Source organism: Tachyglossus aculeatus, chromosome 10 (genome assembly GCF_015852505.1).
Source record: "Tachyglossus aculeatus isolate mTacAcu1 chromosome 10, mTacAcu1.pri, whole genome shotgun sequence".
Taxonomy (NCBI): Eukaryota; Metazoa; Chordata; class Mammalia; order Monotremata; family Tachyglossidae; genus Tachyglossus; species Tachyglossus aculeatus.
The window spans coordinates 53,356,154-53,425,878 of record NC_052075.1 but is presented as its reverse complement, the minus strand read 5'-3'; the positions used below and the strand labels follow the sequence as shown (position 1 = coordinate 53,425,878).

At 51.3% G+C, this 69,725-nt stretch overlaps 4 protein-coding genes across 5 annotated transcripts; all 4 read left to right on the top strand.

Annotated features, from left to right (window-relative positions):
* Nucleotides 1–2,300: 2,300 nt before the first annotated feature.
* On the top strand, nt 2,301–7,984 carry TUBA1B (tubulin alpha 1b). Its single transcript, XM_038753090.1, has 4 exons — nt 2,301–2,441; nt 5,963–6,185; nt 6,279–6,427; nt 6,805–7,984. Exons 1-4 carry the CDS (start codon nt 2,439–2,441, stop codon nt 7,783–7,785), a joined length of 1,356 nt encoding a protein of 451 aa, XP_038609018.1. The 5' UTR covers nt 2,301–2,438; the 3' UTR covers nt 7,786–7,984.
* A 14,414-nt stretch (nt 7,985–22,398) lies between these two features.
* Nucleotides 22,399–40,347, top strand: LMBR1L (limb development membrane protein 1 like). Its single transcript, XM_038752384.1, has 16 exons — nt 22,399–22,630; nt 32,992–33,076; nt 33,639–33,669; nt 34,525–34,664; nt 35,161–35,264; nt 35,380–35,506; nt 36,175–36,243; nt 36,335–36,399; nt 36,786–37,005; nt 37,126–37,202; nt 37,296–37,373; nt 37,578–37,651; nt 38,875–38,965; nt 39,051–39,117; nt 39,377–39,538; nt 39,960–40,347. The coding sequence occupies exons 1-16, from the start codon at nt 22,559–22,561 to the stop codon at nt 40,025–40,027; spliced, it is 1,530 nt and encodes a 509-aa protein (XP_038608312.1). The 5' UTR covers nt 22,399–22,558; the 3' UTR covers nt 40,028–40,347.
* A 1,891-nt stretch (nt 40,348–42,238) lies between these two features.
* DHH (desert hedgehog signaling molecule) lies at nt 42,239–51,082 on the top strand. Its single transcript, XM_038753079.1, has 3 exons — nt 42,239–42,550; nt 49,062–49,323; nt 50,297–51,082. Exons 1-3 carry the CDS (start codon nt 42,239–42,241, stop codon nt 50,920–50,922), a joined length of 1,200 nt encoding a protein of 399 aa, XP_038609007.1. The 3' UTR covers nt 50,923–51,082.
* An 8,987-nt stretch (nt 51,083–60,069) lies between these two features.
* Nucleotides 60,070–64,561, top strand: RHEBL1 (RHEB like 1). 2 transcript variants are annotated; one of them, XM_038753109.1, is made up of 8 exons: nt 60,070–60,206; nt 62,324–62,395; nt 62,712–62,779; nt 63,258–63,340; nt 63,418–63,474; nt 63,600–63,647; nt 63,775–63,856; nt 63,982–64,561. In XM_038753109.1, the coding sequence occupies exons 1-8, from the start codon at nt 60,155–60,157 to the stop codon at nt 64,069–64,071; spliced, it is 552 nt and encodes a 183-aa protein (XP_038609037.1). In that variant the 5' UTR covers nt 60,070–60,154; the 3' UTR covers nt 64,072–64,561. The 2 variants fall into 2 exon arrangements, with proteins under 2 accessions (XP_038609037.1, XP_038609036.1); XM_038753108.1 differs by having other exon boundaries at nt 63,772–63,856.
* Nucleotides 64,562–69,725: the final 5,164 nt, after the last annotated feature.

The window sequence follows — 69,725 nt, the reverse complement described above, 5'->3', positions numbered from 1 at the left end:
AGGCCTTCCCAGACTAAGCCCCACTTTTCCTCATCTCCCAAGCCCCTTTGACTTGCTCCCTTTGCTCTTTCGCCCTCCCAGCCCCACAGCACTTATGTACATATTTGTAATTTTCTATATTTGTATATATATCTGCCTCCCCCACCACCCTCAGACTATAAGCTTATTGTGGGCAAGACTGTACTGTTGTACTGTTTTCTCCTAAGCGCTTGGTACAGTGCTCTGCACACAGTAAGTGCTCAATAAATATGACTGATTCATTCATTGAGGCTGCCCCACCCCCATGGTACTAAGCACCGGGGAGAGCACAACAGAGTATAATAGAGGTAGAAGATAAGATCCCCTAACTCGAGGAGTTTATAGCCTAAAGGGGAAGATGGACAAAGGCAGCCTGATCCTCCATTTGCATTTGGCCAACATAACCAACCTGATTCAATTTACTGAAAGCCGGGAGACAGGGTAAGGGAAGTTCCGCCAAAAAAACATCGACTGAAGCCTGTGTGATTGTTCAAATGAACTGCTGAGATTTGTAGCTGGGCTTTCCGCAGAATGGTGGGAGTGTTATTTACTGAATGAATGAATGAATGGCCACTGGGTGCAAAGCACTGCCCAACATGCTTAACATGTAAATAACATCATAACATGTATTTGCTGGTGGTCCAGTAATGTGGGTGTGTGTTGGGGAGTGGGGGGTGGTGGTGCCTGTTTACTTGTTTTGATGTCTGACTCCCCCCCCCCCCCACCCCCCAGGCTGTAAACCCATTGTGGGTAGGGATTGTCTCTATTGCTGAATTGTACTTTCCAAGCAGTTAGTACAGTGCTCTGCACACAGTAAGCACTCAATAAATACGATTGAATGGATGAATGAATGAATGAACTACACAGGTTCAAATAAAAAATCAACCAGCTTTCTGTAGATTGATCCCTCAGGCCAGGCCCAGACTGTGGAAAAGCTCCAACTCCCTGCCTCTCTGTCATCCAGGAGACCCTGAGATTTCAGAGAGGCCAAGTACAATTGTATGCACATCCTGCACATCTATACACACATACATATATTTAGTAGGGGTGATTCTCAATCTCATGAACATATATATGTGCTCATCTGGAGCTAAGCAAGATTGCAGCTCACCATTGATCTGTTGAGAAATCTCCTGATATCTCCTGATGACTGTTTACTTGTTTTGATGCCTGTCTTCCCCCTTCTAGACTGTGACCCTGCTGTGGGCAGGAATTGTCTCTATTTCTTGCTGAACTGTACTTCCCAAGTGCCTAGTACAGTGCTCTGCACACAGTAAGCGCTCAAAAAATAGGAATAAATGAATATCCTGCCCTCCCACACGCACACCCCATTATCTCTGCATCGTTAAGGGCTGAAAACGCCTCGGCCTTCACAGTTCCTTTTCAGTGCCAATCCTGCGAATTACACTCAGCTCTTCGACCCCTTAGAGTCGCATCAGAGGGGGTGACTGGTGCGGGGGTCGAAATGGGGACTGCTTTGCCCCATTCCGGAATGCCGTCTTTCCCACTTATCAGCTGTGTGACTTTGGCCAAGTCAGTTAACTTCTCTGTGCCTTAGTTCCCTCATCTGTACAATCAATCAATCAATCGTATTTATTGAGCTTTTACTGTGTGCAGAGCACTGTACTAAGCGCTTGGGAAGTACAAGTCGGCAACACATAGCCCAACAGCGGGCTCACAGTCTAGAAGACAATGTACAATGGGGATTAAGACTGTGAGTCCTTCGTGGGACAACCTGATCACCTTGTAACCTCCCCAGCGCTTAGAACTGTGCTTTGCACATAGTAAGGGCTTAATAAACGCCATTATTATTATTATTATTCCGGCTTGGGCCTGCGGGTGGGTCGACCTGGCTTCCAGCTTCATTTTGAGAAGGGGGAGGGGGCTGCATTTTATTTTATCCTTTTTTTGGAGAGAAGTGGGCACACTTCAGCCGTTACAAAGGTTCGGGGGTCCCGAGAACGGAACTGGGGCATTGTGAGGCCATGCCGGACAGGAGGGACTGTGAGCTCACTGTTGGGTAGGGACTGTCTCTATATGATGCCAATTTGTACTTCCCAAGCGCTTAGTACAGTGCTCTGCACACAGTAAGCGCTCAATAAATACGATTGATGATGAGGGAGTGAAGGCCTCTGACTCAGCCTGTTAGCTCCACGGCGGGTGTGCAAAGGCTGGGCGGGGACACAGCCGCCACTGCAGCTGCTCCGGCCCCAACCCCGAGTGGGAGCGTGTGCGGGACGGAAGGGGCGGACCCGCCTACCCCCTCTCCTCCCGCCTTCCCCCGGGAGCGGCTACATAAACCGCTCCGAGCGCCTCCCCCATCCCAGTGTGTTACTTACCTCGACTCTTAGCTTGTCGGGGACGGTAACCGGAAGCCGCTTCTTCTTTTTCTTCTCTTCACCCTCTTCTCCTCCATCACCATGGTGAGCTGGGTTAGGTCGGCGGGGGGGGGACCCAACTGGGTTCGCGCTGGGAGAGGGGATTTCATTCAATCGTATTTATTGAGCGCCTGCTGTGTGCAAAGCACTGTGGTAATCAATCAATCGTATTTATTGAGCGCTTACTGTGTGCAGAGCACTGTACTAAGCGCTTGGGAAGTACAAGTTGGCAACGTAGAGACGATCAATCAATCGTATTTATTGAGCGCTTACTGTGTGCAGAGCACTGTACTAAGCGCTTGGGAAGTACAAGTTGGCAACATACAGAGATGGTCCCTACCCAACAGTGGGCTAATGAAAGGCAGGGAGTGCAGGGGAGGGGTCGTTTGCAGGGAGACCTTGGGGGTGGAAGGAGAAGTTAGAGGAGGCCCAGGGGATAGGAGAGAAAGACGTCGGAGGGGGTTTGGGCAGACTCAAGGGGAGGGGAAGCGTGAGGGGCGGGGAAAGGTGGAAAAATGGGGTGGTCAGGAAAGGGGGGACTACAGGGATGGAATCTCGAAGTGTTCCGAGGAAAGGGGGAACTGGGGGAATCCAGAAAGGAGGGAACCTTGAGCAGCTGGGGGGGGACGTGGGAGTAGGGAGGAAAGGGGACTGCAGGGATAGAAACTCGAAGTGCCCCGAGGAAAGGGAGAACTGGGAGAATCCAGAAAGGAGGGAACCTTGAGCAGTTGGGGGGGACGCGTGGGAGTAGGGAGGAAAGGGGGGACTGCAGGGATAGAAAGTCGAAGTGCTCCGAGGAAAGGGGGAACTGGGAGAATCCAGAAAGGAGGGAAACTTGAGCAGTGGGGGGGGGACGGACGTGGGAGTAGGGAGGAAAGGGGGGACTGCAGGGTTAGAAAGTCGAAGTGCTCTGAGGAAAGGGAGAACTGGGAGAATCCTCCAGAAAGGAGGGAACCTTGAGCAGTTGGGGGGGGGGGGGGACGTGGGAGTAGGGAGGAAAGTCTGGGGGAGAGAGGGGAGAAGATAAGAGAGGCTCTGGAGGAAGGGAAACTTGGGGAGATTGAGGCGGGCAGAATTGAGCGAAATGGGGGGGAGGGTAGGCCGGGAGCGCGGCATGGCGACGGGGCTCGCTGTTCCACTTCCTCTCCCGCTGCTCGAGAAGGGAAGCGAGTGGGCGACCCTCCTTCCTGGTCCCCCGAGGAGGGGTCGGGGCGCGACCCTGCCCGCACCCCCGCAGGACTCCGCAACTGGGGCGGCGCCCCCGCCAAGCCGACCGTTAAACGGACGCTTTTCCCGCGCGCGGGGTGGGGGTGTGGAGGGGGGGGTCCCGCCTCGTGCCTGGGCTCCCCCAACCCCCCACCCCGGCACGAGATAAGGCGGGGGCGGGAAGGGCCGACAAAGGCCGCGTGCGCACGCGCCTTTCTCCTCAGAAAGCGCGGGCCCCGCCTCCCCCCACCATGGAGAACAGGCCTTTAGGTTCCCGCCATTATGGGCGACCCCTTCTTCCCCCCCAAGGGGACTGTGAAGGAATATACTGTACTCTCCCAAGCGCTTAGTACAGTGCTGTGCACACAGGAAGCGCTTAATAAATGCAGTTGAGTTGAATGACGACGAATCGCTTCCTCGTCTGTCCCTATTTTAAATTGTGGGGGGGGCTAATTCAAGGCCGGTGGGGAGAGGGTGCGCCCTTCTCAACACGCTGCTGAGGGGATTAAGGCGACCCCCCTTCCTATTTATTTTACTTGTATATATCTATTATATTTATTTTATTTTGTTAGTATGTTTGGTTTTGTTGTGTCTCCCCCTTTTAGACTGTGAGCCCACTGTTGGGTAGGGACTGTATATGTTGCCAACTTGTACTTCCCAAGCGCTTAGTACAGTGTTGTGCACACAGGAAGCGCTTAATAAATGCAGTTGAGTTGAATGACGACGAATCGCCTCCTCGTCTGTCCCTATTTTAAGTTGTGGGGGGGCTAATTCAAGGCCGGTGGGGAGAGGGTGTGCCCTTCTCAACACGCTGCTCAGGGGATTAAGGCGACCCCCCTACCTATTTATTTTACTTGTACATATCTATTCTATTTTATTTTGTTAATGTTTGGTTTTGTTCTCCGTCTCCCCCTTTTAGACTGTGAGCCCACTGTTGGGTAGGGACTGCATATGTTGCCATCTTGTACTTCCCAAGCGCTTAGTACAGTGCTCTGCACACAGTAAGCGCTCAATAAATTTGATTGATTCCTCCAGCACCACGTGGGCTGGGAGCCCGCCAGCCCTGCGGTTCCCGCCGTTCTCCCTTCCAAGGACAATAGAGCCTGCCAAGCGAGGGCCACCTGCCCCTCCCCGGCCCGGCCTTCCCGCAGCGCCAGGAATTCGCGGGGGAAGCAGGTGGCGAGGCGGGGGAGTGTTGGAGGAAAGAAATCCGATCTGGCTCCAGATCTGGGCCGGAGATAATCCCCAGCCGAGGCCCCCTGGACAGATGTGCAGCAGGGAGGAGGGAGGGTAGAGGCGCCACTGCAGACGTGGACAACGTGTGGGTCAGCAGGGAGGAGGGAGAATGATGGCCGGCCTCCTGCCTTGGCCTCAGTGGCTCATTCATCGAACCAAGAGGCAGGCGCCCTTTCTGGGTTGTCGCACCACTTTATTAAGTGCTTACTTAGTTCCCCCACAATTTAGACTGTGAGCCCACTGTTGGGTAGGGACTGTCTCTATATGTTGCCAACTTGTACTTCCCAAGCGCTTAGTACAGTGCTCTGCACACAGTAAGCGCTTAAATATGATTGCAAAGCACTGTTCTAAGCGCTGGGGGGGGAATACAAGGTGATCAGGTTGTCCCATGGGGGGCTTGCAGTCTTCATCCCCATTTTACAGATGAGGGAACTGAGGCTCAGAGAAGTGAAGTGACTTGCCCAAAGTCACACAGCTGACAATTGGCGGAGCTGGGATTTGAACCCATGACCTCTAACTCCAAAGCCCGGGCTCTTTCCACTGAGCCATGCTGCTTCTCGATATGTGGCCTGGCCACATGCCTAGCCGGACTGCGGGCGGCAGGAAGCCAGGCCCTCCAGACAAGGCCCCAGAACAGTCTGGCTCCTCCCCATTTGAGCTCTGCAGAGGAGGAAGCCGAGCGTGATGCGGCTTTTCCCTCTGGTTCTCACCCAGGAAACTCTGGGGAGGGTCCTCTTTCTGAGTGGGGTGGCCACATCCTCCAATGGGCTGCCCCTGAGAGCAATAAGTAGGCCCAGGGCAAAAGCTGCCTCTTCCTTTCCTATCTCCAGAGAACAGGCTTCCATGTCATTGAGTCCGTAGACACCCCTGTTGCCCAAATGAAAACCAGATTTTGGAGTCATCCATTCATTCAGTTGTATTTATTGATCACTTACTGTGCAAGGCACTGAACTAAGCACTTGGGAGAGTACAGTATAACAAGATACATTCTCGCCCACCTCGCATTCAAGGTGAGGGAGATTAATGGATTAATTATAGAGGTCCAGGACCCTGCTCTGCTTCCCTGAGGGAGACACCTTACTGAAAATACCATCTTCCTTCCCCACCTCCTTTTCCCTCTGCAGCGTGAGTGCATCTCCATCCACGTCGGCCAGGCCGGAGTCCAGATCGGCAATGCCTGCTGGGAGCTGTACTGCCTGGAACACGGTATCCAGCCCGATGGCCAGATGCCCAGTGACAAGACCATCGGAGGAGGGGACGACTCCTTCAACACCTTCTTCAGCGAGACGGGCGCGGGCAAGCACGTCCCCAGGGCCGTGTTTGTCGATCTGGAGCCGACCGTCATCGGTGAGTCAGTTCCCCCTTCCTGCCCTTGAAGCTGGGTGTAGGCATCTCTCCTCCCCCACCACCCTGACCGCGTCTCGGTCTGTCTCTTCACAGACGAAGTGCGCACTGGAACGTACCGCCAGCTCTTCCACCCTGAGCAGCTCATCACTGGCAAGGAAGATGCCGCCAACAACTATGCCCGTGGGCACTACACCATTGGCAAGGAGATCATCGACCTGGTGCTGGACAGGATCAGGAAGCTGGTATACTATCTCCTTAAAATGTTTGGTTCAGATTTGAAATAGAAGGTTGTTCTCAGCAGATACTGATATTTGCTTCCTCTGAAGCCAATAAAGAGAAAACAGACAAGCAAGAAATACTAGGTGAATGAGACTACTCCTTCAAGTCTCTAAAGTCAGCTAGAACTAATCTGATGGAAAATTAATTTAGAACTATAACTTCTCAAAACTTAATGGACTTTTTGTTAGGCAAAATCTCAGAATAGTAACAGTAGCCAAGTGTCACCTATTGAAAGAACTGTATATTTGGAGATAAAAATGTCTTGCTACAGTGAGATTAGCTTTCATGTATTGTATTCTTATGGAGCACTAACATTTTCCCTGTCTTCCCCTGCCAACAGGCGGACCAATGCACAGGCCTCCAGGGCTTCTTGGTCTTCCACAGCTTTGGAGGTGGCACCGGCTCTGGTTTCACCTCTCTATTGATGGAGCGCCTCTCAGTCGATTACGGCAAGAAGTCCAAGCTGGAGTTCTCCATCTACCCGGCCCCCCAGGTGTCCACGGCCGTGGTGGAGCCTTACAACTCCATCCTGACCACCCACACCACCCTGGAGCACTCCGACTGTGCCTTCATGGTGGACAACGAGGCCATCTATGACATCTGCCGCCGTAACCTGGACATCGAGCGCCCCACCTACACCAACCTGAACCGCCTCATCAGCCAGATCGTGTCCTCCATCACCGCCTCCCTCCGGTTTGACGGGGCCCTGAATGTGGATCTGACCGAATTCCAGACCAATCTGGTGCCCTATCCCCGCATCCATTTCCCCTTAGCCACCTATGCCCCGGTCATCTCCGCTGAGAAGGCTTACCATGAGCAGCTTTCTGTAGCCGAGATCACCAACGCGTGCTTCGAGCCAGCCAACCAGATGGTAAAGTGTGACCCTCGCCACGGTAAATACATGGCCTGTTGCCTGTTGTACCGTGGCGACGTGGTGCCCAAAGATGTCAACGCCGCCATCGCCACCATCAAGACCAAGCGGAGCATCCAGTTTGTGGACTGGTGCCCGACTGGCTTCAAGGTGGGCATCAACTACCAGCCCCCAACCGTGGTCCCCGGGGGTGACCTGGCCAAGGTCCAGCGGGCTGTGTGCATGTTGAGCAACACGACCGCCATTGCCGAGGCCTGGGCTCGCCTGGACCACAAGTTTGACCTGATGTACGCCAAGCGTGCCTTTGTCCACTGGTATGTGGGGGAGGGGATGGAGGAAGGAGAGTTCTCAGAGGCGCGGGAGGATATGGCAGCCCTAGAGAAAGATTATGAGGAGGTCGGGGTGGATTCTGTGGAAGGAGAGGGTGAAGAGGAAGGAGAGGAGTACTAGTTTACCCCTTCGCTCTGTCGCATGTGGCATCTGCTAATGTTTGTCCACTAGCTTCTTCATAAACAAGAGGTAACACCGACGTGGCTTGGTGGTAAAAGCTGTCCGATTAAGTTGTCCTCGCTCTGATCATGTCTAAGTTTTCCATGTGACTCCAAGATTTTTCCATTATGTCTAAAATTAAAGGCTTTAAAAAAAATGACTCAGTGGTGTGTGTGGTGTCCCTGTAGTGTCTTGATGTTGGGGTGAGAGTTTGGGCACATTTATCCTTTCAAGCACAGTAGCCCTCTATTGTCAGCTACACTGAGCCTGGGAAGTGCATACATTTCTAAGGTACAGCTGAATAAGCCAGGCATTGATGTAGTTGGGGAACTTGAATGCCCATTGGGTTTGGATGCAGTAAACTGCAGTCTTGGCTTTTTTTTTTTTTTTTTTAAATAACATTTTACCTACCCACAATGAACTTAACACAGGTGGTCATGGTCAACTCTAATTTGCTGGCCGGCATAGAACTGGACCATGTGTTCAGTCTTATTCACCTTCTCCCCACCCTCAAGCCAGCCCTGAAACTCTCCTGATGGGTAGGAAGCTGATTACAGCTGTGATGGTAAACAAGATGGATTCTTTCCCACCTATGCTGAGTAATCAGATGGGCTTGTATTAATCCATCCATCAGTGGTATTTATTGAGCATTGTACTATGCAGTTGGTAGTTGTGATTCCTGGTCAGAAGGAATCTAGAGGGGGAGGTACATTAAAGTTATACCTTCCCTCGTGGCAAGCACCAGCTCCACAAAATGGACCCCCCCCCCCAGTTACACAGTTCAAAGGTGCAGGAAAGAAGGGCCTTTCTGGAGACAAAAAGTGCAGGAGAGGAAAGGGGCAAAAGCTGAGGGTTTTTTTTTTTTTTTCTCTTTCCATTCCACCTCACTGCAATCTAGATCCCCAATAACCTCCACCTCACTAACTTGCAGTCTAGATCCCCCACCCCCACAATAAACAAGGCTTCCAGCTGAGGACAGGGCAGAGGTAGAATTAACCCATCCAGGTTCCTGTAAGATCTGTAGACGAGCTCTGCGTAAGCCCAGGGGCTCCTGGTTGAAACGAATTAATTCAAACATTCAGTTGTATTTATTGAGCACTTACCATGTGCACAGTACTGTAGTGAGTGCTTGGCAGAGTACGATAGAATAATAGGCACATTCCCTACCCAAAAGGAGTTTACAATCCAGAGTGGGAGACAGACATTAATAGAAATAAATTATGGATATATTACCGGAGAATGCATGTGCAGTGATCCAATTCTGAAGATGACACATGGTAACAGAATTTCCTTACAGACTAAATGATCAAGCAACTCCCCACACTCTAACACTTCCTCGGGGGTGTCCTATCATCATCACTGGTCTTAATGCTAGATCCCCAGTAGGTATCTCTAAGTGCCACACAAGTGCCTGACACTCAGCTCTTCCTGTTTTCTTCCATTGGTAGGAGGAGGAGGCTTACTGGTATTTGCTGGGTGTCTACTTGGTACACTGCACAGAAAATCATGGACTTATTACTATGGAATTTGTTAAGCGCTTAAAATGTCAAGCACTTTTCTAAGCACTGGGGTAGATCCAAGTTAATCAGTTCAGACACAACTGTCACAAGTAAGAGGGAGAACAAGTATTGAATCCCCATTTTACAATTGAGGAAAGTAAGGTACAGAGAAGTTAAGTGACTTCCCGAAGATCACCCAGCAACGATTTGGCAGAGCTGGGATTAGAACCCAGATCCTCTGTTTCCAAGAGTGTGATGAAGTGGATAGAGCATGGGCCCGGGAGTCAGAAGGTTATGGGTTCTAATCCCTGCCCTGCAGCTTGTCTGTTGTGTAACCTTGGGCAAGTCACTTCACTTTCTCTGTGCCTCATTTACCTCCTCTGGTGTGAGCCCCACGTGTTTTGTTGTCTGTCTCCACCTTCTAGACTGTGAGCCCGTTAGGGATTGTCTCTGTTAAGGAATTGTACTTTACAAGCACTTAGTACAATGCTCTGCACACAGAGCAGAACGTGATTGAATTCAATTGTATTTATTGAGCACTTACTGTGTGCAGAGCACACAGTACTAAGCACAAGTACACAGTAGTTGTACTAAGCACTCGGGAAGTACAAATCGGCAACATACAGAGACGGTCCCTACCCTAGGCTCACAGTCTAGAAGGAATGAACGAATGAATGAGAGGGACTATATCTAACTCGATTTGCCTGTATCTACCCCAGCGCTTAGTACAGTGCCTGGCACATAGTAAGTGCTCAGCGAATAGCCATAATTATTATTCAGGAGATGATAGTGTCTTCAGCTCTCCTGGTCCATTTAATTTCTCACTTAGAAATTTCACCCTCTGGTCTGTAAACTTGTCATTTTGGGCAGGCAGTGAGTGCATCCTCCAACTCTTGTATTGTACTTTCCCAAGCGCTCAGCACAATAATAATAATTATGGTATTTGTTAAGCACGTGCTATGTGCCAGGCACTGTACTAAGCTCTGGGGTGGCTACAAGGAAATCGATTTGGACACAGTCCCTGTTCTACATGGCCTCACAGTCTCATTCCCCATTTTACAGATGAGGGCACTGAGGCACAGAGAAGTGAAGCAACTTGCCCAAAGTTGCACAGCACACAAATGTCAGTCATGATTAGACCCATGACCCTCTGACTCCTAGGCCTAGGCTCTCTCCACTAGGCCACGCTGCTTCCCTATGTACAAGGCTTTGTATATACTAAAAACTCCATAAATTCAATTGATTCATTCATTCATTAGGCTGTTCAGATAGCTCTGGATCTCCTCTGCAGCAAGACTGACTAAGCCTTTCAGTTGTTAATGGATACATTTAGTGCATTGTGTTGAATTTTCAGGTCTCTTCAATTGCAAAAGCCCCTGATGTACCTAGGGCAGAGGAAACCCATGGGTCATAAGCGCCAAAATTCTACATTCTCAGCCTAGGGTAAATCCAGGAGCAGCTGTAGGAGAGAGGAAAAGGATGGGGGGCAGTAGGAGAGGAGAGTCGAACCAGAGGTGACTTGCCTGACATCAATCAATCAATCAATGAAAAGCAGCATGGCCTATTCATTCATTCATTCAATCATATTTATTGAGCACTTTGTGCAGAGCACTGTACTAAGCGCTTGAGAGAGTTATTATTATTAAGTGCCATCTGGTCATTTCCAATTCATAGTGATTCCATGGATATATTTTCTCCAGAATGTCCTGTCCTCTATCGTCCTTCCCGTCTCACAAGCCTGCAACCTTGGTGTCATCCTTGACTCCGCTCTCTCATTCACCCCACACATCCAATCCGACACCAAAACCTGCCGGTCTCACCTCCACAGCATCGCCAAAATCCGTCCTTTCCTCTCCATCCAAACTGCTACCTTGCTGGTTCAATCTCTCATCCTATTCCAACTGGATTACTGTATCAGCCTACTTTCTAATCTCCCATCCTCCTGTCTCTCCCCGCTTCAGTCTCTACTTCATTCTGCTGCCCAGATTATTTTTGTACAGAAATGCTCTGGGCATATCACTCCCCTCCTCAAAAATCTCCAGTGGTTGCCTATCGACCTTTGAATCAAGCAAAAAACTCCTCACTCTCGGCTTCAAAGCTCTCCATCACCTTGCCCCTTCCTACCTCACCTCCCTTCTCTCCTTCTATAGCCCAGCCCACACACTCCACTCCTCTGCCACTAACCTCCTCATCATGCCTCATTCTTGCCTGTCCTGCCATCAACCCCTGGCCCACGTCTTACCTCTGGCCTGGAATGCCCTCCCTCCACACATCCGCCAAACTAGCTCTCTTCCTCCCTTCAAAGCCCTACTGAGAGCTCACCTCCTCCAGGAGGCCTTCCCAGAGTGAGCCCACTCTTTTTTCCTCTCCTCCTCCTCCCCTCCTCATCGCACTCCTCCCTCCCTCTACCCTATCCCCTTCCCCTCCCCACAGCACTTGTGTATATTTGTACATATTTATTACTCTATTTTATTAATGATGTGTATATAGCTATTGACATCTGTCGACTTGTTTTGTGTTGTTGTCTGTCTCCCCCTTCTAGACTGTGAGCCGTTGTTGGGTAGGGACCGTCTCTATATGTTGCCAACTTGTACCTCCCAAGCGCTTAGTACAGTGTTCTGCACACAGAAAGCAGTCAATAAATGTGATTGATTGAATGAATAATAATAATAACTGTGGTATTTGTTAAGTGCTTACTATGTGCCAGACCCTGTACTAAGCACTTGGGCAGATACAAGTTTATCAGATTGGACACAGTCCCTGTCCCACATGGGGCTTACAGTGTCAATCCCCATTTTACAGATGAGGTAACTGAGGCACAGAGAATAATAATAATAATGATGGCATTTGTTAAGCGCTTACTATGTGCAAAGCACTGTTCTAAGCGCTGGGGTGGAAACAAGGTGATCAGGTTGTCCCACTTGGGGCTCACAGTTTTAATCCCCATTTTACAGATGAGGGAACTGAGGCTCAGAGAAGTTAAGTGACTTGCCCAAGGTCACACAGCAGACATGTGGCAGAGCCGGGATTAGAATCCATGATCTCTGACTCCCAAGCCCGTGCTCTTTCCACTGAGCCATGCTGCTTCTCATAAAGTGGCTCAGAGAAATGAAGTGGCTTGCCCAAGGACACCCAGCAGACAAGTGGCAGAGCCAGAATTAGAACCCGTGACCTTCTGACTCCCAAGCCGTTGCTCTATCCACTACGCCATGCTCCTTCTCTGTAAACCACACGGGGCTTAAAATCCTAATTTCCTTTTACAGATTAGGTAATTTAGGCATAGAGATGTTGAGTGACTTGCCCAAGGTAACACAGCAGAAAAGTGGCAGAGGTGGGATTAGAACCCAGGTCCTTCTGATGCCCAGGCTTGTGCTCCACCCACTAGACCACGCAGTTCCTCAGTTTTACATCAGAAAGACAGCTGGGGATTGCAAGTCACCCTCTTTGGTGAAGGATACGGGGCTGGGGGAGGTGGTGGTGTGAGGGTGTGGCTAGGGAGAACAGATTCAAGACTAAAAATAAGGCTCAAAGAATAATTATCCCTCCATCCGCTTGGCTCCTGATATTCCATTGAAAAATCCACATCAGAGCCAAGATGTCTGGCAGAGAATGACTCACTGCCCTCCAAGGCTTTACTGAAAAGATGCCTGGGCAGGTGACTCTCTGAAGAGGGGAGCAGATGAAGGCAGACTCAGTTGTTTTAAATTTTATTCAATAATCCCCTCTCTTCTTCTTAATGGTATTCATTACGTGCTTACAATGCATCGGGAACCGTGTTAAGTGCTGAGGTAGGTACAACATAATGAGGTTGGACACGGTTCAGGTTCCATATGAGGCCCAATCTTAATCCCCATTTTACAGATGAGATCACCGGGGCCATGAAAAGTGAAATGACACACCCAAGGTCACGTAGCAGACAAGTGGTAGAGCTGAGATTAGAACCCAGGTCCTCTGACTCCTAGGCCCATACTCTTTCCCAAAGTGCTCTGCACACAGTAAGCGCTCAATAAATACGATTGATTGATTGATTTCCACTAGGTCTTGCTGCTTTTCTGGCCAAGTGCCTGGGCTCTAAGGGACCTCTAAGTTTGCCACTTTCTAGACTGTTAGCTTCTTGTGGGCAGGGAACCGTATCTACCAACTCTGTGGTACTGTACTCTCTCTAACACTTAGTACAGAGCTCTGCACACTAAATGCTCAATAAATGTCATGACTGATTGACTGAGTGTCCCAGAATGACCTGGGAAAACACCTGAAACCAGCTTCTGGAGAAAAGGTACCTCTGCCTAGTTTCCACTGGGAGAGGCCCACGGAAGTAGAGGGTATAATAATAATAATAATAATTGTTATTATGGTAATCATAGTGGCATTTCCTAGGCACTTACTTTGTGCCAAAAGCTGAACTAAGCCCTGGGATAGGTGCAAGATAATCAAGTCAGTTACAATCCCTGCCCGACATGAGGCTCACAAGCTAAGGGGAAGGGAGAACAGGTATTGAATCCCCATTTTACAGATGAGGAAACTGAGACACAAGTTGAGCAACTTGCCCAAGGTCATACAAAGCAGGGCAATGGCCTCTCCAGTAAGACATAGGCTAATTCAATCAATTGATCAATCAATAGTATCTAATGAGCTTCTACAGTGTGCAGAGCATTGTACGGTTAGAAGAGTCCAATAGAGTTAGTAGATACGATTTCTGTCCTTAAATAGTGCACTATTTTGCATTGTGGGGTGTAAGAATGGAAGGCAGACTGACTTTTAAACAAAGGAAAATGTTCAGTGGGAAGAAAGACAAGTTCCCAAATGCTTAGCCAGTAGCATGGCCTACAGGAAAGAGCTCAGGCCTAGGAGTTAGAGGACTTGGGTTCTAGTCCCATTTCTGCCACTCATCTACTGCATGACCTTGGGCAAGTCCTTTGGCTTCTCTGTGCCTCTGTTATTTCATCTGTAAAATGGATATTAAGACTGTGAGCCCCATGTGGGACAGGGACTGTGGCCAACCAGATTATCTTGTATCTACCCCAGAGCTTAGAACTGTATCTGGCACAGAGTGCTTAATAAATACCATTAGAAAAACAAAAAGTGCTTAGGTTTCTCAGCTCACACTCTCGTGGATAGAGCAGGGGCCTGGGTATCAGAAGTTCATGGGTTCTAATCCCGGCTCTGCCACTTGTCTACTATGTGGCTTTGGGCAAGTCACTTCACTTCTCTGTGCCTCAGTTATTTAATCTGTAAAATAGATTGAGACTGTGAGCCCTGCATGGAACAGAGACTGTGTCCAACCCAATTTACTTGTATCCGCCCCAGCACTTGGTACAGTGCCTGGCACATAGTAAGCGGTTAACAAATACAATTATCCCCTCTATACTATATGCTCGTTGTGGGCAGGGAATGTGTCTTTACTGCTATATTGTACTCTCTCGAGTGCTTAGTACAGTGCTCTGCTCACAGTAAGTGCTCAATAAATATGATCGACTATTGACTGAAGCACATCTCTCTCCTGCCAACCTAGTTCAGGTACGGCTATAGCCTCCTGACTCCCTCCCTCCTCCTTCCCTCCCCTCCCTCCACCTTCTTCCCAGGAAGGGCAACTTGGCTCTGGTTTCAGAGATGTCACAGCAGTAAACAGAAGGAATCCCAGCCAGACTGACTCGAAGTGAGTCATAATCATAATGATTAATACCGATTAATGACCCCCTGAGTTTAAGCAGTGTCTTTCTTCTCACACATAGACACGTAGGATTTCACAATACCCTTGAGAAAAAGGGAGAGGGAAACCAGTATTAACCTCACCACCCCATAGTATGGAGGTGGGGAAACTGAGGCACAGAGCGGGGAAGTGACCATCAGAGGTGGTGTCCTTACATCCATCTAGGCTCTCTGTTCCCCACCCCCTGTTGTAGGAGGGTCTTTTCAGAATATTATGACAGCTAGTGGGGCCTTGGCTACACTCTAGATGTGAGCTGGTCGTGGTCAGGGAAATTGTCTCCTCTGTTGCACTATTCTCTGCACACCATAAGCCCTCAGTAAATCCTACCAATTGATTGACAAGTCCACAGCCAGATGAGGAGCAGTGTGGCCTAGTAGATAGAGCACAGGCCTGGGAATCAGAAGGTCCTGGGCTCTAGTCCCAGCTCTGCCACTTGTCTGCTGTGTGACCTTGGGTAAGTCCCTTGACTTCTCTGGCCTTCAGTCCCCTCATCTGTAAAATGGGGATTAAGACGGTGAGCCCCATGTGGGACATGGACTGTGTCCAACCTGATTTGCTTGTACCTACCCCAGCGCTTAGAACAGTGCCTGACACATAGTAAGCGCTTAACAAATGCCACGGTTATTACTATAGAGAAGCAGCATGGCTCAATGGAAAAAGCACGGGCTTGGGAGTCCGAGATCATGGGTTCTAATCCCAGCTCCACCACTCGTCAGCTGGGTGACTTTGGGCAAGTCATTTAACTTCTCTGTGCCTCAGTTGCCTCATCTGGAAAATGGGGATGAAGACGGTGAGCCCCGTGTGGGACAACCTGATTACCTTGTATCTCCCCCAGTGACTAGAACGGTTGGAGCACAGGAAGTGCTTAACTATTATTATTATTATTATTATTATTATTATTATTATTATTATTATTATTATTATTATTATTCCCCTAGGATCAGCATCGGCTTCCCAGCTCATCTCCGGTTGTCCTGCAGATGGCATCATTGCCTCACCGTGCCCTGCCTCGCCTACAGCTTGGATCACATTTCCAAACTCTGGCCTGGCTGTCACCTTGGCTTTACGTCTAAGGAGAAGGGCACATAAACAGCCCGCCGGGCACCCTTGGCACTTATTTGCCTACAGCAGTCACTTCCCTCGGAGCATCCGTGGGAGACATTCCAGAGTTCATAATCTCCGGGAATACAAGGAATCACCTCCTTACCCTTCCTCCACTGTGTGTGACCTAGTGGAAAGAGAACCGGATTGGGAGTCAGAGGATACCTGGGTTCTAATCCCCGCTTTGCCACTTGTCTGCCGTGTGACCTTGCACAAGTCACTTCACTTCTCTGAGCCTCAGTCTCCTCACCTACAAAATGGGGATCTGTTCTCCCTCTTACTTCAACTGTGAGTCCCATGTGTGACCTGATTATCTTGTATTTACCCTAGCGTTTAGTACAGTGCTTGGTGCATAGTAAAAACTTAACAAATACCACTATTATTATTATCATTATTACCTACCCACCCTGGGTGAGGGAAAAAGTGACTTATGAACCATCAGCCTCGGAGAGGGACTGGGAAGGGAGGGCTTTAGTGTTTCAGATTTTAGCTTTAACATGCCGTCAAAAGTTTGTTTTCACATGTCTACATTAGAGGCCTCACACTGCTGAGGCCAGCCTGCCTATGACCACTGACTTTCCACCTGTTAGGTCAGGACAGGGGCTATTTAATAATAATAATAATAATAATGTTGGTATTTGTTAAGCGCTTACTATGTGCCCAGCACTGTTCTAAGCACTGGGGGAGATACAAGGTCATCAGGTTGTCCCTCGTGGGGCTCGCAGTCTTCATCCCTATTTTACAGATGAGGGAACTGAGGCCCAGAGAAGTGAAGTGACTTGCCCAAAGTCACACAGCCGGCAAGTGGCAGAGTCGGGATTAGAACCCATGACCTTTGACTCCCAAGCCCAGGTTCTTTCCACTGAACCACACTGCTTCATTCTATTTCATATACAAGAAGCAGCGTGGCCTAATGGATAGAGCCTGGGTGTGGGATTCAGAAGTTCCTGAGTTCTAATCCTGGCTCTTGTCTGCTGGGAGACCTTGGGCAAGTTACTTCGCTTCTCTGAGCCTCGGTTACATCATCTGTAAAATGGGGATTGAGAGGGTGACAGGGACAGGGATTGTGTCCAACCCGATTTGCTTATATCCACCCCAGGGCTTAGTAGAGTGCCTGGCACATAGTAAGCGCTTAACAAATGCCATAATTAATTATTATATGAGAACTTCAAAATCTAGAATTGCTAGGAAGCCCTAGGTCTGGCTCTCTTGGATTCTGGCTCCATCTCCTGTAGAGAGAATGGATGGGACCTGGGAGTTTGGTGTAGGGGAAAGAACACAGAACTGAGAGACAGGAGACCGGGGTTCTGGTCCCAGCTCCACCATGGTGCCTGCTGTGTGATCTTAAGCAAAACACTTGACTTCTCTGGGCCTCAGTTTCCTCATCTATATAGTGAGGATGAAATACCTATTCTCCCTCTTAGACTGTGAGTTCTTGTGTAGGGCATGGGCTATGTCCTTTCTAATTATCATCTCTACCTTAGATCTTAGCATATAGTGATCATTTAATAAATATTAAAATAATATCGATGTTGATTCCCAATGGGACTGTATCCAAGAAGCTATCCCACGGGACCCTCTCTCTCCCCCCATGCTGGGATGAGAGGAGCCTGCGCCTAATGAAAAGTCTACAGAACTGGAAGGCAGGAGACCTAATAATAATAATTATGCCATTTGTTAAGCACTGGAGGTAGATACAAGATAATAAGGCCAAACATAGTGCCTGTCCTACATGGGGCTCACAGTCTAAGTAGGAGGAAGAACAGATATTGAAGGTTCATTTTACAGATGAGGAAACTGGGGTATTGGAAAGTTAAATTAGAGGAATTTAGAGGAGCAGCATCTCCTTAGTGGAAAGAGCACGGTCCTGGGAGTCAGAAAACTTGGGTTCTAATCCTGGCTCTGCCAGTTGCCTGCTGTATGACCTTGGGCAAGTTATTCAAGTTCTCTGGGCCACAATTACTTCATCTGTAATATGGGGATTCAGCACCTGTTCTTTCTCCCACTTAGATTGTGTGGGACAGGAACTATGACAGACCTGATTATCCTCTATCTAGCCCGCCTCTTAGAACAGTGCTTGACACATAATAAGCGTTTAACAAATACCACTTATTGTTAATAACAAATGGTATTTGCTAAATGCTCATTATTATAATAAATATTATTATTTTTAATAATAAGTGACTTGGCAAAGGTCACCCAGCAGGCAAGTGGCTGATATGGTATTAGAGCTGAGGTCCTCTGAATCCCAAATCTGTGGCCTTTCCACTACGGCCATGTTGCTCCTCTAGCTTGCTCTAACAATTTTCCACCGGACCGTACTAGGATTAACCTGAGCTCTAATCCCTGCTCTTTGTGACCTAAAGCAAGTAACTTCTCGGTGCCTCATTTCCCTGGTCCCTCATTTCCCTCAACGCTAAAATGGAGAGTAAACATCTGTTCTCCCTCCCACTTAGACTGTGAGTCCTCTGTGGGACAGTGACTGTATCTGACCTGATTACATTGTATCCACAGTTCTTGGCATAGAGTAGGAGCTTAACAAAGGCCACAGTTTTAGTATGATAATTATTACTGGGCATGAAAGTTCCACTAGGGCCCAGAAAGCAGAGCTAACACAGTCTTCCTCCCTTCAAGGCCCTGCTGAGAGCTCACCTCCTCCAGGAGGCCTTTCCAGACTGAGCCCCTTCTTTCCTCTCCCCCTCGTCCCCCTCTCCATCCCCCCGTCTTACCTCCTTCCCTTCCCCACAGCACCTGTATATCTGTATATATGGTTGTACATATTTATTACTCTATTTATTTATTTATTTATTTATTTTACTTGTACATATCTATCCTACTTATTTTATTTTGTTGGTATGTTTGGTTCTGTTCTCTGTCTCCCCCTTTTAGACTGTGAGCCCACTGTTGGGTAGGGACTGTCTCTATGTGATGCCAATTTGTACTTCCCAAGCGCTTAGTACAGTGCTGTGCACATAGTAAGCGCTCAATAAATACGATTGATTGATTGATTGATCCCACACCCTGGCTCCCTAATATTTGTTGTGATGGATTGAACACCCCTTCCACTCCAAAACATCACGAAGTAGCGAAGGGAGGGGCCCCCGGATTATTCTTGATTTCTGCTGCCCCACAGGGAGCCCAGGAGGAAATAACACCTTGCCAGGGAGGAAATTCTGCTCCTCTTAGCGTTTCCTCACCTCGGGGAACTTTGCCCTGTGAGTTTCCACGGGGCCTCTCTTCCTCTCGGGCCCGCCGGGTTCTTTCCTGATTTGCCTAAGGTCAGCAAATCCAACAGGCCAGGGAATGAGATACAGAAGCCTGGAGCAGAGTCAGAGAAATCTGGGCAGCTGGAGTCTCCGCAACTCCTTCCTGCCACCCCAAACCATTCAAACTCCCTGCATTTTTTTTAATGGTGTTTAAGCACCTACTCTGTGATAGGCTCTGTACTAAACGCTGGGATAGATTCAAGGTAATCAGGTTGGACACAATAGATGTCCCATGTGGAGCTCACAGTCTTAACCCCCATTTTACCAACAAGGTGGTAAATGACTCACTGGTCTCCTAACTACAGCCCAGAATTCATTCAATTGTATTTATTGAGCGCTTACTATGTGCAGAGCACTGTACTAAGCGCTTAATGCACACTCCAGTCCTCTAGCTCCAGAGTACTCACTATTCCCGGACCGTTTCTACTTCACCAGCGACCCTTTTCCTATGTCCTCTCCCTAGCCTCAAACTCTCTCCCCCTCTGTATATGCCAGACCACCACTCCCCTCACCTTTAAAGCATAATTGAAGCATTGGAGAAGCAGCATGGTAGTCAGAGGTCGTGGGTTCTAACCCTGTCTCTGCCATTTATCAGCTGTGTGATTTTGGGCAAGTCACTTAACTTCTCTGTGCTTCAGTTCCCTCATTCGTCAAATGGGGATGAAGACTGTGAGCCCCAAATGGGACAACCTGATGACCTTGTCTCTACCCCAGGACTTAGAACAGTGCTTGGCACATAGTAAGCGCTTAAATGTCGTCATTATTATTATTATTATTATTATTATTACTAAACCACACTGCAAGCAGCATGGCTCAGTGGAAAGAGCAAGGGCTTTGGAGTCAGAGGTCAGGGGTTCAAGTCCTGGCTCCACCAATTGTCAGCTGTGTGACTTTGGGTAAGTCACTTCAGTTCTCTGTGCCTCAGTTACCTCATCTGCAAAATGGGGATTAAAACTGTGAACCCCCGTGGGACAACCTGATCACCTTGTAACCTCCCCAGCACTTAGAACAGTGCTTTGCACATAGTAAGCGCTCAACAAATGCCATCATTATTATTACCGACCGCACATCGTGGCTAAGTGGAAACATCACAGGCTTTGGAGTCAGATATCAGGGGTTCGAATCCCGGCTCTGCCAAGTGTCAGCTGTGTGACTTTGGGCAAGTCACTTCACTTCTCTGTGCCTCAGTTACCTCATCTGTAAAATGGGATTAATAATAATAATAATGGCATTTATTAAGCGCTTACTAGGTGCAAAGCACTGTTCTAAGCGCTGGGGAGGTTACAAGGTGATCAGGTTGTCCCATGCGGGGCTCACAGTCTTAATCCTCATTTTACAGATGAGGTAACTGAGGCACAGAGAAGTTAAGTGACTTGCCCAAAGTCACACAGCTGACAATTGGCAGAGCTGGGATTTGAACCCATGAACTCTGACTCCAAAGCCCGTGCTCTTTCAAGTGAGCCATGCTGCTTCTCTAACAATACAATCTGATTAAGACTGTGAGCCCTCCATGGGACAACCTGATGACCTTGTAACCTCCCCAGCGCTTAGAACAGTGCTTTGCACCAAGAGAAGCAGCGTGGCTCAGTGAAAAAAGCATGAGCTTGGGAGTCAGAGGTCATAGGTTCAAATCCAGGCTCTGCCACTTTGCTGTGTGACTTTGGGCAAGTCACTTAACTTCTCTGTGCCTCAGTTACCTCATCTGTAAAATGGGGATTAAGATTGCGAGCCCCACGTGGGACAACCTGATCAATCAATCAATCAATCAATCGCATTTATTGAGCACTTACTGTGTGCAGAGCACTGTATTAAGCACTTGGGAAGTACAAGTTGGCAACATATAGATACGGTCCCTACCCAACAGTGGGCTCACGGTCTAGAAGGGGGAAAAAAGCATCACGTGGAGTGGTCTCAGCTACTGGCAGGTGTCAATGATGAATGCCAACTTGTGGCCTTTTGTATCCTCCCCAGCACTTAGAACAGTGCTTTACACATAGTAAGAGCTTAACAAATACCAAAATTATTATTATTATTAGTAGTAAGCGCTTAATAAATACCAAAATTATTAGTAGTAGTAGTAGTAAGCGCTTAATAAGTGCCATCATTATTATTCAAAACAGTTCACCTTTTCGGCGGGAAGGCGCAGCCCCAAGAACCAATGAGCTCCGAGGACCAGTAAGCCCTGCACATAGGCAACCTGCTCGTCTTGTAACTTCCCCAGCGCTTAGTACAGTGCTTTGCACATAGTAAGCGCTTAATAAAGGCCATTATTATTATTATTATTAGTAGTAGTAGTAGTAGTAGTAAGCACATAATAAGTGCCATCATTATTATTCAAAACAGTTTGCCTTTTCGGTGGGAAGGCGCAGCCCCAAGGACCACGGAGCTCCGAGGACCAGTAAGCCCTGCACATAGTAAGCGCTTAATAAATGGTGGTAGTAGTAGTAGTAGGAGTAGTTGTACATATGTATTCTATTCATTTGATTTTGTTAGTATGTTTGGTTTTGTTCTCTGTCTCCCCCTTTTAGACTGTGAGCCCACTGTTGGGTAGGGACTGTGTCTATATGTTGCCAACTTGTACTTCCCAAGCGCTTAGCACAGTGCTCTGCACACAGTAAGCGCTCAATAAATACGATTGATTGATTGATTGACAGTAGTAGTAGTAAGCGCTTAATAAGTGCCAGCATTATTATTCAAAAACAGTTCGCCTTTTCAGCGGGAAGGCGCAGCCCCAAAGACCAATGAGCTCCGAGGACCAGTAAGCCCCGCCCACCAAGGAAGCTCCGCGGCCCAATGAGCCCCGCCCACCAGAGAAGCCCCGCCCTCTTTCTGTAGGCCCCGCCCACACAGTGACGTCACCGGGGCTCTTTAAGGGCCTCAACGGAGCGCCCCCTCCCATCCCCTGTTGCGTCCGCGGCGGTAACGACAGCGACGACTCGGTCTTAAAGGGAAAGGCCCCGCGCGGGGTTGGAGCCCGGAGCCGGGCGTGCCGGGCGGGCCTGCCCCTTTAAGGGCGGGGCGTCCTCCCGCCCCAAGCTGATACTGAGCGTCCTGGGATCGCCGCCCGGGGCGGGGAAGGAGCGTCCATCACACTCCCCCTTCCCCCTTCCTTCCCCCGGCCCGGAGCCCCCCGACCCCAGCCATGCGGAGCAGGGAGCATGGAAGCGGCGGACTCTGAGGTTCTGTCGGTGCGGGAGCAGCTCTTTCACCAGCGGGTCCGGGAGTGCATCGTGAGTGCGGGGCACCGGAGGGAGGGAGGGGGCCGAGATGATAATAATAATAATAATATTGGTACTTGTTAAGCGCTTACTATGTGCCAAGCACTGTTCTAAGCGCTGGGGTCGATACAAGGTAATCAGGCTGTCCCACGTGGGGCTCACAGTCTTCATCCCCATTTTACAATCAATCAATCATTTATTGAGCGCTTACTATGTGCAGAGCACCGTACTAAGCGCTTGGGAAGTACAAATTGGCAACATACAGAGACAGTCCCTACCCAACATTGGGCTCACAGTCTAAAAGGGGGAGACAGAGGACAAAACCAAACATACTCACAAAATAAAATAAATAGAATCGATATGTACAAGTAAAATAAATAAATAAAGAGTAATAAATATGTACAAACATACATATACAGGTGGGGAAGGGAAGGAGGTAAGATGGGGTAGTGAAGTGACTTGCCCAAAGTCACCCAGCTGACAAGTGGCGGAGCCGGAATTTGAACCCACGACCTCTGACTCCAAAGCCCGTGCTCTTTTCTGCTGAGGCCAGGGTTCATGATCCTCCCCCCTCCCCTCTCCCACCCCAACCGGGGTCAAGCCCTGCGTTTGTAAATCCATCCTGGAAGGAAAGCAAAAACCCGTCAATTCTCCTTTCTCTCCCCCGTCTTCGGAGCTGTGCTTCCCTCTCTTGTTAATGTACAGTGCGCTTAGTAATAGTAATAATAATAATAATGGCATTTATTAAGCACTTTTCTAAGAGCTGGAGAGGTTACAAGGTGATCTCCCCCTCGTCCCCCTCTCCATCCCCCGCATCTTACCTCCTTCCCTTCCCCACAGCACCTGTATATATGTATCAATTAATCAATCAATCGTATTTATTGAGCGCTTACTGTATTCAGAGCACTGTACTAAGCGCTTGGGAAGTACAAGTTGGCAACATATAGAGACGGTGGGCTCACAGTCTCAAAAGGGGAGACAGAGAACAAAACCAAACATGATATATGTTTGTACATATTTATTACTCTATTTATCTTGTACATATCTATTTTATTTTGTTAGTATGTTTGGTTTTGTTCTCTGTCTCCCCCTGCTAGACTGAGCCCACTGTTGGGTAGGGACTGTCTCTATATGTTGCCAACTTGTACTTCCCAAGCGCTTAGTACAGTGCTCTGCACATAGTAAGCGCTCAATAAATACGATTGATTGATTGATCAGGTTGTCCCACGGGGGGCTCACAGTCTTAATCCCCATTTTACAGATGAGGTACCGGAGGCCCAGAGAAGTTGTTGTACTTCCCAAGCGCTTAGTACAGTGCTCTGCACACAGTAAGCGCTCAATAAATACGATTGATTAAGTGACTTGCCCAAAGTCACACTGGTGACAAGTGGCGGAGCCGGGATTTGAACCCATCACCTCTGACTCCAAAGTCCGTGCTCTTTCCACTGAGCCACGCTGCTTCTCTTAGTACAGTGCTCTGCACACAGTAAGTGCTCAATAAATACGATTGAATGAATGAATGGTGTTTGTTAATCGCTTACTATGTGCCAGGCACTGTTCTAAGCGCTGGGGTATCTACAAGCTAATCAGGTTGGACACAGTCCCTGTTCCACATAATAATAATGATGGTATTTGTTAAGCGCTTACTATGTGCCAAGCAGTGTTCTAAGCGCTGGAGTAGACACAGGGTAATCAGGTTGTCCCACGTGGGGCTCACACTTTTAATTCCCATTTTACAGATGAGGTAACTGAGACCCAGAAAAGTGAAGTGACTTGCCCAAGGTCACACAGCAGACATGTGGCAGAGGCAGGATAAGAACCCACATCCTCAGACTCCCAAGCCCGGGCTCTTTCCATTACGCCACACTGCTTCTCCACATTCATTCATTTATTCAATCGTATTTATTGAGCGCTTACTGTGTGCAGAGCACTGTACTAAGCGCTTGGGAAATGCAAGTTGGCAACATATAGAGACGGTCCCTACCAAACAACGTGCTCACAGTCTAGAAGGGGGGACACATGAGGCTCACACTTTTGTGCGAGCTCGTCGCGGGCCGTGGTCCTGTCCACCAATTCTGTTGTATTGACTTCTCCCAAGCGCTTAGTACAGTGCTCTGCATGCCATAGGCGCTCAGTAAATATCTTTGTCGGTGATGGTGTCCGACCCTCGTGGGTGGGATGGGTTGGGAAAGGCGGTGTGTGTGTGTGTGTGTGTGTGTGTGTGTGTGTGTTGAAGGTAATAATGATAATAGTAATTGTGACTTGTTAAAGACTTACTACGTGCTGAGCGCTCGGGTAGATAGGGGATAATCAGGTTAGATAGGGGCCCTGCCCGACACCGGGTGCCGGGTCTAAAGGTAGTGAGAGGGGACTAGGGGCGAGACCAAGCCCAAGGCGAGGGGTTCAGAGGCTCCTCATCCAGCTCCCCGGACTCTGGAGATTTGGAGGAGGAGCCTGTTGCTGTGGGGGAAAGTAGAAAACCCTGGTCTTCCCCAGAGATGGCTTCATGGCAGCACGGCGCTGTATCCAGGCGCCCTGGAAGCCTGGGGAGTGAGGAGAAGCCCTTGAAAGGGCAGGGAACACATAGGTCTTGCCTGGCCCTGACAGCCTCATCCCACACACCCGAGGGATACACAGTGCAGTCCAGGCCTCTGAAGAGCAGGTCAGGGAAAACTTCCCCCCACACCCCTGAGAGAAAAACACACACACACACACACACACACACACACACACACACACACACACACACACACACACACCCGAGACACACACACTGCTCCCCCATCCCTGAGACACACACTCTCACACACTGCTCCCCCCACCAATGAGACACACACTCTCACACACTGCTCCCCCCACCCATGAGGCAAACACTCACACACACTGCTCCCACACACACACACACACACACTGCTCCCCCATCCCTGAGACACACACTCACACACACTGCTCCCCCCACCCATGAGACACACACTCTCACACACTGCTCCCCCCACCCATGAGGCAAACACTCACACACTGCTCCCCCATCCCTGAGACACACACTCACACACACTGCCCCCCCACCCATGAGAGACACACTCACACACACTGCCCCCCACCCATGAGACACACACTCACACACACTGCTCCCCCATCCATGAGACACACACTCACACACACTGCTCTCCCCACCCATGAGACATACATTCATACACTGCTCTCCCCACCCATGAGACACACATTCATACACTGCTCCCCCCACCCATGAGACACACACTCACACACACTGCTCCCCCCACCCATCTCTCTCTCTCACACACACACACACACACACACACACACACACACACACACTCTTCTTCACCCAACCGTGTTCCTCCCAGAAAGACACATGCATCCCTTTCTCCCCAAGACAAGAACACTCAAAGACCTGGCTAGTGGCCCAGAGCGGACCCAAAGAGGCTCCTCCCTGGCCCAGGGGCAGTTTCCTGACATTTCAAGCAGTGTCCCTCCACCACCCGCTCCATCCCCCCAAACAGGGAACTGTGATGCATTGGGAGAGGGGGGTGGGAAGGTAGGAGAGCACAAGAGCAAGTTGTGCAGCTTTCAGTATTTTGCAGGAGGAAGTTTGTATTTGCTTCTCAGGGATTTTTCACGATAGATTGTCTCAGGGTGGTGATTTCCTAGGGAAAATCCTTGAGAAGCAACTTTAAAATGACAGACACGTGAAATGCTGCACCCCCTGCCACCCAACCTTGAGTCGGGAGACAAGAGTCTAGGTTCTTGCTTCTCCAAAGCCCCAACCATTCCACCCTTGCTCAGCCTTCTGTCGGGGTCCCTGAGGGTGGGGGAAGGCAGGGGCAGTGCATGAAAGGATGAGGTCCCCACCACCACAGAGAATCCATCAGCTTGCTGAGACCTGAAACCCCAGCTCTTGCTGACAGTCAAACCCTAGGACTGTGGAAAAAATAATAACAAATAAAAATGACTGTGGTATTTAAGCCCTTACTAGTTGCCAAGCACTGCATCAACCCCTGGAATATGTTAAAGATAATCAGGTCAGACACAGTTCCTGTCCCATACAGGTCTCAGTCTAAGCAAGAGGGAAACAGGGACTTCATCCCCATTTTCAGATGAGGGAACTGAGGCACAGAGAAGCTAAGTGACTTGCCTAAGGTCCCACATTCATTCATTCAATCATATTTATTGAGCGCTTACTGTGTGCAGAGCACTGTACTAAGCGCTTGGGACGTACAGGTCGGCAACATATAGAGACGGTTCCTACCCAACAACGGGCTCACAGTCTAGAAGGGGGAGACAGGCAACAAAACAAAACATGTAGACAGGTGTCAAAGTCATCAGAACAAATAGAATTAAAGCTATATGCACATCATTAACAAAATAAAAAGAATAGTAAATATGTACTAAACGTTTTCCAATGGCTGTTAACACTGTCCAAATATTTCCTAACGTGTTGTGATGACCCAGCCACATCAGGCAAGGGGCGGAGACAAGATTATTCTCAGGTCCTTTTGACTGTCTGGTCTCATGCCACTAGGCCATGCTGCTTTTCAGACCTGGAAGTACTTGGGTCCAGGCCTGCCAGCCCCACTGGGAATAAGGTGAGGGCTAGTGTTCCCTTGGAGGTGGCACTGAGGGCAGGGCTGGTGACTATAGCTAGTCTGCCCAGTCCTGGGACCTTCTGGGGACTCCTCTCTCCCCTGCTGGGATCTAGGGTTCATTCATTCATTCAATCGTATTTATTGAGCGCTTACTGTGTGCAGAGCACTGTACTAAGCGCATGGGAAGTACAAGTTGGCAACATATAGAGACGGTCCCTACCCAACAGTGGGCTCACAGTCTAGAAGGGGGAGACAGAGAACAAAACAAAACATATTAACAAAATAAAATAAATATGTAGAAATCAAATAGAGTAATACATATGTATAAACATATATACGGGTGCTGTGGGGAGGGGAAGGAGGTAAGGCGGGGGGGGAGGGGGAGAGGAAGGAGGGGTCTCAGTCTGGGAAGGGCTCCTGGAGGAGGTGAGCACTCAGTAGGGCTCATCATCATCATTATTATTTAAAAGGAGCAAAACCAAACGCTCTGAAACCATTCCATGAAGATTCTGAAGAAGGTAGGGACTGTCTCTATATGTTGCCAACTTGTACTTCCCAAGCGTGTAGTACAGTGCTCTGCACACAGTAAGCGCTCAATAAATACGATTGATTGATTGATTGGAGCTAAGACTCCAGTTCACCCGAGGCCTGGGGTCAAGCCAGGGGCTATTCTCACAGCCAGGCCCAGGACTTTCTTCTCCTCCCTGCCCAACCGCAGCACCGTTATAAGAAGGGTTTGACTCTGTTCCTGGAAACCATTCTAGAAGGGACAGCGGGAGGCTGCCCCCAACTGCGCCCCCCCAACACACACACAAGCAATCCTGTTGTCCCCATCCCTCTCCCATGGACAGTATCAGATTTAAGAAAAGATACAGGCAGAGCAAGACAGATATTGCTCTTGTGACAGAAACGTGGCAGGCGTGAATGCTCTATGCTGAGATGTAGAGGCTCAGTTGGGTCACAAGGGCAGAGGCAGCAGGTGTGGACAGAGGGACTACTGGGATTGTTCCCTAGGACTTTTAGACTGTGAGCCCACTGTTGGGTAGGGACTGTCTCTATATGTTGCCAACTTGTACTTCCCAAGTGCTTAGTACAGTGCTCTGCACACAGTAAGCGCTCAATAAATACGATTGATTGATTGACTGGTCTCCTTCCCTGATCCCAACCTCTTTCTCCCATGTCTAGCCTTGGCTTCCAGCTATGAATTCCAGGGACCCCTCTCTCCCCAACTCTTAGGCCCCTGGCTATCAATAGAGTGAATAGAGCACGGACCTTGGAGTCAGAAGGACCTGGGTTCTAATTCCACTCCACCACTTGTCTGTTGCGAGACCTTGGGCAAGTCACTTCACTTCTCTGGGCCTCAGTTACGTCATCTGGAAAATGGGGCTTGAGACTGGGAGCCCTATATGGGGCAGGGACTGTGTCCATCATGATTATCTTGTATCTACCCCACTGCTTAGAACAGTGCCTGGCACATAGAAAGCACTTAAATACCATTATAATAAGCCAGGAAAGAGTTAATTGATGGTTTTCCTGGGGTGTGTGGGGGGGGAGAGGGAGGTGGAGAAACTGGCACCTGCCCCTTTGCTGATGAGAGGTGGGTGGTGCCAGCCAGAGAGGTGCCAGTGCCTTTTCCTCCTGCCAAACAGGGAGGAGCTGTGAGCTGCTCCGGTACTGCTTTCCCTTTAATCTGTGGACCATGACTTCCTCCAGGGCTGCCCTAGAGCCTTCTTCCCACCCGTTCTAATAATAATAATTATTATTATAGTGGTGTTTAAGCCCTTACTTTAAACTAAGCGCTGGGGTACTGGGATTGAGAATTGGATGCAGTCTCTGCCCCACATAGGGCTAACAGTCTAAGAAGGAGGGAGAACAGGTATTGAATCTCCATTTTACAGTTGAGAAAACCGAGGTCCAGAGAAAAGTGGCTTGCCCATGGTCATACAGCAGGCAAGTGGCAGAGCTGGGATTAGAATGCAGGTCATTTGAATCCCAGGCAGGAGCTCTTTCCACTAGGTCACACTGGTCTTCTGGAATGGACCTCTTCCTGCTCCCTCCCTCCCTCCTACTCCCCATCTCTGGGGAGGCAGCTCAGCCCAGCCCAGGCCACAGTGACAACCAGCCACAGCCAGCGTGGAACTCCATTGTGACCTTTTGAGCCCACCTCCCTCCCCAGGTGTTGCATAATTCCCAGGACAGCACACTCCCTCGCACTCCCTCCCACACCATGATTCCTCCTGCCCAGTGGGGTAGGGGTGTTGTTGGGGGGGGCAGTAGCTGGCAGATGGGTACCAGTCTTCTGCCTGTCTCCATGGGAGAGAAGCAGGGCCCTCTAAACCCTTCTTGCCTCCTCTCCCACTCCCTTCTGCGTCGCCTTGACATTCTCCCTTTATTCATCCCCCCTCATGTCTATCTCCTTTAGACTGTAAGCTCACAGTGGGCAGGGAGTGTGTCTCTTAGTAGCATGGCCTAGTGGATAGAGCTTTGGCCTGGGAGTCAGGAGGACCTGGGTTCTAATCCCAGCTCCACTGTTTGTCTGCTATATGACCTTGGGCAAGTCGATTCTGTGCCTCAGTTACCTCATCAGTAAAGTGGGGATTAAGACTGAGCCTCATATGGGACAGGGACTGTGTTAAACCGAATTGTTTCCACCCCGGTGCTTAGAATAGTGCTTGACACATAGTAAGCGCTTAACAAATACCATCATCATATTGTTATGTTGTACTCTTCAAAGCGCTTAGTACAGTGCTCTGCACACAGCAAGCACTCAATAAATATGATTGGCTAACTGCTTTCTTGTGGGCCTGGTAGGGTCAGCTCTCTCCTGGCGTGTGGGAATGGAGAGTTTTCTTATGGTAACCACATGAGGGATAATATTAATAGTGGTATTTGTTAAGTGCTTGCAATGTGTCAAGCACTAGACTAAGCTCTGGGAGAGAAACCATATAGTAGGGGCAGACACAGTCTCTGTCCCACATGAATCTCATGGTCTAAGTAGGAGGGAGAAGAGGTATTGAATCCCCATTTTTGACAGATGAGGAAACTGAGTCAGGGAGAGGTTAAGCGACTTGCTCAAAGACGCTCAGCAGGCAAGTGGCTGAGTTGGGATTAGAACCCTGCTTCCAAAAGGACTCTGAACTAGGCGTTGGGTTGGGTGAGCTACGTCCCCCTCCCTCTGAACCAATTTAGCAACTGGGAGATGGGTATTGATTTAGCGCACTCTGTGAGGAGAGCACTGTACTGAGCTCGTGGGAGAGGACAATACAGCAGCATTGATAGACAATTCATTCATTCAATCAATTATTGAGTACTTACTGTGTGCAGAGCATTGTACTAAGTGCTTGGGAAAATTCAGTACAACAATAAACAGTGACATTCCCTGCCCACCATGAGTTTATATTCTAGAGGAGTGGAGACAGACATCAATACATATAAATAAAATTACAGATATGTACATAAGTGCTGTGAGGCTGGGAGGGGAGAAGAGCAAAGGGAGCAAATCAGGGTAATGCAGAAGGGAGTGGGAAATGAGGAAAAATCCCTGACCTCAAGGAGCTTACCACCATCTAAACTGTAAGCTCATTGTGGGCAGGGAAGGTGACTGTTATATTGTTAAATTATACTCTCCCAAGCGGTTAGTACAGTGCTCGCACACAGTAAAGCGCTCAGTAAATACAACTGACTGACTAGTGGGGGAAACAGACATGAAAATTCATTACAGATAGGGGAAGCAGCAGAGCATAGGATTTGGACATAAAGGCTGTGAGGTTGGGGGTGGGGTGAGTTCCGGTAGGGCCCTCCCCCAAGGCTCAAGCCTCAGGAACTCATTCATTCATATTTATTGAGTGCTTACTGTGTGCAGAGCACTGTACTAAGTGCTTAGGAAAGTACAACAATAAATAGTCACATTCCTTGCCCATCTCCCTGCTTCATGCTTGGGTTCCATCAGTCCACTGGTATTTCTCGAGCACTCACCCAGCGATGAACACTGTGTGTAGCCCTTGTGGTCTAATAGAGCTAGTGGACTAGATCCTTGCCCCCAAGGAGCTTCAGATGTCAAGCAGGAAGACAGGCAGTAAGATGAATTATAGTAAGAGGAGGGCACAAAGTGCTACTGCAGAAGGGATGGGGAAATGAGAGTTGATGGGGAAAGGCTTCTTGCAGGAGATGTGATTTTCGGAGGGCTTTGAAGATAAGAAGAGCCTCCCTCTACCAGATGCAAAGTGGGGAGGGGATTCCAGGCAGGAGGGTGAGCAGGAGCCGGAGGATGAGGGCGACAGAGATGAGAATGAGGCAGAGTGAGGAGGTTGGTTTGAGATTGGAAGCCCCTGAAGGGAGAAAAATGTTCAAGAAACTCCAGTGGTTACCCATTCACCTCCGCATCAAACAAAAACTCCTTGCCTTTGGCTTTAAAGCACTTAAATCACCTTGCCCCTTCCTACCTCACCTTGCTTCTCACTGGCTACTAATGCTAACCTTCTCTAACCTTCTCACTGTGCCTCAATCTCATTGATCTCATCTCTGACCCCTCACCCACATCCTGCCTCTGGCCTGGGATGCCCTCCCTCCTCAAATCCAACAGACAATTACACTGTTGGCTCAGTGGATAGAGCACGAGGCTAGGAGTCAGAAGGACCTGGGTTCTAATCCTGCCTGAGCCACTTGTCTGCTCTGTGATCTTGGGCAAGTCACTTCACTTCTCTGGGCCTCAGTTACCTCATTTGTACGGGTGTGTGGGTGTGTGTGTATGTCTTGAGTTTTTTTTATGGTATTAATCAGTATATCCCAACTGTTAGGGTTCAGTCACTGATATTTATTGAGTGCTTACTGTATGCACTGTACTAAGCACTTGGGAGAGTACAGTACAAGCGAGTTGGTAGACATATTCTTTGCCCACTATGAGCTTGCCGCCAGGAAGGGGAAGATTTGAGGTGATCAGGTGGCACAGTCGCTGCCCACATAGGGCTCACAGTTGAAGAGGGAGGGAGAGCCGGTACCTCTAATTTACAGATGAGGAAACTAAGGCGCAGGGAGGACAAGTGACTTTCTCATGGTCTCACAGCATGCTGGTGGCTGGAATAATAATAATAATAATGATGGCAGTTTATTAAGCGCTTACTATGTGCAAAGCACTGTTCTAAGTGCTGGGGAGGTTACAAGGTGATCAGGTTGTCCCATGGGGGGCTCACAGTCTTCATCCCCATTTTGCAGATGAGGGAACTGAGGCGCAGAGAAGTTAAGGGACTTGCCCAAAGTCACACAGTTGACAATTGGCAGAGCTGGGATTTGAACCCCTGACCTCTGACTCCAAAGCCCGTGCTCTTTCCACTGAGCCATGCTGCTTCCCCAAGAACTGGAAGCCAGTTCTCCTGTGTCCTGGGCTCTTTCCTTTAGGCAGCCCTGCCTTCCTACATTGCACCTGGGGAGGAGAGAAGGAGGGGCAGGGCTGGGCTTTTCACTCGTTTCTGCCCAGCAATCCTTGGAGGGGACAGGGTGGGAGATCCCAGGGCCCGGCCCATCTTGGGTGCTGGGCTGTGTCACCCTGAGGTGCTGGGGCATACAGGCTGAGCGGCATTTTGCCGACCTGTGTCACCGGAGGCAGCTGGGAGGTAAGCCCAGGGCCACGGGGCAAGGCCTGAGGCCTGCCTCGGCCTAAGGCGGGACTTGAGGATTAGAGATTAGGGGCGGTGGAGGAAAGGGGATTGGGGAGGGAATTAGCAGGGGGGGTGGTTAGAGTTTACCCTGACCCATGTCCCCTCTCTGCTCCAGATCTCCACACTGCTCTTCGCGGCTCTCTACCTCCTCTGCCACTTCGCCGTGACCCACTTCAAGAAACCGACTGAGTTTGCCACCGGTACTGCCCTTCCCAGGCTCTTCCACTATGCCTGAGGGTGCTTCCCTGGAACTCAGGGCTGGTGACAGCCCCCACCCCCCCCCACACACCAGGGAAGGGAGAGCGGCCTTATACTCCCCGCTCCCCGGCCATGTTCCTCTCCTGGGCTGTGGGCACCGGGCTACCAGCAGACATCCCCTCCTCATGCCCAGCCAGATGGGCCGCAATGCCCAAGCTCATTGCTGATTGGCTGGAAGCTGCCAGGCTCTTCCACCTCCTTTCCTCCTCTCCCCCTTCTCCCTTCCACCCCATATCCAGTTCCTTATTCTGGTCACTTCCCGTTCCCAACCACAGGATTTTCTCACCCCCTGCCCCCCCAAGCTCCAGGCTTCACCTCGAGTATCTGAGTGGGTTTTCTCTCCTCCCGGGACACTGCTCTTGGGAGTCAGAGATCTGCTCAGCTTCAGCTAAAGTGCCAGTCTCCAGTCACAGTGCCTTGGGGCTGGTGTGGCCTCCTGGGTGGTCATGTTTGGATGTCTATCTGTGTCTCTGCTCTGTCTGACTCTCTCTCTGGGTTTTACAGTTGATGATGATGCCACTGTCAATAAGATTGCGTAAGTTCCTGTGCCACCCGGGGACCCTGGGGTGGGAGGACCAGGCATCCGCACTCCTTCCTTCTGGTGGCTTCAGGGCCCAGGAGCCGGGCTTTGGGGAGGGCCAGGGGCTCCATCAGACCCTCCCTGCCCCCCACACCACTGTATCTAATGGCTCCCAGAGAAACTTTCCTGTGCTGGGAGCTGAGGTTCGCGTTGTCCCTGATAATAATAATAATAATAATAATTGTGGTATTTGTTAAGCGCTTACTATGTGCCAAGCACTGTTGTAAGCATTAGAGTGGATACAAGATAATCAGGTGCGTCACAATCCCTGTCCCATGTGAGACTCACAGTCTTAATCCCAGTTTTCCCAGTGAGGTAATGGAGGCACAGAGAAGTTAAGTGTCTTTCCCAATGTCACACAGCAGACATGTGGTGGAACTGGGATCGGAACCCATGACCTCTGACTTCCAAGCCTGTGCTCTTTCCACCAGGCCATACTGCTTCCCTGGGGACTATCACTCACCCCTCACTGCCCTGGAGCTGGCACTGCCAAGGCCAATAGCCCCGTGGGGCTGGTGGGAGTCAGGAGGGAGAGGAAAATCTGTCCAGTGACACTACCATTCCAAGGGGGTCTGGGTGCTGGAGGTTCCTGGGACAGAGCCTGTGGACCCCAACCAAGGAGCCTAAGGGAACTGAATCAAGGGAACCGAATCAGTCAGGGTTATTTATTGAGCACTTACTGTGTGCAGAGCACTGTACTAAGACTTAAACTTGGGGGGAATTGGGAGGAACTGGGGGGAAGAGCTGGTGGCACCAGAGCTCCTCTAATGCCCCTCTTTGTTCCCCCATCCCCACCCCGTCTTCTGGCAGCCTTGGACTCTGCACCTTCACCCTGGCCGTGGCCCTGGGCGCTGTGCTGCTCCTGCCCTTCTCCATCCTCAGCAACGAGATCCTCCTCTCCCTGCCCCGCAGCTACTATGTCCAGTGGCTCAACGCCTCACTCATCCACGGTGAGAGTTAATCAGTCAGTCATATTTGAGTACTTCATGCAGAGAACTGTACTAAGCTCTTGGTACAAGAGCTATAACTGACACATTCCTTGCCCACAATGAGCTTATAGTCCTATAGGGAGTGACACACTTTTAATAATAATTTTGCTATTAAAGTCCTTGGTGTGTGTCAAGAACTGGACTAAGCACTGAGGCAGAAAAAAGGTAAGCAGATTGAACAGTCCCCGAAAGAGTCACAGCCTGAGGAGGAGGAAGAACAGGTATTGAATCCCCATTTTACAGATAAGGAAACCGAGGCACAGAGAAGTGCCCAAGGTCACACAGCTGGCAAATGGCAGACCTGGGTCTAGAATGCAGGTCTCTTGCCTCCCAGGACAAGGCTTATGCTATTAGGCCTCTCTGCTTCTCTAATCAGCGCTACTGATTGATGGATTGCCAGCTTTGCTCTGCCATCTACCCCACCCTCCAAGCCACACTGTATCTTCCCCACCCCCAGGTCTCTGGAACCTCGTCTTCCTCTTCTCCAACCTGTCCCTCATCTTCCTCATGCCATTTGCCTATTTCTTCACTGAGTCTGAGGGTTTCGCCGGCTCCAGGAAGGTGAGCAGAGGGAGGTCTGGGGTTGGGGGGCCCAGAAGACCGGGAGGTACATCTTGCCCTGCTTCTGGGTCTCTTGATTTCCCCCCCCCCCCCCCCACTTCCCCCTCCCCGGCAGGGTGTGCTGGGCCGCGTATACGAAACCGTGGTGATGCTGGTACTCCTGACGCTACTGCTTCTGGGCATCGTCTGGGTGGCCTCGGCCATGGTGGGCGGCACCCCGGCCAGCCGGAAGTCCCTGTATGGTGAGCAACCCATTCCCTCCTGGGACCCCTTGCCCACGTCCTGCCTCTGGCCTGGAACGCTTTCCCTCCTCAAATCCGACAGATGACTACTCTTCCCCCCCATTCAAAGCCTTATTGAAGGCATCTCCTCCAAGAGGACTTCCCAGACTAAGCCCCCCACCCCTTCCTCTTCTCCCTCCCTTCTGCATCGCCCTGACTTGCTCCCTTTGTTCTTCCCCCTCCCAGCCCCACAGCACTTACATACATATCTGTCATTTATTTATATTAATGTTTATCTTCCCCCTTTAAACTGTGAGCTCGTATGGGCAGGGAATGGCTATTATATTGTACTCCCCCAAGTGCTTAGTACAGTGCTCTGCACACAGTAAATGCTCAATAAATACAATTGAATGAACTAATGACCCTGGAGACTAAGGTGGGCAGTACCTTGACCACCTGGGAGTCCCTGTACAGTGAGCGACCCTCCTGGAACCCTGGAGACCATGATGGGTGGTAGCCCAGCCACCCAGGAGTCCCCATAAGGTGAGCGACCCATCCCCTTCTGGGACCCCAGGGACACAGTCAACTGAATTCCCCCCTGCTCCAGGGAATGCTGGGAGGCCGGTGGTCTTCCCCCTCCTGCTCCAGGCCCCAAAGCCAGCTTCCTCACCAGCCTGTTCTCCCCACAGACCTGTGGGAGTACTACCTCCCATACCTGTATTCCTGCATCTCCTTCATGGGGGGCCTGCTGCTCCTTGGTGAGTTTGGGGGCCCTGGGGGGAGGATGGGGCACAGGGGCTGGAAAGGTTCATAGGGGGTGGGGGCATCACTGAGTGTCTCTTTCCACAGTGTGCACCCCGCTGGGCCTCGCCCGAATGTTCTCTGTTACTGGGAAGCTGCTAGTCAAACCCAGGGTATGTGACTCCCCTTCAGTCAGTCGATCAATCAGAGGTATTTATTGAGTGCTTACTGTGTGCGGAGCACTGTCCTAAGCACTTGGAAGAGAATAGCACAACATTGTTGGTAGACACCTTCCCTCCCTGCGATGAGCTTACGGTCTAGAGGGGAGCTTAGTCTAGACTCCAGCCTGATACCCCACCATTGCCAACCCTTCAGACCCCCATTGGACACCCCCCGCCCCCCGTTCCTCCACCTTGATTCCCACCTTCCATCCTTCAGTCGCACAAGGTGGTGCCCCCAGCCTGGTCCTTGTTGGGGTGGGGGGACGGGAGGAGGAAGCAGGGAGGAGGACAGGGCAGTGTCCCAGGCACACATTGGGCCCCTCCCGCCCCCTCCCCAGCTGCTGGAAGACCTGGAGGAGCAGCTGTACTGCTCCACCTTTGAGGAGGCGGCCTTGACCCGCCGGATCCGCAGAGAGGAATGTCCCAGGCCGCTGGGCCGGGGGGCGCCACCAGGTGCTACCCTCTCCCCTGCAGACCCCACCTTGTGCTGCCCGATTCCCCGCTGGCTGCCCCTGGGCGTGGATCTCCTGGCCCTGCAGGCCCAGAAGTTGACCCTGGGTAAGGGGGCTGTTGGGGGAAGGAGCGCCTGAAGCTGGGGCAGGTAGGGGGAAGCCCGGGGAGAGCCACCCCTTGCCCCATCGCCGACCCTACTGATGGGCCGATGGTCCTCCCCGACAGAGAAACGCCAACAGGCGTCTGCCTGGCAGCGAAACCTGGGCTACCCCGTGGCCATGCTGCTGCTGCTGCTGCTGACTGTGAGTGAGGGGGCTGGGTGTAGGGGCCGGGCGGAGGCGCGATGAGGGAGTGGGGAGCTACTGGGACCTCGGCCTGAGTCCTTGCTCCGCCAGGGCCTCTCGGTGCTCATCGTTGCCATCCACATCCTGGAGCTGCTGATTGACGAGGCCGCCATGCCCAAAGGCATGCAGGTAGTTGGCTGGGGGCGGGAGGGTGATCCTTTCCTCCAGGATTGGGGCTCTGTGTGAGCCAGGGGCCTTCTCTCTCCAACTCTGGTAGGGGCTGGGCTGGACTGGGCCAAGGGGTGGGCAAGGGGGGCACCAGCAATGGCCCTAAGTAGGGGGCTGCCCCAGCTGACCTCCCCTCTCCCCCCGGTCTACGCCGTTCCTTCCTAGGATGCATCTCTGGGCCAGGTCTCCTTCTCCAAATTGGGCTCCTTCGGCGCCGCCATCCAAGTTATCCTGATCTTGTATCCTTTTGAGACCCCTTCCCACCCAGAATCCTGGCCCAAACAGGAATGGTGATTGGGACCAGTGGGGCCGGGTCCCCGGGTGCTTCGATCAGATCAATCAATCAGTGGATTTTATTGTGTTCTGCACCTAGCAAGCGCTCTATACTAAGTGGCTTGGGAAGGTACAATTTTATAGGTTTAGTAGGTGCAATCCCTGCACCCGCCAGGAGCTTCCAATCCAGTCTTCCTCAGACCTCTGATCCTCAACACCCCAGTGGGGCCTACCTCGGTACAGAGGTAGCTCGTAAGCTCGTAGAGTAAGCTCGTAATAATAATAATTACGGTATTAAGCACTTACTATGTGCCAGGCAGTATACTAAGGAATGGGCTCAGTTTCTTGTAGTGGGCAGGGAACGTGTCTGCTGACTCTGTTGTAGTCTCCCAAGCGCTTAGTACAGTGTTCTTCACTTAGTAAATGCTCAATAAATACCACTGATTGTCTGGTCTGTGCAGAGTACTGTGGTAAGCTTTTGAGAGAGTATAATAGTTAACAGACCTGATCCTTGCCCTCAAGGAGTTTATAAGCTGGGGGCCGGGGAGACAAACACTAAAATGATTTACAGATAAGAGGAAGAAAGAATGGGGATATGTTCACAGGATTAGTGCTTAAGTAATAGGATGTAGAGTTACATATATTTGTAGATGTTTGTCTGCCCCTCTAGGCTTGTTAAGGGCAGGGAATGTGTCTACTAAACTGTTGTTCTCTTCCAAGCATGCAGTAAAGTGCTCTTCAGTCAGTGTGTTTATTGAGCACTGTACTAAGCGCTTGGGAGAGTCAATACAACAGTAAACAGACACATCAGTGCTCAATAAATATGATTTATGCATATACACAAACATATTTAGGTCCATAAATGCTATGGGAACAATAATACTTTGCTATATGGTGATTTTAATCCCAAAAGTCTCTGAATATTTAACTCACTTTTTTTTCCTTTGGTCCATCACAGAATCCCTATGACAAAGGGGAAAGCGACCATTAGTCCAGTTTTACAGCTGACAGTGAGGTCTAGAGAGGTGAAGTGACTTGCCCAAGCTCCCACAGCAGGCCTGTGGCAGAGTTGGGATTCAAACCCAGGTCCTCCAGATACCACAGATGCTTCCTTGCTGCCGTTGGAGGAGGACATGGTGGGGGGAGGGTTAACCCTATGGGCGCCAGCTCTCCCTGAACTGAGCAGCAGCTACCTGATGGTGTCCTCCGTGGTCGGCTTCTACAGCTCCCCACTGTTCCGCCGTCTCCAGCCCCGGCGAAACAATACAGCCATGACCCAGGTAGGGTGGGGTGGGTAGGGAGGGAGGGGAGAGGAAATTCTCTGGCTTCCAGGGACCACCCCCGTCATCTCCCACTCTCCACCAGATCATCGGGAATTGCGTCTGCCTCCTGGTGCTGAGCTCCGCCCTTCCTGTCTTCTCCCGGACCCTGGGTGAGAGGCGCAGAGAGGATCCTTTCCAGGGGTGGGTGGTGGGCCAGGAACCTCCGATGCCCTGGCCCCTCTTCCTGCCTAGAGGCTGGAGATGAGGATGGGCACCAGGGCCGACAGTGTGCCAAGGTGGCCACAGGGGGGCGGCAGAGCCTGGCGCCTAGGATGGTGGGGAGGAGAAGGGGGTCACCTGCCCCCCCCCCCCCCCATGCCCCCACCCGGGGTCAGCTCCCCCTCTTCCTCCTCCCTCCCGCTCTACCAGGGCTCACCCGCTTTGACCTCTTGGGCGACTTCGGGCGCTTCAACTGGTTGGGCAGCTTCTACATCGTGTTCCTGTACAACGCGGCCTTCGCCGGTCTCACCACCCTCTGCCTGGTCCGGACGGTCACCTGGGCAGTGCGCGCCGAGCTGATCCGGGCCCTCGGTGAGAGGGGCCGAGCCCAGCGAGGGGGGCGGGGAGGGGCTGGGCCCCAGGTTTAGTGTCCCCGTGAAAGAAAACCTGCAGCCCTCCTGCCACACCCTCACATAATTATGGTACGTGTTAAGCACTGTTCTAAGCACTGGGGTACATACAGGTTAAGTTGGAAACAATCCCTTTCCTACAGGGCGCTCACACTCTTAATCCCCATATTACAGAGGAGGGGACTGAAGCCTAGAGGAGTGAAGTGACTTGCCCAAGGTCAACAGACAGGTGGCAGAGCGGGGAGTAGAATCCAGGTCCTTCTGACTCCCAGGGCCTGGTTCTATCCATTAGGCCATGCTGCTTCCCCTGCCTCGGGGTGGGAGCACCATGGTGAATCCCCTAACCCGCCCCTGACCTCCCCTTCTCTCTTCCTCTTCTCCAGGACTAGACAGGCTGCCCCTGCCCGTCTCCCGTTCCCCGCGGCAGGCCGGCAAGACCCGGCTCCAGTGATCAGGATCAAGGATGAGGCACCCAGGCGATGGAACCCCAACCCAGATGGGTTGGGGGCACCAAACTGGAGCAGAAGGCTCCCCCCTCCCCACCAATGACCTGTCTACACTGTGGCACACTCTGAGCCAGCCCTTCACCCTCAGACCCTTTCCTCCCTTCCAAGCACCCCCTGCCCCGAGTACCAGAGCAGCTGCACCCCCCCGGCCGGGTGGGGGATGGGCCCGGCCAATGGCCTTGGGCCCCGGTTTCCGTTTACATGTCAATCTGCCTCACTGCAAGCCGGCCCGGCCCCGGCCTTGTTTACAGGATTCAATGTGCAATAGGGGGGGTGGGGGAGAAGAGGAGAGAATGAGGGTTGGGGGGGTGGGGGGAATTCAGCGCTGGCACGTTTTGGAAAACTGGTCCCAATGGGGGGCTTCAGAGGGGCAGTTTAGGGGAAGCATCCATCCCCACGCTCAACACCCTGTCCAGCCCTTGATCAGATGCTGTGTAGGGTCTTAAGAATCTGGGACTGGGAGGGGGAAAGGGCCCCATTTCTCCCCAAGCAATAAAGTCAACCCCTCCCTTCACACTGACTGGGGATTCTGTTTTGGGAGGGGGCACCTTCCTGTACCTGTGCTGGGGGGGGGGGGGGGGGGAGGTCCACTGTGCTCAGAGCCATGGCTCTTTATCTTTGATGATGATGATGGTATTTGTTAAGCGCTTACTATGTGCCAAGCACTGAGGTAGATACAAGATAAATGGGTTGTCCCAAGTGGGGCCCCTCAGCCTTGATCCCTGTTTTACAGATTAGGTAACAGGCCCAGAGAAGTGACTTGTCCACAGTCACACAGCTGATGTGATGGAGTCGGGATTAGAAGCCACACCCTCTGATTCCCAAGCCCGGGCTCCTTCCACTAAGCCACGCTGCTCCTCTGCTGCTGCTGCTTTCCCTGGGCTCCCTGCTGCCCTCACAGGGGCAGTGCCCACTGCCTCCATCCCCCTTTACCTCACCCCTTTAGCGCCCACAATGGAAGAGGAAACAGCCGCCTGTGGCCTCCCACTACCTCCCATCCTGCCCCCACCCTGCTCTCGGGCAGGGAAGGGGGGTGGGTGTCAGCGCTCCTCTCGTTCCTGGTTCTTAAGCCCAAAAAGAGCCAACTGGTGCCCTGTGCCCCGCCTCCCTCTGGCCTGGCCCCCTGCCCTCAATGGCCCCTTCTCCCCTCCCTGCCAAGAGAGAGGTCTCCCTTCCCCCTCCCTCCGGAATGAATCTGGCCCCAGCGTATCCTTCACTGGAGCCAGTAGGGCTGCCTCAGTGTTTTGGCTGTTTGAAGCGGGGAGGAGTCGGCCCTGAAGGGGGCAAGGAGGGAGACTGGGCCATCCCCATGAGAAGCAGCATGGCTTTCGTGGAAAGAGCCCGGGCTTGGGAGTCAGAGGTCATAGGTTCTAATCCCGGCCCTGCCACCTGTCAGCTTTGTGACTTTGGGCAAGTCGTGTAATTTCTCTGTGCTTCAGTTACCTCAACCGTGAAACGGGGAATAAGACTGTGAGCCCCACGTGGGACAACCCGATTACCTCGTATCTACCCCAGCACTGAGAACAGTGCGTGGCACATAGTAAGCACTTAACAAATACCATCATCATCATCATCAATTGTATTTATTGAGCGCTTACTGTGTGCAGAGCACCGTACCAAGCGCTTGGGAAGTACAAGTTGGCAACATATAGAGACAACAGGGGTTATTATTCCCACTTCCAAGAACGGATTGGCATTTTAAGGGGCGAGGGCAAGGGTGAGTACCCCAGCGGTTGCCGCCTCCCTGAGTGGGGGTCACCTGTCGGGAAAAGCCAGGAGCAGCGGGGGCTAGGACGGGGCGGTCCCGGCGATGGGGCAGTTAAGGAGCCCGGGCAAGGAAGCAGGAGGCGTCGGGGCTGGCACCTACCCACTGAGCTAACCAGTCGCCACCTCCCTCCTTTCCTTCCCTCCCTCCCTCCCGACGTCGGGCATGGCCCCTTGGCGGGTCCCCGCCCCCAGTCGAGGGGCATGTGGGCTGTGGGGGTGGAGCCTCAGCCCCGGGCCGAGCCCGTCCAGCTGCAGACGGCCGACCGGGCTCTGGGCATCCCGGAGGGCACCGGCGCCTGCTGCCCGTCGGAGCCCGCGGCCATGCCCAACTGACGGGGGGGGCCGGCTCGCGCGGCTGCCCGGGGGCCGGTGCCCTCGCCTGTCTGGCCATGGCGCGGCGGGGGAGCGTGGTGCCCGTGTGCTGCCTGGCCCTCCTGGCGCTGCTGGCACTGCCCGGCCGGGGCTGCGGGCCCGGCCGGGGCCCCGTGGGCCGGCGCCGCTACGTGCGCAAGCAGCTCGTCCCGCTCCTCTATAAGCAGTTCGTGCCCGGGGTGCCCGAGCGGACCCTGGGGGCCAGCGGCCAGCCCGAGGGCAAGGTGGGCCGCGGCTCCGAGCGCTTCCGGGACCTGGTGCCCAACTACAACCCCGATATCATCTTCAAGGACGAGGAGAATAGCGGCGCCGACCGCCTCATGACCGAGGTAACGGCCACCGCCTCTCCCTGCCCTTCCTCCCTCTCCCCGGCCCCCCTGAGAGTGCCCGGGGCCCACCCGACGGCCCGCAGCCCCCCGTCCCGGGGAAGCCGGGTGCCCTCTGCCCCCAGCCGGGCCACCCTGGGCTGGTGGACGACGGCACGTCTTGGACGCCACCTGTTCCGAGCAGCGTGGAAAGCGCCCCTCCCCGCGGGAGAGGAGGTCCCGAATCGCGCCAGCCTCGACGGCGCGGACGGGACGCTGGTGGAAAGGGGCGTTGGGAGGGGGGTGCTGAAAGTCGGGGGGCCGGTGAGACGACAGAGAGAGGCGGCGGCGGGGGAGAGCCTGGTGAGCCAAGTGGGCTTGGGTGGGGATTCGCGAGGTGGCGGCAGGCGAGACGGGAAATGGCTCAGGCGGGGACCGGGGGTCAGGTCAGTGGCCGAGCCGCTCAGGAAGGACTGAGGTGAGCCCGAGGCCAGCGGGGCTGGCGGGCACTTCACGTTCATTCATTCAGTCGGATTTACTGAGCGCTCGCCGGCTGCACAGCACTGTACTAAGCGCTTGGAAAGTACAATTCAGCAACAGAGACAAGCCCACAACGGGCTCACACACTCCGGGCGCCAGGCCAGCAATCCTGGAGGGCCCTGGCGCGGGGAGGGGGCGGGAGGGCGGAGGGGGCTTCCCACGGGTCTCCGTCTCCGGGACCCTCCCCGGCCCCGGAGAGACACGGGAGTCCCGACTCTAGCCTCCTCCGGTCGGAGCTCTGGGCGAGTCACTTTGAGCCTCAGTTACCTCATCTGCAAAATGGGGATAGAGTCTGTGCCCCCCCTCCGTGGGACAACCTGATGACCTTGTGGGTAGGGACTGTCTCTATATGTTACCAACTTGTACTTCCCAAGCGCTTAGTGCAGTGCTCTGCACACAGTAAGCGCTCAATAAATACGATTGATGGTGATGATGATGATCTAACCCAGCGCTTAGAACAGTGCTTGGCACATAGTGAGGGCTCAAAAGATATCATTCAATCAATCAATCGTATTTATTTATTGAGCACTTACTGTGTGCAGAGCACTGTACTAAGCGCTGGGTACTAAGCGCAAGCATCATCTATCTATCTATCTATCTATCTATCTATCTATCTATCTATCTCCGTCCCCTTGCCCGGCCCAGCCAAGAGGCAGCGCCTGGGTCCCCTGGGTCCCCACCACAGTCTGACCCGGAAGGCAGGGGAAGGGATGCCAGAATGTGGACAGGAGGCGGCAGGGGAGGGGGCAAAAAAGATTCAAGTCGCCCCTGCCACGGCGTGGCTCAGTGGAAAGAGCACGGGCTTTGGAGTCAGAAGTCATGGGTTCAAGTCCAGTCTCCACCAATTGTCAGCCGTGTGACTTTGGGCAAGTCACTTAACTTCTCTGGGCCTCAGTGACCTCATCTGTAAAATGGGGATGAAGACTGTGAGCCCCCTGTGGGACAACCTGATCACCTTGTAATCTCCCCAGCGCTTAGAACAGCGCTTTGCACATAGCAAGCGCTTACTAAATGCCGTCATTATTATCATTTATCATTACAGGGAGGAAGATAATTGCTTCTATTACGCTCCTAATTCGACCCATTTCGCTTGAATGTGCGGGACAATTCCTTAGTTTTCTGCAACCCTGGCGAGGATGGGGGAGCACGCCCAAGAGGGAGGGAGCAAGCCCAAGAGGGACGGTGCAAGTTGGGGCTGGGGGCTGGATCTGGGGCTGGGTTTGGGTGGAGGGTTCATTCATTCATTCAGTCATTCATTCATTCATTCCATCGTATTTATTGAACGCTTACTGTGTGCAGAGCACTGTACTAAGAGCTTGGGAAGTACAAGTTGGCAACATATAGAGATGGTCCCTACCCAACAACGGGCTCACAGTCTAGAAGGGCAGACAACAAAACAAAACATGTGGACAGGTGTCAAGTCGTCAGAAGGAATAGCATTTATTAAGCACTTACTATGTGCAAAGCATTGTTCTAAGCGCTGAGGAGGTTACAAGGTGATCAGGTTGTCCCACGCGGGGCTCGCAGTCTTTATCCCCATTTTACAAATGAGGTCACTGAGTCCCAAAGAAGTTAAGTGACTTGCCCAAAGTCACACAGCTGACAATTGGTGGAGCTGAGATTTGAACCCACGACCTCTCACTCCAAAGCCCACTGAGCCACGCTGCTTCTCGTGCATTCTTCTAGATGCACATCGTTAACAAAATAAATAGAATAGTAGATATGTACAAGTAAAATAAATAGAGTAATAAATCTGTACAAACATATATACAGGTGCTGTGGGGAGGGGAAGGAGGTGGGGCAGAGGAGAGGAAAAAGGGGGCTCAGTCTGGGAAGGCCTCTTGGAGGAGGTGAGCTCTCAGTAGGGCTTTGAAGGGAGGAAGAGAGCTAGCTTGGCGGATGTGTGGAGGGAGGGCATTCCGGGCCAGGGGGAGGACATGGGCTGGGGGTCGACGGCGGGACAGGCGAGAACGAGGTACAGTGAGGAGGTTAGCGGCAGAGGAGCGGAGGGTGCGGGCTGGGCTGGAGAAGGAGAGAAAGGAGATGAGGTAGGAGGGGGCGAGGAGATGGACAGCCTTGAAGCCGAGAGTGAGGAGCTTTTGCTTGATGCGTAGGTTGACTGGCAGCCACTGGAGATTTTTGAGGAAGGGAGTAACATGCCCAGAGCGTTTCTGCACACATCTAAGCGCTTGGGAAGTACAATTCAGCAAATAGAGACAATCCCTGCCCACAACGGGCTCGACACTAGAGAGGGCAGGGAGGTATTGTGAGGGTGGGGCACTCCAGCCGGGAGAGGGGCTGGGAGGAGCCTCGAAGGCCGTCGGGGACAGTGGGGGGAGGGACTCGGAGCCTTCGGTCTTTTCCTGCCTGGAGTTCGAGTTCCCGCAGGTTCGGCAGTAAGAGGGAGTTGAACACATCTTCCCCTGACCCTCCCGAGGTGGGAAGGCAGGTTGGAGGCCCGATCCCCTGGGTCCCTCCTCCCGACCTCTCCACTCTTACTAGTGCGAGGGGCGAGGCGGGGGGGGGTGGTGGTGGTGGTGGTATCGGCCTCCCCTGGACCCTCCTCTTCCACGTTCCCCTCCAATTCCTTGGTGGCTCAGCGGACCCATCGACTCCGTGAGCCCCTTGTGGGACAGAGACTGGGTCCAACCCCATTAGTCTGCATCATCATCATCAATAGTATTTATTGAGCGCTTACTATGTGCAGAGCACTGTACTAAGTGCTTGGGAAGTACAAATTGGCAACATATAGAGACAGTCCCTACCCAACAGTGGGCTCACAGTCTAAAAGGGGGAGACAGAGAACAAAACCAAACATACTAACAAAATAAAATAAATAGAATAGATATGTACAAGTAAAATAAATAAATAAATAGAGTAATAAATATGTACAAACATATATACATATATACAGGTGCTGTGGGGAAGGGAAGGAGGTAAGATGGGGGGATGGAGGGGGGACAAGGGGGAGAGGAAGGAAGGGGCTCAGTCTGGGAAGGCCTCCTGGAGGAGGTGAGCTCTCAGCAGGGCCTTGAAGGGAGGAAGAGAGCTAGCTTGGCAGATGGGCAGAGGGAGGACATTCCAGGCCCGGGGGATGACGTGGGCCGGGGGTCGATGGCGGGACAGGCGAGAACGAGGTACGGTGAGGAGATTAGCAGCGGAGGGTGCGGGCTGGGCTGGAGAAGGAGAAAAGGGAGGTGAGGTAGGAGGGGGCGAGGTGATGGAGAGCCTTGAAGCCCAGGGTGAGGAGTTTCTGCCTGCAGGAGTGTCTGCATCTACCTCAGCGCTTAATATAATGCTTGGCACTTAACAGATACCACAATTACAATTCATTATGATGTCCGCCTCCCTGATGCTGCACCTTCAAGGCAGAGCCCTCTGTCAGGCACTGGGGGAGCCCCGAAACTGCCCCTCCCTCAATCAGTCAATGGTATTTATTGAGTGCTTACTGTGTGCTGAACTCCGTACTAAGCTCTGTGGAGAGAACAGTATAATAAAAGTGGCAGACGCGATCCCTGCCCACAAGGAACTTACAATCAATCAGTCAATGGTATTTATTGAGTGCTTACTCATTAATTCAATCATATTTATTGAGCGCTTACTGGGTGCAGAGCACTGTACTAAGCAGTTGGGAAAGTACAATGCAATAGAACTGTTAGACACAATCCCCGCCTGCAGGGAACTTTCAATCTAGAGGGGGAGACAATCAATCTATCAATCAGTGGTATTTATTGAGGACTTACTATGTGCTGAGGCGTTAACACAAATTGCAGGTAGGGGAAATAGGAGAGTAGGAGGCTATTCATTCATTCAATCGTATTTACGGAGAGCTTACTGTGTGTAGAGCACTGCACTAAGCACTTGTAAAGTACAATCAATCAATTAATGATATTTAATGAGTCAGTCAATCATATTTATTGAGTGCTTACCGTATGCAGAGCACTGTACTAAGCACTTGGGAGAGTACACTAGAACAATAGGCACATTCCCTGCCTACAATGAGCTTAACGTGTGCAGAGCGCTGTACTAAGTGCTTGGGAGAGGACAATACAACAGTGTTGGTAGACAAGTCCCCTGCCCACAAGGAGCTGACAGTCTAGAGGGATTAGTCCTTCTCTTCGTATTGGGGGTTCCCAAAGCCACACTCCAGAATGCCTGAGGGAAGAGAGAGAAGGTGTCAGCTCCCTTAACCCGATCTGATGATAGTATTTGTTCAGTGCTTACTTTGTGCCAGGCAGTGTATTAAGCGACCGGTGGATACAAGCAAATCGAGTTGGACACAGTCCCTGTCCCACATGGGGCTCACCGTCTCAATCTCCCTTTTACAGATGAGGTAACTGAGGCCCAGAGAAGTGAAGTGACTTGTCCAGTAGATGAGGTAGATGACTTGGCCAATAGCAAAGCAGCGTGGCTCAATGGAAAGAGCATGGGCTTTGGAGTCAGAGGTCATGGGTTCAAATCCTGGCTCTGCCACTTGTCAGCTGTGTGACTTTGGCAAATCACTTAACTTCTCTGGGCCTCAGTTACCTCATCTGTAAAATGGGGATGAAGACTGTGAGTCCCCCGTGGGACAACCTGATCACCCTGTATCCTCCCCAGCGCTTAGAACAGTGCTTTGTACATAGTAAGTGCTTAACAAATGCCATTATTATTATTATTATTATCATGAGGTGACTGTGGCCCAGAGAAGGGAAGTGACTTGTCCAAACCCCACAGCAGACAAGTGGCGGAGCCGGGATCGGAACCCACGACCTTCTTTTCACGACCTTTTTTAGACTGTGAGCCCACTGTCGGGTAGGGACTGTCTCTATATTTTGCCAACTTGGACTTCCGAAGTGCTTAGTACAGTGCTCTGCACACAGTAAGCGCTCAATAAATACGATTGATTGATTGCTTGATTCTGACTCCCAGGCTGGCGACCTCTCCACTAGGCCACTCTGCTTCCATAAGGGCTGCGGAGCTGGGCTACCCGGAGGGGGCTCCACGAACCTGTGGCCGCCCCCCGGAGTAGTTGGGGGGCAGTTCCTCGCCCACCTCGACCCTCTCCCGTCCCTCCATCCCCCTCCCTCCCGCCTCATCCCTCTGCCACTGTCCCTGGGAAGAGGGAAGCCAAGGTCGCTCCCTCAGACTGTTACTGTTTCGGAGCGATAATCGCCGCCTCTCCCCCCATCCCGGGCCCAGGCTGCGAGGCTGCCCCTCTCCCCTGCTCCCCCCTGGGCTGCTGGGCCCCTCCCTCCCCCCCACCCATTCCGGGGGCCCGAGGAGCAGGCCTGGCCTGGCCTGGGGATGGGGGGGAGGGAAGGGAGCCCGGCTCCCTGCCCTTTTTCTCCCAGCGCTGGGGCGGCTGAAAAGCCCCTTTGTGGCCGGAGCTGCTGAGTCCGCTTCTCCCGCCGTGGCCCCGGCCCCGGCCCGACATTCCCGCTCAGTTAAGTCACCCGGAGAAAAGCCATTGTGCCCCGCCAGCGAGCCCCCTCCCCCGCCCCCTGTGTCCCCCCTCCTCGGGCAGGGCCTCCTGGCCGTTCCCCGGCACCCCTTCCCCTCCGTGGGCCCGGGGCGCAACAGGTTAACCCTAGGGAGGAGGAGGAAGAGGAGGAGGAGGAGAAGGAGGGAGGAAGGAAGGAAGGAAACGGTGCCCGGTAGCAAGGGAGGCAGTGAAACAAAAGATAAATCGTTGGAGAGAGGCCTGGGCCAGGCCGGGGGCGGGGGGCGAGGACCGACTCGGGTCATGGAGATATTAGCCTCGGGAGAGCCGGGACCCGCCCCCTCCTTCCTCCCACCCCGTCTGTGGGACTCCCCTCCTGCCCAAACCAGCTCCCTCCATCAGCCCTGTCCCCCCACAGAGGTGACTGCATTGCAGGGGGCACTGGGAGAGGCAGGAGGGCCTTCCCTCCCAGAGCAGCCTGGAGCGAGGGCAGGTTTGGGGGAGACTCGGCTCCCACAAGCCAGATGTCTGCCTCGCCCCGCCTTGGGTTGACCCCGGCCCCTTCCCTCCCAGCGCTGTAAGGAGCGGGCCAACGCGCTAGCCATCGCCGTGATGAACACGTGGCCGGGAGTGCGCCTGCGGGTGACCGAGGGCTGGGACGAGGACGGCCATCACGCCCAGGACTCGCTGCACTACGAAGGCCGGGCCCTGGACATCACCACGTCCGATCGCGACCGCGACAAGTACGGGCTGCTGGCCCGACTGGCCGTGGAGGCCGGCTTCGATTGGGTGCACTATGAGTCCCGCAACCACGTGCACGTGTCCGTCAAAGCCGGTAGGCAGGGGTCCGGGGAGGAAGGCTTCGATCCATCAATCCATACTTCGGTGGTTTTGACTGAGCGCTCACTGCGTGCAGAGCACTGGGCTAGTGCTTGGGTCAGTAACAATAATAATAATAATTCTTGTATTTGCTGAGCACTTACTATGTGCCCAGCACTGTTCCAAGCACTGGGGTGGATACAGGGTAATCAGGTTGTCCCTTGTGGGGCTCACATTTTGAATCCCCACTTTACAGATGAGGTAACTGAGGCACAGAGAAGTTAAGGGACTTGCCCAAGGTCACACAAGCGGACAAGTGGCGGAGGCGGAATTAGAACCCACACCCTCTGACTCCCAAGCCCGGGCTCTTTCCACTAAGCCACGAGAGTCGATAGGTACATTCCCCGCCCAAAAGGAGCTTACAGTCCAGATTGGGGGACAGGCATTAATATAAAGAAATTACCAAGGTGGATGTGAGTGCCGTGGGGGCGGAGGGTGGAGTGAATACTGACTGCCCAAAGGTCACAGTTACAACTGCAAAGAAGGGGAAAATGAGGACTTAATTGGGGACAATCGCTCGCTTGGAGGAGATGTGCCTCGGTTTTCTCACCTACGAAATTAGGTTCAGAGCCTCGCTTTAGGGCACAAAACATGCCAGGGACAGAGCAGGGATGGATCAGAGCCTGTTTAGCATCTCATTCCAGGCACTTTGCACCAGGCTACTCTATCACCTTCCCGTTAAAAAAAAAGCCCTTCTCTCCCCTGGGGACACCTAGGGTTATCCCAAAGCCCAGGTGTGTTCAGCCAACATCCTGTAGGTCCTTCACAAACAGGATTCTCCAGAGCCACCCCACACCAGAGGGGATGGGTCGGGGGGGGGTTTCGTGGGTTTTTTTGTTTTGGTTTTCTTTTTGAGGTGGGGAAGGGGCACCCCTCCAGGTAGGACTGAGCTGCCCCTTCCCCCCACCTCCCTCTCGTACTCCCCACAGATAATTCCCTGGCGGTGCGTGCCGGCGGCTGCTTCCCGGGCAATGCCACAGTGCAGCTGCGGAGCGGCGAACGCAAAGGGCTGCGGGAGCTACACCATGGGGACTGGGTGCTGGCGGCCGATGCGTCCGGTCGGGTAGTGCCCACGCCGGTGCTGCTCTTCCTGGACCGGGACCTGCAGCGCCGTGCCTCGTTCGTGGCCGTGGAGACGGAGCGGCCCCCACGCAAACTGCTGCTCACACCCTGGCACCTGGTCTTTGCCGCACGCGGCCCCGCGCCTGCCCCAGGGGACTTCGAGCCTGTGTTCGCGCGCCGCTTGCGCGCAGGGGACTCTGTGCTCGCGCCCGGAGGGGGTGCGCTGAGGCCGGCCCGCGTGGCCCGCGTGGCACGCGAGGAGGCTGTGGGCGTCTTCGCACCTCTGACAGCGCACGGGACGCTGCTGGTGAACGACGTGCTGGCCTCGTGCTACGCCGTGCTGGAGAGCCACCAGTGGGCCCACCGCGCCTTCGCACCCCTGCGCCTGCTGCACGCCCTGGGCGCCCTGCTCCCCTCCGGAGCCATACAGCCCACTGGCATGCACTGGTACTCGCGCCTACTGTACCGCCTGGCAGAGGAGCTGCTGGGCTGAGAGCCCCCCACCCCACCCGCCGGCCCATCACCTCGGCCCTCCTGGCGCGGGGTGGGGGACGGAAGCACAGCAGGGAGGTGGCGGGGGTGGCACATGAAGTGTTCCGGAAGGATGAACACGGAGAGGGGCCTGGGCCGGGGCTGGGTCTGAGCTGGTGGCGGTGGTGCAGAGTGGGGGTCCAACCGGTCCCCGGGCCGGATCGGGGGGGAGGTAAGGGGCTGGGGAGTGCTTCAGGGTCAAAGGGTGCAAGGGAAGGATTCCCAGACCCCACTTGCAGCCTGGACCCGCTCCTTACATGCCCCTCGGAACCACGTATCCGGTCGGGTGGTGCCCACGCTGGTGCTGCTCTTCCTGGACCAGGACCCGCAGTGCCGTGCCTCCTTCGTGGCCATGGAGATGGAGCGGCCCCCAAGAGTTTTATTTTTCTATTTATAAAATGTAATATAATGTTCCGTGCACCTCCATCCGCAACTGGTGCCGTTTTGTGCCTAAGGAGCTGGTGGAGTGGGCACGCTCTAACCCCATCCCAGGCAGCGTGGTGGGTCCGTGTGCTGTAATAAAGGAGACAGCTTACGGGGGGCTTAGGCTGCTGCTGCTGCTGCTACCACTACTGCTGCTCGTTCTCCATCCTTCAGGCCGAGCCTGGACCGAGCCCACCTTCTCGGAGAATTGGCCCTCTGACTCAAAGGAATCCATGGTTTCCTTTACCCCGGGACCGGACTACTCCTTCCCTATCCCTCGGGCAGCGGGGAGCCCAGCCCAGCCTGAGCAGAGGCCCGGACGGAGGGCAAGCCTGGGAGCCGGGTATTTGCCCAGCACCTCCCCCCACCTTCGACAGTCGCCCCACTCCCCGGCTGACCCTCCTAACCCCTGCCCCCGCTCTGATCCGACTCCACATTCCTGCCGCTTCCATTTGCATAGTGAAGGTCAAGACGGAAGGGGGGCCGGGGGCGACGGGGTTGAGAAACTACCGATCCTTCGGAGGGCTGGAGTCCTGCTAGTGGGGACCCCCACTGAGGCTCGGGTGTTGGGTGCTGGCGCCTCCCACCAGGGATTTGTTAAGGACTTACTATGTGCCAAGCATTGCTCTAAGCACTGGGCTAGATTGGTGGAGTGGATAAACCATGGGCCTAGGAGTCAAAGGGTCATGTGTTTTAATCCCTGCTCTGCCACTTGTCTGCTGTGTGACCTTGGGCAAGTCAATTTGACTTCTGTGCCTCAGTTCCCTCATCTGTAAAACAGGGGTTGAGACCGGGAGCCCCACGTGGGACAGGGACTGCGTCCAACCCAACTTGCTTGTATCCACCCCAGCGCTTAATCCAATCAATCAATCAATCGTATTTATTGAGCGCTTACTGTGTGCAGAGCACTGTGCTAAGCGCTTGGGAAGTACAAGTTGGCAACATATAGAGACAGTCCCTACCCATAATCCAGTGCCTGGCATTGTAGTAAGCGTTTAACAAATTCCACAATTATTATTATTCTATGTGGCTCAAAGTCTCAATCCCCATTTTACAGATGAGGGAACTGAGGCCCAGAGAATTGACTCGTCCAAGGTCACACAGCAGACAGGTGACACAGATGGGATTAGAACCGAATTCCTTCTGACTCCCAAGCCCGGGGTCTCTCTCCTTGGCCCCCACCTCCTTCCAGTCTCCAGCCCTGGTTCTTCCATAGGGCCCAGGAAGCACCGTGCCCGGCTCTCCGGACTTGTTTCATCTCCACGCTACTCCTGGGCAACCCGCGCTGAACAATGGCCAGTTCCACCGTCGGGTCTCACAGTGCTCTGCACATAGTAAGCGCTCAATAAATATGACTGATGATGATGGTCTGGACCCACCCAGGGTCTCCAGCAGAGGCGGGAGGAGGTTCCCGGGGCCCATGCCACCTCTCTCACGTTCTTACCCCTCGTAGAGGAGGTGACTGTTGTAGGGTCCTTCGGTAGCCAAGAGGGCTAAACCCTGGAGTCCTAAATTCGCCCTCTGAATTCGTATCCACGACGGGTGTTGGCCGCCCTCCGGTGGCCTCTGAGGGAACTTCTGGGTCAGGTGTCCCCCCTATTACTAGAAACTATGGTATGGTCCTTTCGGGCAGAAGCCGGGAGCGAGGACTGTACCACATACCAGAAGAGGGGGAGAATAAGGTGAGGGTCGAAGAAGTGACGAAGGGAGGGGATTGGGATGGGGGCACGTTTTTCCCCAGCAGAGCTGCTTCCTCCCCTGCTGCCCTCACGGTCAGGATGGCGGTAGCCATGTCCCCTTAATCTTTCCAAGTTCGGCTCCTAAGTATAATAACATTAGTAATAATGATAATAATATTTGTCAAGTGGTAAGTATGCATTACATCAGGCATGGGGGTAAAAATAGTAATAATGATGATGGCATCATGATGATGGCAAAGCACTGTTCTAAGCGCTGGGGAGGATACGAGGTGATCAGGTGTCCCACATGGGGCTCACAGTCTTCATCCCCATTTTACAGATGAGGTAACTGAGGCACAGATAAGTTACGTGACTTGCCCAAAGTCGCACAGCTGACAAGTGGCGGAGCTGGGATTTGAATCCATGACCTCTGACTCCCAAGCCCGGGCTCTTTCCACTGAGGCAGGCTGCTTCATTCATTCATTCAATCGTATTTATTAAGCGCTTACTGTGTACAGAGCACTGTACTAAGAGCTTGGGAAGTTCAAGTTGGCAACATATAGAGACAGTCCCTACCCAACAGGGGGTTCACAGTCTAGAAGGGGGAGACAGACAAAAAAAAAAACCCAAAAATATATTAACAAAATAAAATAAATAGAATAGCTGCTTCTCACAGGGTAGGCACAAGATACTAGCATCAGAACCAGACCCGTCCTACGTTGGGCTCACATTCTGTGGAGGAGGGAGAACGGGGGTTGTGTCTAACCTGATGAATCTTGTGTCTACTGCAGCGCTTAGTATAGTGCAAGGCACAGAGGGAGCACTTAACAGATGCCACAATTATTATTATATTTATTATTATATCCTGAAATGAATACAGTACCCAAATGCCTCTCTTCAAGGAGCTTGTGATCCATTGGCTCCTTCCTACCTCTTCCTATTGGAAAGGTATAACAGTGAAATGGAGGCAGGAAGGATACTATTAGGAAGAGTATTTACTGAGGGCCCACCAGGAGCAAGGTACTGTACTAATAAACCATTCTCTGCCTACAGTGCTCTGCACACGATATGTCCTTACACCACTTGTTGATTGAATACAAGGGGCTTACACTCTGATTAGGGGGTGGTCTGAGAAATCTGGTTTTCATGCTATCTAAGGTGATGAAGAGAGAAGCTGAGGGTTTCCTGACTGAGTTGGGAGAAGGAACAGAGGGGAGATTCCAGGTCTTTTTTAAAGTGGTACTCGTTAAGCACTTACTTTGTGCCAAGCACTGTACTAAGGGCTGGAGTAGATGCCACTTAACTGAGTCAGACGATTATGAGACTCATAGTGTAGAGGAGAGGGAGGACAGGTATTAAATCCCCACTTTCCAGATGAGGTAACTGAGGCCCAGAGAATTGAATGAATGAAGTGACTTGTCCAAGGTCATAGAGCAGGCAAGTGGCAGAGCCTGGACCAGAACCCAGGTCTTCTGACTACCAGGCAGGCTCTTTCCATTAGCCCCGCTGCTTCTGGCCACAATGAAGGAGGAATGATTCTATTTCTCTGCTTTGCCTTTGCTCTCAGGGATTTCAGCTCCTGAGCAGCTGGTGCTGAGGGAGCTCAGAGTGGCTACAAAGCTACCCTAATTGCCACCAGAGGGTTAGAGTGTGAGCCACGAATCAATCAATGGTATTTGCTCAGCACTTATAGCGTGCAGAGTACTGAACTAAAGGTTTGTGAGAGTACAGTACAGTAAAGTTGGTAGACACAACCCCACCATAATATTATTATTACAATCTATTAATTCAATTGTATTTATTGAGCGCTTACTGTGTGCAGAGCACTGTACTAAGTGCTTAGTACAATCTAGATGAAAGATTAACCAGCAAAGACCTTCTGGAGGAGGTAGGCTCTGAGGAGGGTCTGGACTATCAATGGTATTTACTGTGAGCAAAGATCACTGTACTTACTGTCTGGGAGAGTTCAGTACAACAGAGTTGGTAGACACATTCCCTGTCCATAAAGAGCTTACAGTCTAAAGGGGAAGAGCAGAGGTCTTGCAGTTGTGAAGGGAGAAGGAGCTCCAGATGGATGGAAAAATGTGTGAGCAAGAGGCCTCTCTCTCTCTCCTGCTAGACTGTAAACCCCTCAAGGGTAGGGATCTTGTCTAGTATTAATCAATTAATCGATCAGTGGTATTTGTTGAATGCTTATTGAGTGTGCGGAAAGAACAATATACTAGAGTTGGTAGTCATGACCCCTGCCGAGGATAGTTTTGAGTAGCAGAGGACAGAGCACGGGCCCCGGGAGTGGGAAGGCCCTGGGTTCTAATCCAGCTCCGTCCCTTGTCTGCTGTGTGACCTTGGGAAAGTCACTTCGCTTCTCTGGGCCTCAATTCTGTCATCTGCAAAACAGGGATTAAGACTGCGCCCAACGTGATTAGCTTGCGTCTACCCTGGCACTTAGAACAGTAGCTGGTGCGTAGTAAGTGCTTAACAAATACCACTGGAAAAAAAAGAGCTTCCAATCTAGAGGGGGAAACTGACATTGAAATAAATTACAAAGAAATGACAGGGCATTACATTCTCCTAAACGACTAGTTCAGTGATCTGAACCTATTAGGCCTTCGATAGATACTATTGACCAATTTGTACTTCCCAAGCAATTAGTACAGTGCTCTGCACCCAGTAAGCGCTCAATAAATATGATTGAATGAATGAATTGAGTTTGTGTACTACATGTCCTATGAACACTTGAGGTTCACAACTCCTCCTCTCCCCTCCAGTTCTCAGCAGGAAATGAGATTCAGGACCCCTCTGCAGGGGTATGGTATTCGGGGAAAGGCCTCCCTGTACTGTAAGCTCCTTTTGTACTGTGATTGAGGCTACCAGCTCTGTTGTATTTTCCAAAGCGCTTACTACAGTGTTCTGCACAAAGTAAGCGTTCAATAAATATGATGGATTGATTGATGGATGGATGGACTTATGTTGGGGGGAGCGAGAGGATTGATGGATGGATGGATGGATGGATGGATGGATGGATGGATGGATAGATGGATGAATGGGTGGATGGATTTGTGTGTATGTGGGTGGGGGGAGGAGCAGTTGGTTCCCAGAAAAATTGGCAGAAAGAGAGAAACTAGGAGAGGATCACTCCCAATCAATGCAGGAGGGAGCCGTTTCTCCTTGAAGAGATTTGATTGCTCAAAGGCAAAAGAGTCAGTCCTCTGTATTGGCATTTGTTAAGCACTTACTATACACCGTACTAAGCTCTGGGATAGATACAAGAAAATCAGGTGGCACATGGGGCTCACAGTCTAAGTAGGAGGGAGAGCAGGGATTGAATCCTCATTTTGCAGATGAGGGAACTGAGGCCCAGGCCCAGGCCTGGGCTCTGTCCACTAAGCCACTCTGCTTCTCTACTTGTTTGCTGTGTGACATTGACCAAATCACTTAAATTCTCTGTGCCTCACTTACCTCATCTGTAAAATGGGGATCAAGACTGTGAGCTCTATATGGGACAGAGACTGTATCTGACCTAACTTGTATCTACCCCAGTGCTCAGTAGAGTGCCTGGCATATAGTAAGCACTTAAAAAGTACCACAATTATTATTATTGTGATCTCTGCACATAGTAAGCGCTCAATAAATACGATTGATTGATTGATTGATTGATATTATTGCTAGTCTGACTCTCAGGCTGGTAATCTTTCCACTAGACCACTAGACTACTGCCAAGCCTGGAAACTGCCATCAGCCTTGGAGATGCCAGGCCCTGTAAGCCTCTAGACTGTAAGCTCGCTGTGGGCAGGGAACATGTCTACCAATTCTGTTGTTTTGTACTCTCCCAAGTGCTTAGTACACTGCTCTGCAGACAGTAAGCACTCAATAAATACCATTGATTGATTGCCTAGAGTTGTGGGATGCAGGTTATTCTATTATTATCATCCTCATCGTTGTTATCACTCCCTTCCCACACCTCTAGCCCAGAAACAGGAAAATCTTAAATATTTAGTGAGGGTCCCTTCCAGTAGTGGGCGGAGCTCCAAATAATAATAATAATAATAATTTTGGTATTTAAGCGCTTACTATGTGCAAAGCACTGTTCTAAGCGCTGGGGAGGATACAAGGTGATCAGGTTGTCCCATGTGGGGCTCACAATCTTAATCTCCATTTTACAGATGAGGGAACTGAGGCACAGAGAAGCTAAGTGGTTTGCCCAAAGTCACACAGCTGACAAGTGGCAGAGCTGGGATTTGAACCCATGACCTCTGACTCCTAAGCCCAGGTTCTTTCCCCTAAGCCATGCTGCTTCTCTAATACTATGTATGCATAGTAATTCCAAATCAATTATCAGTCAATCAATAATATTTATCGGGTGCCTACTATGCGCAAAGCACTCTACTAAACACTTAGGAGGGTACAATTAAGGTAAAAGGCACAATCCCTGCCCTCAGATTTACACTTTAACAGGAGACAGGGCCCTTCTTGGGGGATCTGAATGGGTAACAAGAATAATAATAATTGTGGTATTTATTAAGTGCTGACTATAATAATAATTAGGGTATTTGTTAAGCACTTACTGTGTTGTCAGGCACTGTACTGGGCGCTGGGGTGGATACAAGCAAATCGGGTTGAACATGGCCCTTGTCCCATGTGGGGCTCACAATCTCAATCCCCATTTGCAGATGAGGTAACTGAGCCCGTTGTTGGGTAAGGACCGTCTCTCTGTGTTGCCGACTTGTCATCATCATCATCATCAATCGTATTTATTGAGCCTTTACTATGTGCAGAGCACTGTACTAAGCGCTTGGGAAGTACAAATTGGCAACATATAGAGACAGTCCCTACCCAACAGTGGGCTCACAGTCTAAAAGGGGGAGACAGAGAACCAAACCAAACATACTAACAAAATAAAATAAATAGAATAGATATGTACAAGTAAAATAAATAAATAAACAGAGTAATAAATATGTACAAACATATATACATATATACAGGTGTTGTGGGGAAGGGAAGGAGGTAAGTGGGGGGGATGGAGAGGGGGATCGGCAACATCTAGAGACAGTCCCTACCCAACAGTGGGCTCACAGTCTAAAAGGGGGAGGCAGAGAACCAAACCAAACAGACTAACAAAATAAAATAAATAGAATAGATATGTACAAGTAAAATAAATAAATAGAGTAATAAATATGTACAAACATATATACATATATACAGGTGTTGTGGGGAAGGGAAGGAGGTAAGATGTGGGGGATGGAGAGGGAGATCGGCAACATATAGAGACAGTCTCTACCCAACAGTGGGCTCACAGTCTAAAAGGGGGAGACAGAGAACCAAACCAAACATACTAACAAAATAAAATAAATAGAATAAGTATGTACAAGTAAAATAAATAAATAAATAAATAAATAAATAGAGTAATAAATATGTACAAACATATATACAGGTGATGTGGGGAAGGGAAGGAGGTAAGATGGGAGGGATGGAGAGGGGGATCGGCAACCTCTAGAGACAGTCCCTACCCAACAGTGGGCTCACAGTCTAAAAGGGGGAGGCAGAGAACCAAACCAAACATACTAACAAAATAAAATAAATAGAATAGGTATGTACAAGTAAAATAAATAGAGTAATAAATATGTACAAACATATATACATATATACAGGTGTTGTGGGGAAGGGAAGGAGGTAAGATGTGGGGGATGGAGAAGGGGATCGGCAACATAGAGAGACAGTCCCTACCCAACAGTGGGCTCACAGTCTAAAAGGGGGAGGCAGAGAACCAAACCAAACAGACTAACAAAATAAAATAAATAGAATAGGTATGTACAAGTAAAATAAATAGAGTAATAAATATGTACAAACATATATACATATATACAGGTGTTGTGGGAAAGGGAAGGAGGTAAGATGGGGGGGATGGAGAGGGGGATCGGCAACATAGAGAGACAGTCCCTACCCAACAGTGGGCTCACAGTCTAAAAGGGGGAGGCAGAGAACCAAACCAAACATACTAGCAAAATAAAATAAATAGAATAGATATGTACAAGTAAATAAATAGAGTAGTAAATATGTACAAACATATATACATATATACAGGTGAATAAATAAATAAATAAATAAATAAATAAATAAAAAATAAATAAATAAATAATAAATAATAAATAATAAATAAATAGAGTAATAAATATGTACAAACATATATACAGGTGTTGTGGGGAAGGGAAGGAGGTAAGATGGGGGGGATGGAGAGGGGGATCGGTAACATCTAGAGACAGTCCCTACCCAGCAGTGGGCTCACAGTCTAAAAGGGGGAGGCAGAGAACCAAACATACTAACAAAATAAAATAAATAGAATAGGTATGTACAAGCAAAATAAATAAATAAATAGAGTAGCTTGTGCTTCCCCTTCCCACAGCACCTGTATATATGTATATATACCATATGTATATATGGTTGTACATATTTATTACTCTGTTTATTTATTTATTTATTTATTTTACTTGTACATTTCTATCCTACTTATTTTATTTTGTTGGTATGTTTGGTTCTGTTCTCTGTCTCCCCCTTTTAGACTGTGAGCCCACTATCGGGTAGGGACTGTCTCTATGTGATGCCAATTTGTACTTCCCAAGCGCTTAGTACAGTGCTCTGCACATAGTAAGCGCTCAATAAATACGATTGATTGATTGATTGATTCCCAAGCGCTCCGCACGCCGTAAGCGCTCAGTAAATAGGACCGAATGAATGGCGGCCCAATCCGCTCCGGGCCCCGCGCCACGTGCGCGGCGGCCGCCCCGCCCCGCGCGCGCGCGCGCGCGCTCTCTCTCTCTCTCTCTCTCTCTCTCTCTGGCCCTTTTTTGTGAATGAACTCCGCGGCCTCCCCGCGCATGCGCATCCCCGCCCTCCCGGGCTGGCCAATGGGCGTCGGGGAAGGGGGCGTGGCCGGCGCGGCGCGGCCGTATAGTCCCCGGGCGGCGGCGGCCGCGGGTACCGGGCTCGTCGTGTTGTGGTCACGTGGTCCTCCCGCCCCGCTTGTTTTGGTTTCACGTTTCAGCGGTACCGGGCGGGAGGGAGGAGGCTTTCCGGGGGCCGGGGCCCCCCAGCACCATGCCGCTGGTCCGCTACAGGAAAGTAGCCATCCTAGGCTACCGCTCCGTGGGTGAGTCTGCGGCGGCTGCACCGGACGAGGGAGCGGTGGCGGGCTCGGGGCTGGCGGGACCTTAGAGAAGCAGCGTGGCTCCGTGGAAAGAGCCCGGGCTTTGGAGTCAGAGGTCATGGGTTCAAATCCCGGCTCTGCCAGTTGTCAGCTGTGGGACTTGGGCAAGTCACTTCACTTCTCTGGGCTTCAGTTACCTCATCTGTAAAATGGGGGTGAAGACTGGAAGCCCCCCGTGGGACAACCTGATCACCTTGTAACCTCCCCAGCGCTTAGAACAGTGCTTTGCACATAGTAAGCGCTTAACAAATACCATCATTATTATTATTATTATTATTAACGGAGCGAGGAGGAGGAGGCAGCAGCAGCAACAGGGGAAGTCCGGCCTCCGCCGGACTGGCGATGCCCCCGGAGCTGGAGCAGCGGGGAGAATCAATCAATCAATCGTATTGATTGAGCGCTTACTGTGTATATATGTTTGTACAGATTTATTACTCGATTTATTTATTTATTTTACTTGCACATATCTATTCTGTTTATTTTATTTTGTTAGTCTGGTTTTGTTCTCTGTCTCCCCCTTTTAGACTGTGAGCCCACTGTTGGGTCGGGACTGTCTCTATATGTTGCCAACTTGTACTTCCCAAGCGCTTAGTACAGTGCGCTGCACACAGTAAGCGCTCAATAAATACGATTGATTGATACTAAGCGCTTGGGAAGCCCAAGCTGGCAACATCTAGAGACAGTCCCCACCCAACAGTGGGCTCACAGTCTAAAAGGGGGAGACAGAAAACAAAACCAGACATACTATTTATTTTACTTGTACATATCTATTCTATTTATTTTGTTAGTATGTTTGGTTTTGTTCTCTGTCTCCCCCTCTTAGACTGTGAGCCCACTGTTGGGTAGGGACTGTCCCTATATGTTGCCAATTTGTCCTTCCCAAGCGCTTAGTACAGTGCTCTGCACACAGTAAGCGCTCAATAAATACGATTGATGATGATGACTAACAAAATAGAATAGATAGGTACAAGTAAAATGTTGGGTCGGGACCGGCTCGAGATGTTGCCGGCTTGGACTTCCCAAGCGCTTAGTCCAGTGCTCTGCACACAGTAAGCGCTCACTCAGTGCGATTGAATGAATTGAAAGCACGCGTTCCCCCGCGCTGGGGGAGGAGAAGGGCCGAGGCAGGGCGGGACCCCGGGGTGGAGGAGGAAGCTCGGCATTCATTCAGTCAGTCGTATTTATTGGGCGCTTACTGTGTGCAGAGCACTGTGCTAAGCGCTTGGGAAGTACAAGTTGGCCACGTATTCATTCAATTGTATTTATCGAGCGCTTACTGTGTGCAGAGCACTGGACTAAGCGCTTGGGAAGTACAAGTTGGCAACATATTCATTCAATTGGATTTATTGAGCGCTTACTGTGTGCAGAGCACTGGACTAAGCGCTTGGGAAGTACAGGTTGGCAACATATAGAGAAAGTCCCTACCCAACAGTGGGCTCACAGCCTAGAAGGGGATTGGGGTCGGGAGGATCCCATGGCGCCACCTTCAATCAGTCAATCGTATTTATTGAGCGCTGTGTGCTGAGCACTGTACTAAGCGCTTAGGAAGTACAAGTTGGCAACATATAGAGACAGTCCCTACCCAACAGTGGGCTCACAGTCTAGAAGGGGATTGGGGTCGGGAGGATCCCACGGCGCCACCTTGCTAGTCGGGGCTCCCTGCGGCCAAGGTGCAACTTCACTCCCTCGCCCCGAATCGAGAGGGGCCGGGCGGAGGGCGGCCTCGTCTTCCGAGAAGCCGCGTGGCTCGGTGGAAAGAGCCCGGGCTTTGGAGTCAAAGGTCATGGGTTCAAATCCCGGCTCCGCCAATTGTCAGGTGGGTGACTTTGGGCAAGTCACTTCACTTCTCTGGGCTTCAGTTACCTCATCTGTAAAATGGGGATTAAAGACTGTGAGCCCCCCGTGGGACAACCTGATCACCTTGTAACTTCCCCAGCGCTTAGAACAGTGCTTTGCACATAGTAAGTGCTTAACAAATGACATTATTATTATTATTGTTATTATTATTCGAGGGGGGGACGGCTTGGAGAGCGGCCACACTGTCCCCCTTCCCCCCTCAGGCAAGACGTCCCTGGCGCACCAGTTTGTGGATGGAGAATTCCTGGAATGCTACGACCCCACGGTGGAGAGCAGTGAGTGGTGGGGAGGGGGACTTTGGGTACCTTATCTGACTTCCCAGGTGCCAAGGGCCTGATCTGATCAAACTTTGACCCCTGAACTTTGGCAACCCCCCTGGGTCGGGGGGGGGGGGGCAGAGTAGAGAGGGCCAGATCTGCAGTTGGAAGGATCAGGGGCGGCGGCGGTGGGGGGGTGTCGAGATGATTTGGGTCTAGGGACTGGTCCTGTTTCCCTGCACACAAACAAGCCATGCCTCAGTTTCCCTGCAGAGCCCTGGTTGGGGAGAGGGTTGGTGGGCTTGAACCTCACCCCTTGGTCTCTCTCTTTAAGCTTACAGCAAGACTCTGACCGTGGGCAAAGATGAGTTTCACCTGCAGCTGGTGGATACAGCGGGACAGGTATCAGCTGCTAGGTGTGGGGGGCTAGCTTGGCTCTGCAGTTCCTCTCACTGACTTCTCTGGGCCTCAGTTCCCTCATCTGGAAAATGGGGACTCAGACTGGGAGCCCCACGTGGGGTGGGGACTCTGTCCAACCTGACTAACTTGTATCTACCCCAGTGCTTAGAACAGTGCTTGGCACATAGTAAGCACATAGCAAGGACCATTATCATTAGTAGTCACTTTCAGGGGTGGAATAGTTGTGGGAGGGCAAACCCCCTTGACTCAATCATTCAATCAGTGGTGTCTATTAAGTGCAAAGCATGGTCTTAAGAGCGTGGGGAAGTTGAGCAGGCGTAAAACAGCCTCCCAGCCCACAAGTGTATAATCTAATCAAGTCATCAAGTCGCTTCTGGTTAAGGAAGCGGCGGGGGGTGAGGAGGAAATCCCTCCCTTGGGGCCCTCACCAACCCCCCCCCCCCCCCCGCCCTTGCACCAGGATGAATACAGCATTCTCCCCCACTCCTTCGTCATCGGCGTCCATGGTTACGTCTTGGTCTACTCTGTCACCTCCCTGCGCAGGTGAGCACGGTGGCAGAATGAGGTGGGCCAGGGGGAGGTGGGGGCCAGGGATTCACTTTTGCTTTTTCTCTCGACAGCTTCCAGGTTGTCAAGAGCCTGCACCACAAGCTCTATGAGAGCCGGGGGAAGACAAGGTGAGGCCTCAGGGATGGGGGATGGTTGTTCATAGCTGAATGAAGGAGGCTTGTGGTTTTACAAGTTTTTGTGTGTTGGGGTTTAAACAGCAACAACTTCTTTTTTTTTTTTTTTCCCTTCCCAGGATGCCTGTGGTGCTGGTGGGAAACAAGGCTGACCTCTCTCCCAAGAGGTGGGTGAAGGGCCCCTGTGCCTATCCCCCACGACCCACTCTGTCTCTCTTTTTCCTCCCCCCCACACTGGGTTATGGGCCTAGGACAGCAGCCTCACCTTCTCTTCCCCTACCCTGTTTACAGTAGAGAAGTGCGGACAGAAGAAGGGAAGAAGCTGGCGGAGTCCTGGGGTGCTACTTTCTTGGAGTCATCAGCCCGGGAGAGCCAGGTGTGTGGGCTGAACTTGGAGAGTAGGGAGTGGCTGGGTCGGGGGGGAGGGATCTGCCACTAAATTCCTACTCTCCTTCCTCTGGGGGTGCAATGGGGGTCTGTTTAAGCTGTTGCTTTCTGCAGGTGACGGAAAGCATCTTCACCAAGATCATTGAGGAGATCGCTCGGGTGGAGAATTCCTATGGGCAAGAGCGCTCCTGCAGCGTCATGTGAGGGCCTGGATGGGCCCAGGGTCACCGCCCAGCCCCTTCCCTCAAATCCCCCCACCCCTGTTGCTAGGGGAGGCCTTAGGCCTGCTCCTTCAGGGGTGGGGGCCCTTCTAGACTCTACGGGTATTTTGGTGCTGCTAGTGCCCCAGCCTACGTGGGTACAATTGGCACCGTTGCATTTGCACAGTCTCCCCAGGCCCACCTGCCTGGGCACCAATGTTTACAAAGGGGGCAAGGAGGACTATGGCTCCACGTTTGGGGGGGGTCCCCCCAACCTCCCCCGACCACCTCTCTACTTCCTGTTGCTGGGGAAGGAGCTATGTTACTGCCTGGAGTGAAGGTCCAGTGCGTGTGTCTGTCTCTCTCTCGCCAGGGGGGAGAGCAGGAAGCCAGCACCCTAGGCCAGGGGCTGTAGAGGGCTGGTTGCCCCTTCAGTGGCTGGGGCTGGCTTCCCTGGTTGGCAGTTTGCAAATAAAAATAAGAAGTTTCTTTTTTTTTTTCTCTCCCCCCTCTAGTCATTGTATGTGGGGTGAAGGAAGAGGTAAAATAGCCCAAGGTTCCTTGCAGGATTGTCCACAGGGCTCATCTATAATCCATGTGTAGTATTAATCCTTTATTATGTACTAAGCACCAGATCACCACTGCTGCTCCTCTCCCTCTTCCCCATAGGGCTCCCAATAGAAAACAGGTATTTGATCCTATTTGAAAGGAGGAAACTGAGGCACTGTGCCTCTTGCCCAAGGACACGCAGGAGGCAATGGCACCAGAGCTTGCAGGATTAGAAGCCAGGACCCCTGCCACCCAGGCCCTACTTCTCTTTATTCTGCCGCACTGTTTTTTCTGAAACGGGGGTGGGAGGTACCTCAGCCCCACCTAACCTGAGCTCTCCTGGACTGTGCTAATCTGACCTTGATGGTTGGAGGTGGGTGGGGAAGTCCTGTCCATGCTCCTCAGCACGGCTGGGTGGCGAATGAACTCAAAAACACAAAACTCATCTAATTTTCTCCCCGACCTCCCCACTGCCTTTTAGTGGGGTGTGAGGAATCTTATCCTTAGCCTTATTCCCTGCATTTAATCTGCAGAAATTGAGAGCTTCCTTACTCCTCAGAGGGCTGTAGATACCACTTTGTGCAGGTGCCTACAAGACTGCATGTCCCCATAGTAATAATTATACTATGTGTTAATGATGGAATTTATTAAGCACTTAGTATGGGTAAAGCACTGTTCTAAGCACTGGAGAGGTTACAAGATGATCAGGTTCTCCCGGGGGGGTGGGGGGGGGGCTCACAGTCTTAATCCCCACTTTACAGATGAGGTAACTGAGGCACAGAGAAGTTAAGAGACTTGCCCAAAGTCACACAGCTGACAACTGGTGGAGCTGGGATTTGAACCCATGACCTCTGACTCCAAAACCCATGCTCTTTCCACTCCACGCTGCTTCTCCCTAAAGCACTTACTATGCACCAGGCACTGTTCTAAGCACTGGGGTGGGTACAAGCAAATCAAGCTGGACACAGTCCCTGTCTCAGGTGGGGCTCACTGTCTCAATCCCCATTTTACAGAAGGGGTAACTGAGGCCCAGAGAAGGGAAGTCACTTGCCTGAGGTCACACAGCAGACAGGTGGGGGAGCTAGGATCAGAACATCATTATCATCATCAATCGTATTGAGCGCTTACTGTGTGCAGAGCACTGTACTAAGCGCTTGGGAAGTACAAATTGGCAACATATACAGTCCCTACCCAACAGTGGGCTCACAGTCTAAAAGCGGGAGACAAAACCAAACATACTAACAAAATAAAATAAATAGAATAGATATGTACAAGTAAAATACATACAGTAATAAATATGCACAAACATATATACAGGTGCTGTGGGGAAGGGAAGGAGGTAAGATGTGGGGGATGGAGAGGGGAACGAGGGGGAGAGGAAGGAAGGGGCTGAGTCTGGGAAGGCCTCCCCAAGCGCTTAGTCCAGTGCTCTGCACACAGGAAGCGCTCAATAAATACGATTGAATGAATGAACTTGTACTTCCCAAGCGCTTAGTCCAGTGCTCTGCACACAGTAAGTGTTTAATAAATACAATTGAATGAAGAACACATGACCTTTTGGCCTCCAGGCCCCCTGATCTATCCACTATGCAGTGTCCCAAGCTGGAGGGGATGGGGGGCTGAGGTGCCCCTAAATCTTCCAGATTGCCCCCCCACCCCCCCCCACAACGCTGCACCCCCCCCCAACGGCTGAAGTGCTGCCCTCTAGTGGTGCCTCTTCACTTCTCTGCAAACTCGTGGGAAGCAATTTGGGTGGGGGACAAGGGAGGGGAAAAAAAACCCACCTGCCCGGCACTTGGGACCATTACACCTTGGTGTTTCACCCGCTCTGCCACTTGTCTGCCGTTTGGGCAAGTCACTTCTCTGGGCTTTCTAGACTGTGAGCCGTGACCGTCTCTATATGTTGCCAACTTGGACTTCCCAAGCGCTTAGTACAGTGCTCTGCACACAGCACTCAATAAATATGAATGAATGAATGGGCTTCAGTGGCCTCATCTGTAAAATGGGGATTGAGACTATGAGCCCCAATTTGCTTAGTAGAGTGCTTGGTACCAGGTAAGTGCTTAATGAATATCATTATCAATCAGTCGTATTTATTGAGCGCTTACTGTGTGCAAAGCACTGTACTAAGCGCTGGGGAATTTACAAGGTGATCAGGTTGCCCCCCGCGGGGCTCACAGTCTTCATCCCCATTTTACAGATGGAACTGAGGCCCAGAGAAGTGAAGTGGCTTGCCCAAATCAATCAATCAATCGTATTCATTGGGCGCTTACTGTGTGCAGAGCACTGTACTAAGCGCTTGGGAAGTACAAGTTGGCAACATACAGAGACAGTCCCTACCCAACAGTGGGCTCACAGTCTAAAAGGGGGAGACAGAGAACAAAACCAAACATACTAACAAAATAAAATAGAATAGATATGTACAAGATAGAGTAATAAATATGTACAAACATATATACAGGTGCTGTGGGGAAGGGAAGGAGGTAATTATTGGGGTTGACAGAAAATCTCTCGAATGCTTCCATCCTTGCTCCCTTCTCCCCATAGAGGAGCTGCCTCAAAGTGCCTCACATGGCAGGTACTGTAATAAGTACTGGGGTTGGTATGGGCTAATCAGATTTGACACAGTTCATGATGCCCCATGTGGGGCTCGCTGTCTTAACCCCCATCTTACAGATGAGGTAACAGGCACAGAACTGACTTGTCCAAAGTCACACAGGTGACAAATGGCAGAGCCGGGATTAACCTGTTCCTTACCCAGGTGAGGGAAATGGTAGTCAGCTGATTGGCTGAGGCTGTCACTGCGGGGGGAACCTAGGAGCCCAGTGGCCTGAGGTCCTACTGGCATCCTACCTCTTGCCAGAAACTTCTACCCCCTATAAATTATTCTGTCCATTTTCATCTTCAAAAGGGTAGATATTGTACATATTTGTACATATTTATCACTCTATTTATTTATTTTACTTGTACATAGCTATTCTATTTATTCTATTTATTTTATTTTGTTAGTGTGTCTGGTTTTGTTCTCTGTCTCCCCCTTTTAGACTGTGAGCCCACTGTTGGGTAGGGACTGTCTCTATATGTTGCCAATTTGTACTTCCCAGGAGCTTAGTACAGTGCTCTGCACATAGTAAGCGCTCAATAAATACTATTGATGATGATGATGATGATAGATAATATCAGACCCAATCCCTGTTGCACATGGGGATAACAGCTGAAATCACACTTCCAAGCAGGCTTCCTTGATTGGTGTCTCCCCTCCCTAGATTATATCCCCCGCAACTACCACTTGAGCACTTCTGTGAATAATTGGCATACTTGTGTACTCACAATTCCATTCCCCAAAGCATTTCTGTACCCACTGTATGCTGTTACTTAAGCCCTGGCTCATAATACACATTCCCTTTTCCTTCTACCACGGTGCCTGTCTTGCCCTTTTAATGGTAAACTCCTTGAGGCCAAGGTTCACGTCCACCACCTTTATTGTGCTCATCCACGTCCCTGCACCTGAGATGTGTCCAATAATGACTACTGGGTGATGGATGATTGAGCAAGGAGGGAATCCAAGCCATCTGCCACGGGGTTGAAGCAACCATGGGGCAGAAGGTCGCCAGGTGGACATAGGGACATGGGCAAAGAGGTGAGAGGGGTCCCTGTCAGCGAGGAAGCGGTGGCTTAAAGACTGGAGACTGAGGTAAAAGATCCAGCACTTAGTACAGTGCTTTTAGACTGTGAGCCCACTGTTGGGTAGGGACTGTCTCTATGTGATGCCAATTTGTACTTCCCAAGCACTTAGTACAGTGCTCTGCACATAGTAAGCGCTCAATAAATACGATTGATTGATTGATTGATTGTAGACTGTAAACACTCAAATTCATTCATTTTAAGCACTTACTGTGTGCAGGGCACTGTACTAAATGCTTGGGAAAGTACAATAAAACAATAAACTGACATTCCCTGCCCACAGCAAGCTCACAGTCTAGAGGCAGAGGAGACAGACATCAATACAATTGAATAAAACTACAGACATACAGACATAAGTGCTGTGGGGCTGGGAGTGGTGGGAGGGAAGAGGAAAAGGAGCAAGTTGGGCTGATGCAGAAGGGAGTGGAAGATGAGGAAAAGTGGGGCTTAGTCTGGAAAGGCCTCTTGGAGGAGATGTGCCTTCAACAAGGCTTTGAAGCAGGGGAGAGTGATTGTCGGATTTGAGGAGGGAGGGCATTCCAAGCCAGGGGTAGTGTGTAGGCCAAGGGTCTGCAGCAAGACAGGTGAAATGGAGGCACTTCTCCCCTGGCTGGGCACATGAGGAGAGGATGCCCCTTCCTGGGACATTGGGTTCACAAGCTGTGCCCACACGGGGCCATGAGGGGCAGCTCTAGAGTGCTGCTTGCCAGGGCAATTGCCCTGGCTAGACCTTGGGTTTTTTTTTCTTGATGGTATTTGTTAAGCCCTATGTGGGTGGAACAACCTAATTACCTTGTATCTATCCCAGGGCTTAGAACAGTGCTTGGCACATAGTAAGCACTTAACAAATACCATCATTATTTAGGTACGTATCCCCGTAGATGGAAAATTCCCTCTAGACGGTAAGGGAATGTGTTTGTTATAATGTCCTCTTCCTAGCGCTTGGTACAGTGCTCTGCACATAGTAAGTACTCAATAAATTCCACTGACTGACTGATATCATTGTACTACTCTACTATTAATGTGCCTATTTAACCATCTTTATCCATCTTCCTAATATTTCACCTCCTGCATGGGAATAATTTTGTACTTTTGTTAAGGGGTAAGCCCCTTACGGGCAGGGCTTGGATTCATTTATTCATTCAATCGTATTTATTGAGCGCTTACGGTGTGCAAAGCACTGTAATAATGATAATTGTGGTATTCGTTAAGCGTTTTGTATGTGCCAAGCACTGTTCTAAGCACTGGGGTAGATATAAGGTAATCAGGTTGTCCCACATGGGTCTCACAGACTTAATCCCCATTTTATAGATGAGGTAACTGAGGCACAGAGAAGTGAAGTGGCTTGCCCAAGGTCACACAGCAGACAAGTGGCGAAGCCGGGATTAGAACCCACGTCCTCTGATTCCCAAGCCGATGCTCTTG

Coding starts and splice junctions, on each gene's coding strand:
- TUBA1B (XM_038753090.1), top strand. Junction 6,186..6,278: donor TCTGGAGCCGACCGTCATCG/GTGAGTCAGTTC, acceptor GTCTCTTCACAG/ACGAAGTGCGCACTGGAACG. Junction 6,428..6,804: donor TGGACAGGATCAGGAAGCTG/GTATACTATCTC, acceptor CCCTGCCAACAG/GCGGACCAATGCACAGGCCT.
- LMBR1L (XM_038752384.1), top strand. CDS start 22,559: ATGGAAGCGGCGGACTCTGAGGTTCTGTCGGTGCGGGAGCAGCTCTTT. Junction 33,077..33,638: donor ACCGACTGAGTTTGCCACCG/GTACTGCCCTTC, acceptor TGGGTTTTACAG/TTGATGATGATGCCACTGTC. Junction 37,374..37,577: donor CCATGCCCAAAGGCATGCAG/GTAGTTGGCTGG, acceptor GTTCCTTCCTAG/GATGCATCTCTGGGCCAGGT.
- RHEBL1 (XM_038753108.1), top strand. CDS start 60,155: ATGCCGCTGGTCCGCTACAGGAAAGTAGCCATCCTAGGCTACCGCTCC. Junction 63,648..63,771: donor GCTGACCTCTCTCCCAAGAG/GTGGGTGAAGGG, acceptor CCCTGTTTACAG/TAGAGAAGTGCGGACAGAAG. Junction 63,857..63,981: donor CATCAGCCCGGGAGAGCCAG/GTGTGTGGGCTG, acceptor TGCTTTCTGCAG/GTGACGGAAAGCATCTTCAC.
- DHH (XM_038753079.1), top strand. CDS start 42,239: ATGGCGCGGCGGGGGAGCGTGGTGCCCGTGTGCTGCCTGGCCCTCCTG. Junction 42,551..49,061: donor CCGACCGCCTCATGACCGAG/GTAACGGCCACC, acceptor CTTCCCTCCCAG/CGCTGTAAGGAGCGGGCCAA. Junction 49,324..50,296: donor GCACGTGTCCGTCAAAGCCG/GTAGGCAGGGGT, acceptor TACTCCCCACAG/ATAATTCCCTGGCGGTGCGT.